The sequence below is a fragment of the Arachis stenosperma genome, chromosome 3, assembly GCF_014773155.1.
Source record: "Arachis stenosperma cultivar V10309 chromosome 3, arast.V10309.gnm1.PFL2, whole genome shotgun sequence".
NCBI lineage: Eukaryota > Viridiplantae > Streptophyta > Magnoliopsida > Fabales > Fabaceae > Arachis > Arachis stenosperma.
Window position 1 is genome coordinate 104,501,801 of NC_080379.1, and position 72,089 is coordinate 104,573,889.

General features: G+C 33.7%; 5 protein-coding genes and 1 non-coding gene across 7 annotated transcripts; 2 read left to right on the forward strand and 4 right to left on the reverse strand.

Annotated features, from left to right (window-relative positions):
* Window positions 1-1,315: 1,315 nt before the first annotated feature.
* Window positions 1,316-1,423, reverse strand: LOC130972164 (small nucleolar RNA R71). Its single transcript, XR_009083358.1, has one exon. It is a non-coding gene; the product is annotated as a small nucleolar RNA R71 (small nucleolar RNA).
* Window positions 1,424-28,335: 26,912 nt separating this feature from the next.
* LOC130970260 (uncharacterized) lies at window positions 28,336-32,078 on the forward strand. 2 transcript variants are annotated; one of them, XM_057896280.1, is made up of 7 exons: window positions 28,336-28,698; window positions 30,185-30,299; window positions 30,505-30,579; window positions 30,825-30,939; window positions 31,057-31,139; window positions 31,409-31,470; window positions 31,555-32,078. In XM_057896280.1, exons 1-7 carry the CDS (start codon window positions 28,484-28,486, stop codon window positions 31,691-31,693), a joined length of 804 nt encoding a protein of 267 aa, XP_057752263.1. In that variant the 5' UTR covers window positions 28,336-28,483; the 3' UTR covers window positions 31,694-32,078. The 2 variants fall into 2 exon arrangements, with proteins under 2 accessions (XP_057752263.1, XP_057752264.1); XM_057896281.1 differs by having other exon boundaries at window positions 30,185-30,290.
* Window positions 32,079-33,271: 1,193 nt separating this feature from the next.
* Window positions 33,272-34,465, forward strand: LOC130969424 (uncharacterized). The gene has a single exon (XM_057895134.1). The coding sequence runs from the start codon at window positions 33,480-33,482 to the stop codon at window positions 34,131-34,133; it is 654 nt and encodes a 217-aa protein (XP_057751117.1). The 5' UTR covers window positions 33,272-33,479; the 3' UTR covers window positions 34,134-34,465.
* Window positions 34,466-34,496: 31 nt separating this feature from the next.
* Window positions 34,497-41,655, reverse strand: LOC130967999 (exocyst complex component EXO84B-like). The gene is made up of 7 exons (XM_057893073.1): window positions 41,445-41,655; window positions 41,133-41,230; window positions 38,555-39,596; window positions 37,146-37,646; window positions 36,684-36,839; window positions 35,420-35,544; window positions 34,497-35,041 (listed from the first exon to the last, which is right to left on the reverse strand). Exons 1-7 carry the CDS (start codon window positions 41,601-41,603, stop codon window positions 34,678-34,680), a joined length of 2,445 nt encoding a protein of 814 aa, XP_057749056.1. The 5' UTR covers window positions 41,604-41,655; the 3' UTR covers window positions 34,497-34,677.
* Window positions 41,656-43,726: 2,071 nt separating this feature from the next.
* On the reverse strand, window positions 43,727-46,334 carry LOC130969693 (rho GDP-dissociation inhibitor 1-like). Its single transcript, XM_057895539.1, has 5 exons — window positions 46,043-46,334; window positions 45,500-45,563; window positions 45,184-45,405; window positions 44,640-44,764; window positions 43,727-44,104 (listed from the first exon to the last, which is right to left on the reverse strand). The coding sequence occupies exons 1-5, from the start codon at window positions 46,253-46,255 to the stop codon at window positions 44,036-44,038; spliced, it is 693 nt and encodes a 230-aa protein (XP_057751522.1). The 5' UTR covers window positions 46,256-46,334; the 3' UTR covers window positions 43,727-44,035.
* Window positions 46,335-53,197: 6,863 nt separating this feature from the next.
* On the reverse strand, window positions 53,198-57,541 carry LOC130969301 (protein SUPPRESSOR OF GENE SILENCING 3). Its single transcript, XM_057894962.1, has 6 exons — window positions 57,399-57,541; window positions 55,363-56,398; window positions 54,911-55,205; window positions 54,526-54,770; window positions 53,981-54,138; window positions 53,198-53,700 (listed from the first exon to the last, which is right to left on the reverse strand). Exons 2-6 carry the CDS (start codon window positions 56,386-56,388, stop codon window positions 53,475-53,477), a joined length of 1,950 nt encoding a protein of 649 aa, XP_057750945.1. The 5' UTR covers window positions 56,389-56,398; window positions 57,399-57,541; the 3' UTR covers window positions 53,198-53,474.
* Window positions 57,542-72,089: the final 14,548 nt, after the last annotated feature.

Here is a 72,089-nt window from a genome sequence, read left to right on the forward strand (position 1 = left end):
TGGGCGTTAAACGCCAGAATGTGCACCATTCTGGGCGTTTAACGCCAGGATGGCAAAGAGGGAAGATTTTGTTTTCAAAATCAATTTTTTTTTCAAGTTTTCAAAGTTTTTCAAAATCAAATCTTTTTCAAATCATATCTTTTCAATCAAATGTTTTCAAAATCAATTTCTTTCCTTTTTCAAAGATACTTACTAACAATTAATGATTTGATTGAACATTTTTTGCCTTTTCTGTTGAGGAAGGTTTTATGTTTGAATCATATCTTTTCTTGTTAGGCAAGTCATTAATTTTTAAAATCAAATCTTTTTAAAATTGTTTTCAATTCATATCTTTTAAAATTGTTTTCAAATCATATCTTTTTAAAATTGTTTTCAAATCATATCTTTTCAATCATATCTTTTTAAAACCATAATTTTTCAATCACATCTTTTTCAAAATAAATTTTCAATCATATCTTTTTGATTTCTAATTTAAAATCTTTTTCAAAAATTACTTGATTTCTTTTCCACTCTTATTTTCGAAAATCAATTAAGTGTTTTTCAAAATGTTTTCAAAATCTTTTACTTAAATTTTCGAAAATTACTTCCCTTCTTCTCACATCCTTCTATTTATGGACTAACACTATTCCTTAATGCAAAATTCGAACTCCATCTTCTTTGATAAGTTCGAATTTTCTACCTCTGTCTTCCATTTTTCTTCCTCTGACACCTCAAGGAATCTCTATACTGTGACATAGAGGATTCCATATTTTCTTGTTTTCTTCTCTTTCATATGAGCAGGAACAAAGACAAAGGCATTCTTGTTGAAGCTGACCCTGAACCCGAAAGGACCTTGAAGCGAAAGCTAAGAGAAGCTAAGGCACAACTCTGTATTGAGGACCTGACCGAATTCTTCAAAGAAGAAGAACCCATGGCAGCCGAAAACAACAACAATGCCAACAATGCAAGGAAGGTGCTGGGTGACTTTACTGCACCTACTCCCGACTTCTATGGGAGAAGCATCTCTATCCCTGCCATTGGAGCAAACAACTTTGAGCTTAAGCCTCAATTAGTTTCTCTAATGCAACAGAATTGCAAGTTCCATGGACTTCCAATGGAAGATCCTCATCAGTTTTTAGCTGAATTCTTGCAAATCTGTGACACAGTCAAGACTAATGGGGTTGACCCTGAGGTCTATAGACTGATGCTATTCCCTTTTGCTGTAAGAGACAGAGCTAGAATATGGTTGGACTCTCAACCTAAAGAAAGCCTGGACTCTTGGGAAAAGCTAGTCAATGCCTTCTTGGCAAAGTTCTTTCCACCTCAAAGATGGAGTAAGCTTAGAGTGGAAGTCCAAACCTTCAAACAGAAGGATGGAGAATCCCTCTATGAAGCTTGGGAAAGATACAAACAATTAATCAGAAAATGTCCTTCTGACATGCTTTCTGAATGGAGCATCATAGGTATTTTCTATGATGGTCTCTCTGAACTATCCAAGATGTCCTTGGATAGCTCTGCTGGAGGATCTCTTCATCTGAAGAAGACGCCTACAGAAGCTCAAGAGCTCATTGAAATGGTTGCAAATAACCAATTCATGTACACTTCTGAGAGAAATCCTGTGAACAATGGGACAAGTCAGAAGAAAGGAGTTCTTGAGATTGATACTCTGAATGCCATTTTGGCTCAGAATAAAATATTGACTCAACAAGTCAATTTGATTTCTCAAAGTCTGTCTGGAATGCAAAATGCACCAAGCAGTACTAAGGATGCTTCATCTGAAGAAGAAGCTTATGATCCTGAGAACCCTTCCATGGAAGAGGTGAATTACCTAGGAGAACCCTATGGAAACACCTATAATTCTTCATGGAGAAATCACCCAAATTTCTCATGGAAGAATCAAGAGAGACCTCAACAAGGTTTCAACAACAATAATGGTGGAAGAAATAGGCCTGGCAATAACAAGCCTTTTTCATCATCTTCTCAGCAACAGACAGAGAGTTCTAAGCAGAGTACTTCTGACTTAGCAACAATGGTCTCTGATCTAATCAAAACCACCCAAAGTTTCATGAATGAAACAAGGTCCTCCATCAGAAATTTGGAAGGACAAGTGGGACAGCTGAGCAAGAAAATTTCTGAACTCCCTCCTAGCACTCTCCCAAGTAATACAGAAGAAAATCCAAAAGGAGAGTGCAAAGCCATAACCATGGCCGAATATGGAGAGGAAAGAGAGGAGGTGGACGCCATTGAGGAAGACCCCAATGGGCGTGCACCAATCTCCTCTGAGTTCCTCAATGAGGAACAATGGGAATCTGAGGCTCAAAATGAGACCATAGAGATTCCATTGGACTTACTTCTGCCATTCATGAGCTCTGATGAGTATTCTTCCTCTGAATAGGATGAGTATGTCACTGAAGAGCAAGTTGCTAAATACCTTGAAGCAATCATGAAGCTAAATGACAGGTTATTTGGAAATGAGACTTGGGAGGATGAACCACCTTTGCTCACCAAAGAACTGGATGACTTGTCTAGGCAGAAACTGCCTCAAAAGAGGCAGGATCCTGGGAAGTTTTCTATACCTTGTACCATAGGCACCATGACCTTCAAGAAGGCCTTGTGTGACTTAGGGTCAAGTGTAAACCTCATGCCCCTCTCTGTAATGGAGAAATTAGGGATCTTTGAGGTACAAGCTGCAAGAATCTCATTAGATATGGCAGACAATTCAAGAAAACAAGCTCATGGACTTGTAGAGAATGTTTTGGTGAAGATTGAAGACCATTACATCCCTACTGACTTCATAGTCCTAGAGACTGGGAAGTGCATGGATGAATCCATCATCCTTGGCAGACCCTTCCTAGCCACAGCAAAGGCTGTGATTGATGTTGATGGAGGTGAACTGATCATTCAAGTGAATGAAGAATCCTATGTGTTTAAGGCTCAAGGATATCCCTCTGTCACCATGGAGAGGAAGCTTGAAGAGCTTCCCTCAAATCAGAGACAAACAGAGCCCCCAGAGTCAAACTCTAAGTTTGGTGTTGGGAGGCCACAACCAAACTCTAAGTTTGGTGTTGAACCCCCACATTCAAACTCTAAGTTTGGTGTTGGGAGGTTTCAACATTGCTCTGATCATTTGTGAGGCTCCATGAGAGTCCTCTGTCAAGCTAATGACATTAAAGAAGCGCTTGTTGGGAGGCAACCCAATGTTTTATAATTAACTATTTCCTTTTGTTATTTTATCTTTTTTGTAGGTTGATGATCATAAGAAGTCACAAAATCCATTGAAAAAGCAAAAACAGAATGAAAAACAGGAAGAAAAACAGCACACCCTGGAGGAAGAACTCACTGGCGTTTAAACGCCAGTGAGGCTAGCAGTTGGGCGTTTAACGCCCAGTCTGGCACCATTCTGGGCGTTTAACGCCAGAAAGGGGCACCAGACTGGCGTTAAACGCCAGAAAAGGGCTAGAACCTGGCGTTAAACGCCAGAAATGGGCACCAGCCCGGCGTTTAACGCCAGAAATGGCTCAAAACGTGGATTTTGATGCCATTTGGTGCAGGGATGACTTTTCCTTGACACCTCAGGATCTGTGGACCCCACAGGATCCCCACCAACCCCGCCACTCTCTCTCTTCTTCTTCACCCATTCACCAATCACCTCAACATCTCTTTCTCTTCACCACTCACATCCATCCTTCATAAACCACCACTTCTCCCCCTTTTTGGCCGAACCACAAAGCCATCTCCCTCTCCCCCATTTCTTCTTCTTCTACTCTCTTCTTTCTTCTTTTGCTCGAGGACGAGCAAACCTTTTAAGTTTGGTGTGGTAAAAGCATTGCTTTTTGTTTTTCCATAACCATTTATGGCATCCAAAGCCGGTTCAACTGAGAAGGCATGACCTCAAGCCCATCACTAAGAAGAAGATGGAGCAAACAAGAGACCCCTCTCATCAAGAAATCTCTGAGATACCTCAAGGGATGCACTTTCCTCCACAAGACTACTGGGAGCAAATTAACACCTCCCTAGGAAAATTAAGTTCTAACATGGGACAACTAAGGGTGGAGCACCAAGAACATGCCATCCTCCTCCATGAAATTGGAGAAGATCAAAGGATCATGAGAGAGGAGCAACAAAGACAAGGAAGAGACATTGAGGAGCTCAAGCACTCCATAGGATCTTCAAGAGAAAGAAAGAGCCGCCATCACTAAGGTGGACCCGTTCTTTAATCTCCTTGTTCTTTATTTTTCTATTTTTCGAATTTTAGTGCTTTATGTTTATCCATGTTTATGTCTTATGATCATTAGTGTCTTAGTGTCTATGCCTTAAAGCTATGAATATGAATCCATCACCTTTCTTAAATGAAAACTGTTTTTATCACAAAAGAACAAGAAGTACAGGATTTTAAATTCATCTTTAAAACTAGCTTAATTAGTTTGATGTGGTGGCAATGCTTTTGTTTTCTGAATGTATGCTTGAACAGTGCATATGTCTTTTGAATTTGTGGTTCATGAATGTTAAAATTGTTGGCTCTTGAAAGAATGATGAAAAAGGAGACATGTTACTGAGGATCTGAAAAATCATAAAAATGATTCTTGAAGCAAGAAAAAGCAGTGAATACAAAAAAAAAGGAGAAAAAGAGGGAGAAAAACGAAAAAAGGGAGAAAGAGAAAAAGAAAGAAAAAGAAAGAAATAAAGTTGTGATCCAAGGCAAAAAGAGTGTGCTTAAGAACCCTGGACACCTCTAATTGGGGACTTTAGCAAAGCTGAGTCACAATCTGAAAAGGTTCACCCAATTATGTGTCTGTGGCATGTATGTATCCGGTGGTAATACTGGAAGACAGAGTGCTTTGGGCCACGGCCAAGACTCATAAAGTAGCTGTGTTCAAGAATCATCATACTTAACTAGGAGAATCAATAACACTATCTGGATTCTAAGTTCCTAAAGAAGCCAATCGTTCTGAACCTCAGAGGATAAAGTGAGATGCCAAAACTGTTTGGAGGCAAAAAGCTACTAGTCCCGCTCATCTAATTTGGAGCTATGTTTCATTGATAATTTGGAGTCTATAGTATATTCTCTTCTTTTTATCTTATTTGATTTTCAGTTGCTTGGGGACAAGCAACAATTTAAGTTTGGTGTTGTGATGAGCGGATAAATTGTACGCTTTTTGGCATTGTTTTTAGTATGTTTTTAGTATCTTTTAGTTAGTTTTTATTATATTTTTATTAGTTTTTAGTTAAAATTCACTTTTTTGGACTTTACTATGAGTTTGTGTGTTTTTCTGTGATTTCAGGTATTTTCTGGCTGAAATTGAAGGTTCTGAGCAAAAATCTGATTCAGAGACTGAAAAGGACTGCAGATGCTGTTGGATTCTGACCTCCCTGCACTCGAAGTGGATTTTCTGGAGCTACAGAAGCCCAATTGGCGCGCTCTCAACGGCATTGGAAAGTAGACATCCTGGGCTTTCCAGCAATATATAATAGTCCATACTTTGCCCAAGATTTGATGGCCCAAACCGGCGTTCAAAGTCACCTCAAGAAATTCCAGCGTTAAACGCCGGAACTGGCACCTAAATGGGAGTTAAACGCCCAAACTGGCATAAAAGCTGGCGTTTAACTCCAGAAAACGTCTCTACACGAAAATGCTTCATTGCTCAGCCCAAGCACACACCAAGTGGGCCCGGAAGTGGATTTTTATGTCATTTACTCATCTCTGTACACCCTAGGCTACTAGTTTTCTATAAGTAGGACCTTTTACTATTGTATTTTCATCTTCGGACATCTAGTTCTTAGATCATTTGAGGGCTGGCCTCACGGCCATGCCTAGACCTTGTTCTTATGTATTTTCAACGGTGGAGTTTCTACACACCATAGATTAAGGTGTGGAGCTCTGCTGTACCTCGAGTATTAATGCAATTACTATTGTTCTTCTATTCAATTCCGCTTGTTCTTTTACCAAGATATCACTTGTTCTTCAACTTGATGAAGGTGATGATTGACATTCATCATCATTCTCACCTATGAACAAGGTGACTGACAACCATTCTTGTTCTACAAGCATTCAAGGCTTAGTGAATATCTCTTGGATTCTTTAATCGGAGTCTTCGTGGTATAGGCAAGAACTGATGGCGGCATTCAAGAGAATCCGGAAGGTCTAACCTTGTCTGTGGTATTCTGAGTAGGATTCAATGATTGAATGACTGTGACGTGCTTCAAACCTGTAACCTACTGGGCGTTAGTGACAGACGCAAAAGAGTGATTCTATTCCGGTAGGGGAGGGAACCAAACCGGTGATTGGCAGCACTGTGACAGAGTGCGTGCATTAGCTTTCACTGCGCGGATGGGAGGTAGCTGCTGACAACGGTGAAACCCTACACGAGCTTGCCATGGAAAGGAGTAAGAAGGGCTGGATGAAGGCAGTAGGAAAGCAGAGAGACGGAAGGGAAGGCATCTTCATGCGCTTATCTGAAGTTCCTACCAATGAATTACATAAGTATCTCTATCTTTATCTTTTATGTTATTTTCGTTCATCACCATTATACATTTGAGTCTGCCTGACTGAGATTTACAAGATGACCATAGCTTGCTTCATACCACCAATCTCCGTGGGATCGACCCTTACTCGCGTAAGGTTTATTACTTGGACGACCCAGTGCACTTGCTGGTTAGTTGTGCGAAGTTGTGTTTATGCCATGGTATTGAGCACCAAGTCTTTGGAGCCATTACTAGGGATTATTTGAGCTTTGAAAAGTATTGATCACAATTTCGTGCACCACTCTCCTCAGGGTGCATTCCTGGCGTTTGAACGCCGGGATGTTGCTTGTTTCTGGTGTTCAGCACCAGATCCATGCTCTGTTCTGGCATTGAACGCCAGCCAGATGCTCCTTACTGGCGTTTAAACGCCAGTAAGTCCTTCCTCCAGGGTGTATTTTTCTTCTGCTGTTTTTTATTCTATTTTTAATTTTAATATTTTTTTCGTGACTTCACATGATCATGAACCTAATAAAACATAAAAGAACAATAAAATAAAAAATAAAATTAGATAAATAAAAATTAGGTTGCCTCCCAATAAGCGCTTCTTTAATGTCAATAGCTTGACAGTGGGCTCTCATGGAGCCTCACAGGTGATCAGGTCAATGTTGTATAGTCCCAACACCAAACTTAGAGTTTGGTTGTGGGGATTCAACACCAAACTTAGAGTTTGGTTGTGGCCTCCCAACACCAAACTTAGAGTTTGATTGTGGGGGCTCTGTTTGACTCTGTACTGAGAGAAGCTCTGCATGCTTACTCTCCCTTGTTACAGAAGGATAGCCGTGTGTCTTAAACACAAGGTAGTCCCCATTCAATTGAAGGACTAATTCTCCTCTGTTAACAACTATCACAGCTTCTGTTGTGGCTAGGAAAGGTCTTCCAAGGATGATGTATTCATCCTTCTCCTTCCTAGTGTCTAAGATTATGAAATCAGCAGGAATGTAAAGGCCTTTAACCTTTACCAACACGTCCTCTACTAATCCATAAGCTTGTCTTACTGACTTGTCTGCGAATTGTAATGAGAATAAGGTAGGTTGTACCTCAATGATCCCCAGCTTCTCCATTACAGAGAGTGGCATAAGATTTATGCCTGACCCTAGGTCACACAGAGCTTTTTCAAAGGTCATGGTGCCTATGATACAGGGTATTAAGAATTTCCCAGGATCTTGTTTCTTTTGAGGTAAAGTTTGCTGAACCCATGTATCAAGTTCACTAATGAGCAAGGGAGGTTCACCTTCCCAAGTCTCATTACCAAATAACTTGGCATTCAGCTTCATGATGGCTCCTAGATATTGAGCAACTTGCTCTCCAGTTACCTCTTCATCCCCTTCAGAGGAAGAATAATCTTCAGAGCTCATGAATGGCAGAAGGAGATTTAATGGAATCTCTATGGTCTCTATATGAGCCTCAGATTCCTTTGGATTCTCAATAGGGAACTCCTTCCTGCTTGAGAGACGTCCCATGAGATCTTCCTCATTGGGATTCGCATCCTCTCCCTCCTCCTTGCATTCGGCCATATTGATTATATCAATGGCCTTGCACTCTCTTTTTGGATTCTCTTCTGTATTGCTTGGGAGAGTACTAGGAGGAGTTTCAGTGATTTTCTTACTCAGCTGGCCTACTTGTGCCTCCAGATTTCGGATGGAGGATCTTGTTTCATTCATGAAACTTAAAGTGGCCTTAGACAGATCAGAGAATAAATTTGCTAAGTTAGAGGTATTCTGTTCATAATTCTCTGTCTGTTGCTGAGAAGATGATGGATAAGGCTTGATATTGCTGAGCCTATTTCTTCCACCATTATTAAAGCCTTGTTGAGGCTTTTATTGATCCTTTCATGAGAAATTCAGATGATTTCTCGATGATGAATTATAGGTGTTTGCATAAGGTTCACCCATGTAATTTACCTCTGCCATTGCAGGGTTTTCAGGATCATAAGCTTCTTCTTCAGAAGATGTCTCTTTAGTACTGTTGGATGCATTTTGCCATCCATTCAGAGTTTCAGAAATTATGTTGACTTGCTGAGTCAACACTTTGTTCTGAGCCAATATGGCATTCAGAGCATCAATTTCAAGAACTCCCTTCCTCTGAGTCGTCCCATTATTCACGGAATTTCTCTCAGAAGTGTACATGAATTGGTTATTTGCAACCATGTCAATAAGTTCTTGAGCTTTTGCAGGCGTTTTCTTTAGGTGAATGGATCCACCTGCAGAGTGGTCCAATGACATCTTGAAAAACTCAGATAGACCATAATAGAATATATCTAATATGGTCCACTCTGAAAACATGTAAGAAGGACACTTTTTGGTCATCTGCTTGTATCTTTCCCAAGCTTCATAGAGGGATTCACCATCTTTTTGCTTGAAGGTCTGAACATCCACTCTAAGCTTGCTCAGCTTTTGAGGAGGAAAGAATTTATCCAAGAAGGTCGTGACCAGCTTATCCGAGGAGTCCAAGCTATCTTTAGATTGTGAGTCCAACCATGTTCTAGCTCTGTCTCTTATAGCAAAAGGAAAAAGCATGAGCCTGTAGACTTCATGATCTACTCCATTCGTCTTAGCAGTCTCACAAATCTGCAAGAACTCAGTTAAAAACTGGTAAAGATCTTCAGATGGAAGTCCATGAAACTTGTAGTTCTGTTGCATTAGAGCAACGAATTGAGGTTTCAGCTCAAAATTATTTGCTCCAATGGCAGGAATTGAGATGCTTCTTCCATCAAACTTGGACGTGGGTTTAGTAAAATCAGCAAGCATCCTCCTTGCATTATTGTTGTTGGGTTCAGCTACCATCTCCTTCTCTTGTTCAAAAATTTCAGAAAGGTTGCCTCTGGATTGTTGTAATTTAGCTTATCTTAGTTTCCTCTTCAGAGTCCTTTCAGGTTCAGGATCAGCTTCAACAAGAGTGCTTTTTTCCTTGTTCCTACTCATATGAAAGAGAAGAGAACAAGAAAAGAAGAGGAATCCTCTATGTCACAGTAAAGAGGATCCTTATTATTAGTAGAAGAAGAAAAGAATAAAGAAAGGAGAATCCAAACACAAGGGTAAGGATAGAGGTAGTGATTGGAGATGAAGAGAGGTGAAGAGAAGTGTTAGTAAATGAATAAATAAATAGAGGAAGATGAGAGAGAGAATTCGAAAATTAATTTTGAAAAGGAGTTAATGATTTTCGAAAATTAAAGATGAGATAGAATTAAAATTAAAATTTAAAACAATTAGTTAATTAAAAAGAATTTTTTTGAAAAAGAGGGAGGTATTTTCGAAAATTAGAGAGAGAAAAATTGTTAGGTGGTTTTGAAAAATATAAGAAACAAACAAAAAAGTCAAATAGTTAGTTGAAAAAGATTTGAAAATCAAATTTGAAAAGATAAGAAGATAAGAAGTTAGAAAAGATATTTTAAAATCAAATTTTTGAAAAAGATAAAATTTTGAAAAAGATATGATATAAAAGATAAGATAAGATAGATTTAATTTTTTAAAATTAAAATTAATTACTTGACTAAAAAGAAACTAAAAGATAAGATTCTAGAATTTAAAGATTGAACATTTCTTAACAAGAAATTAACAACTTCAAATTTTTAAATCAATCACATTAATTGTTAGCATAATTTTTGAAAATAAAGATAAAACTAAGAAAAAGATTTTTTGAAAAACATTTTTTTAAAAAGAAAATTTCAAAAATTAATAAGAAAAATGAAAAATATTTGATTTTTGAAAAAGTTTTGAAAAGATAAGATTTTTAAGATTGAAAATTTGACTTGACTTGTAAGAAACAACTAATTTTAAAAAATTTTGACTAAGTCAACTCAAATTTTCGAAAATTATGAGAAAATTAAGGAAAAGAAATTTTTTTTTAATGATGAGAGAGAAAAAACACAAATATGACCCAAAACATAAAAATTTTGGATCAAAACACAAGATGCATGCAAGAACACTATGAATGTCAAGATGAACACCAAAAACACTTTGAAGATCATGATGAACATCAAGAACATATTTTTGAAAAATTTTTGATGCAAAGAAAACATGCAAGACACCAAACTTAGAATTCTTTAATGCTTGGACTCTAACAAACAAAAAATGCATATGAAAAACAACAAAAGATACAAAACAAGAAAACATCAAGATCAAACAAGAAGACTTACCAAGAACAACTTGAAGATCATGAAGAACACTATGAATGCATGAATTTTCGAAAAATACAAGAGATTTTTAAAGCATGCAATTGACACCAAATTTAAAAATTGACTCAAAACTCAAACAAGAAACACAAAATATTTTTTATTTTTTTTTATGATTTTAAGATTTTTTTGTATTTTATTTTATTATTTTTTTTTTGAAAATAATTTTTGGGAAAAAAATGAAAACAAAGAAAAATTTTGAAAAATTTTTGAAAACTTTTTTTTTTTGAAAATAAAATTACCTAATCTGAGCAACAAGATGAACTGTTAGTTGTCCAAACTCGAACAATCCCCGGCAACGGCGCCAAAAACTTGGTGGACGAAATTGTGATCATCAACAATGGCTCCAAAGACTTGGTGCTCTCAAACATAAATCACACTTTGTCACAACTCCGCACAACTAACCAGCAAGTGTACTGGGTCGTCCAACTAATACCTTACGTGAGTAAGGGTCGATCCCACAGAGATTGTTGGTATGAAGCAAGCTATGGTCATCTTGTAAATCCCAGTCAGGCGGATTCAACTATATTAAGAGATTATTGGATTTTCGAATAATAATAATAAATTTAAACAGAAAATAAAGATAGAGTTACTCATGTAATTCAATGATGGGAATTTCAGATAAGTGTATGGAGGTGTTGTGTTTCTTCCGAATCTCTGCTTTCCTACTGCTTTTATCCAATCTTTGTCACTCCTTTCTATGGCAAGCTGTATGTAGGGCATCACTGTTGTCAATGGCTACATCTCATCCTCTCAGTGAAAATGGTCCAAATGTTCTGTCACAGCACGTCTAATCATCTGTCGGTTCTCGATCATGTTGGAATAGAATCCCTTGATTCTTTTGCGTTTGTCATCACGCCCAGCAATCGCGAGTTTGAAGCTCGTCACAATCATTCAATTTCGGAATCCTACTCGGAATACCACAGACAAGGTTAGACTTTCCGGATTCCCATGAATGCCGCCATCAATTCTAGCTTATACCACAAAGATTCTGATTAAGGAATCCAAGAGATATGCGCCCGGTCTAAGGTAGAACGGAAGTGGTTGTCAGTCACGCGTTCATAGGTGAGAATGATGATGAGTGTCACGGATCATCACATTCATCATGTTGAAGTGCAACGAATATCTTAGAATAAGAATAAGTCGAATTGAATAGAAAATAATAGTACTTGCATTGAAACTTGAGGTACAGCAGAGCTCCACACCCTTAATCTATGGTGTGTAGAAACTCCACCGTTAAAAATACATAAGTGATGAAGGTCCAGGCATGGCCGAATGGCCAGCCCCCATGAAAGACCGAATGGTCAAAGGAACTAGATAGTCCAAGACTTCTAATAAACTAGTAAAAAGTTCTATTTATACTAAACTAGCTACTAGGATTTACAGAAGTAAGTAATTGATGCATAAATTCACTTCCGGGGCCCACTTGGTGTGTGCTTGGGTTGAGCTTGATCTATCCACGAGCTGAGGCTTCTCTTGGAGTTGAACCCCAAGTTGTAACGTGTTTTGGGCGTTCAACTCTGGTTCGTGACGTGTTTCTGGCATTTGACTCCAGAATGCAGCATGGAACTAGCGTTGAGCGCCAGTTTACGTCATCTAATTACGAATAAAGTATGGACTATTATATATTACTGGAAAGCTATGGATGTCTACTTTCCAATGCCGTTGAGAGCGCACCATTTGAAGTTCTGTAACTCCAGAAAATCCATTTTGAGTGCAGGGAGGTCAGATTCCAATAGCATCACCAGTCCTTTGTCAGCCTCCTATCAGAGTTTTGCTCAGGTCCCTCAATTTCAGCCAGAAAATACCTGAAATCACATAAAAACACATAAACTCATAGTAAAGTCCAGAAATGTGAATTTAGCATAAAACTAACGAAAACATCCCTAAAAGTAACTAGATCATACTAAAAACTACCTAAAAACAATGCCAAAAAGCGTATAAATTATCCGCTCATCAAGCGCACCGAAGGGTGAGCCGTGGGGTCTAGTACGGCGCTGCTGGAGTGTAAGCGCCGGAGGTCTGGTACGACACTGATGAACGGTTGGCTGCGGTGTTCCAGACTGGCGCAGATGGAGGTAGAGCCGCGTTGTTCTTCTCGACGCTGTCGGAAGGTGCGTGGATGGGTTCCAAAACGGCGCTATCGGAAGGTGCGTGGCTGGTTCCTGGTACGGCACTAAGGGAGGGTGCGCTGTGGGTTCCCGGAATAGGGGCTGAGGGAGGGTGCGTTGCCGGTGGCTGGTCGGCGCTATCAAAGAACCCATCGCAGAGTTTTAGTCGGGCCTTATAGAGATGTGGCAGTGGAATGGTCAGAGACCAGGAGGGTTGGATGCAAAAGGACTGTCGTCGGGAAACAACACAAGGGTAAAGGGAAAATTAAATTAGGAATTAGGTGGAATTTCAAAATTAGGTTAAAAATGTGGGTTGGTTTTCATGTTTAATTTATGTTGGACTAAATAAATAGCTGATTGTATATATTATAGAAATATCTCATTGTCTCTCTAGTAAATTACAAAAAAAATAAACTTGTATTACACTGCTACATTAGTCTTATCATGAATGATGACTAATTAAGCAAGTAGTTAGAGATGTATGGGTACAAAGATCCAGAAATAACTAGAACACATGAGACAAGAACAACTTGGTTAATAGTTTAATTTTGATTGGTTAATATATGTGTCGAAAAGTTTGAAAAGTCAAATAAGGTAAAAAAATTCATGCAAAAGGTACATCCACAAGTTTCTTACGGCCAATACTTAGGAATAGTTTATTATCTACAAGGTTTTAGAAAGTGTTTTCACTGTAAGTTGTAGTGCAAATCACCGCCTACGACATTTATAAATAAGCCAGGTGGCAGTTTTATGCTTGTAATGTGTGTTCCATATAATGAGAAAGGTCACGAATTAAAAACTCTATTGTTCTTTTTCATGAGTGTTAGTAAGTTGAGAGATGAAAGATACAGTAGTATTATTTACGTGAGTTAGAGATTTTGGAATTAATAAATTGTGAGTATTATATTTATATTTAATATTAGAGTTGGTTAATTTAATGTCTGGTATTTGAGAGTTTGTGAGGTATAAGAGAATTTTTATATAATTATTTGATCATAAAATTAATATGATAAATATTTTTAATGTTGTATGGTCTAATTCTAAATTAGATGAAAACTCTATTATAGTTATTGAGAAACTTTAATATCTATCCATTTGAAAGCTTAAGACCTGTGAAATTTTATTAAATCAGTTTGTAAGAAGAAACAGATGCTGTCAATAAAAGAGAGATCAATTGGTGTCAGTGACGAACCCAGAAAATTTTAGTTTGCAATAAGTTTTGTTGAACATTATTAATTATATAGAGATATAAAAATTAAAAAGAGTAAGTAAACACTTTTATTTTTAAAATACTATTCATTATATAAAATTTATAAACAAATATTTTTTATTTCTAAAACTTGAACTTAAAACATTTTAGTTAAATTATAGATAATTTGTTATTCTAACTAATTTTTTTATACATATTTAATAATAAAAGACGGAATCAATTGGCACATTTGCGCCTAATGATACACTAGTGTTTATAATTTGAAACTAGAATTATATATAAATACAAAAAAAAATTAAATCTGTATATAAAAAGTACGTTTATATAAAATAATAGAAACTTAATTTACAATTTTTTTTAAAATAATTAAATTTGTTATATACTTTTTTATTTAATTTTGATATAATATTAGAAGAAAAATTTTATACATCTGTTTAATTATGTATTATAATTAAAGGTGAATTCTATCCAACCCCCTCTAAAATAACATGTAAGTTACCCTTCATGATGTGTCACACTTTAATTGGTTATTATCTTAACTATAGTTAGATTATTTTGTAATTTATTATTTGAAATGGGTAATTATATAATTTCTTAAAATATTAAAATTCTACCTCGTTAATTGAAGCACGTTCTCACGCAATTTCTTTCTACAGTGCATCATTCTTTAACAGGTCGTTGAATTTCCATGGCTCGTACCTTCCCCGTATAGCCAGCGCCGACTTAATTTCTATCTCTTGTCCTCTCACTCAATCCCTTTTTTTTAGCCATGAATCACTCCTTAACCAACATCAACATCATTAATGGTTAGTTCGATTATTAAATTTTTTTTATTAAAAAAATATACCTTTATTTAATTACATGATAGAATATATATTCATATGTAAAATAAATCTATTCAAAATACTTAAAAGTATAATTAAAATTATGAACATATAAATATAATAATAAAATTTATACTCTAACCAAGTAAACATATTTTTTATTATACATAAATTATTTAAAAATAAATATATTATTAAAATTAATAATACAAATTTAAAATAATAAAATCCAACTTTCTTATTGTATTTTTTATAATATTTTTATTTTTTTAATTTACAATTTATTAATATTTTATTATTTAATTAATGATTAAACAAATTATTTTTATAAAAAATTATTTTTTGTATTATCTTAGAGAAGAGACTAATATAATAGTTTAAAAAATAACTTAAAAATAAAATTTTAAATAAATATTAAAATTTTTAAATACAAAAATAATTTGTATAAATATTTAAAAGATAAATATAAATATATGCATAAAATAAATAAAACAGATAAAATGAGAGTACTCATGAGAAATAAATAATTATTTTTGTCTTCTTTATTTATTTTAAACATGTATTTCATATTTATATCTTGAATATCTATACAATTTGCTTTTGTATTTAAAAATTTTAATATTAACTATTTTTATTTAAAATATCATTTTTACATTAATTTTTAAACTGTTATATTGGTTTCTTCTTTAAGATTATACAAAAAGTAATTTCTCATAAAAATAATTTGTTTAATCATTAATTAAATAATAAAATATTAATAAATTAAAAATTAAAAAAATAAAAATACTATAAAAAATACTTGTAAGAAAGTTAAATTTTATCATTTTAAATTTGTGTTATTAATTTTAACTATTTATATTTTTTTAAATAATTTATATATGATAAAAGATATGTTTACTTGTTTAGAGTACAAATTTTATTATTATATTTGTATATTCCTAATTTTAATTATACTTTTAAGTACTCTGAATAGATTTATTTTATTATATTATATTCTACATATGAATATATATTCCATATATTATTTTTAATGAAAAATTTTTAATAATCGAACTAACCATTAATTATGTTGGTAAGGAGTGATCTATGGCAAAAAAAAAATTTGAGTGAGAGGATAGGAGATAGCAATGAAGTCGGCGCTGGCTATACTGGAAGAACGGGAAAGTTACAAACCATGGGAATTCAACGACTCGTTAAGGAATGATGCACTGTAGAAAGAGATTGCGTGAGAGGCAGTAGATCGCAGTTAAGGGGTAGACTTTTAATATTTATTATATAATTACCCATCTCAAATAATAAATTATAAAATAACCCAACTATAGTTAAGATAATAACCAATTAAAGTGTGACACATCATGAAGGGTAACTTACATGTTATTTTAGAGAGGGTTGGATAGAATTCACCTTAAAGGTGAATATTTATTCATTACTATTTCTAAAAATAAAAATATATTCTAAATTAGTAAATTAATCAATTTATTTTAAAATTTTATATACAACATAGGTACATATAATAGAACATAAGATAAAATAAACAAGTAATAAGGATGAATAAATCGAGAATAAAATAAAATAGAGTATATACCCATTTTGGTCCTCAAAGAATTTCAGACCAGACATTTTAGTCCCCAACTAAAATTAATTATTTGATTGGTCCTTAATTAACTCCGTCAATCACTTAGGTCCTTTACTCCGTCAACTCTAACGGAGGACAAAATAGTCCCTGACAACGCTAACATGGGACAAAATAGTTCCTGATCTCCTCTGTTCGAAAACGATAGGGTTAAGTATGATTTTGGTCCCTAACGTTAAGGCCAAAAATCGATTTCGTCCCTCGGCTTTTTTTCGCTTCAAAAAGGTCCCTGATGTTCCGGTTTGTTTTAAAATCGTCCTTTGCCACCAAAAATAAATTTTTAATACGAAAATGCCCTTGATGGTTGGTATTACTTCCCGCGAAAGAAAATTTTCCTTTCCCAAGCCACGCATTGCCTGAGAGTAGCCAGAGTGTAACGTTTGTGTGAAACGATTGTGTGAAACCCTTGGAAGGCCTTCCTGCGACGTCCGGCGTTGGTAGCTTCAGAGAGGTTGCCGGAAAACTTCCCGGGTAAGCATTATGTGAATATAATGTCTCGATTCTTAATAGGGTTTGAATTGATTATAGTTGTTGTTGTTCATATTTGGTTGACTAAGTCCATGTGTTGATTAATAGGGTTTTTCGGGAAGGAGATGGCACTCTTCAACATGCGGGTGCACCATGGAGGGTTATTTGGATATGAAAATGGTGTGCTCAAGTACCTGAAGGGTCAATGTACAGTTGTGGAGGACATTGACGGGGATCGGTGGAGTGTGTTTGAGGCATACGAGGAACTGAGACAGCTTGGATATATGAAATCCAACATTTCTGCGTTATGGTACAAAGACCCGACTGAGGAGGATTTTGAGCGTCACTCGAAGCTGTTGGTAGGTGACACAGAGGCAATTGAAATGTCTACCATAGCAGGGAGGAGAGGCTTTGTTGATCTGTTTGTGGTGCATGAGGTTGAGGATGCGGAGGGATTTCCGGAGGTGGGTTTTCTGGACGTGGGGGGAGAGAAGGTAGGGGGCCAGAGTGAGAAACCCTTGGGTGGTTGTATGGATATAGTGGTGTTCGAAGGCAATGTAGATGACAGTGATGGAGCTAGGGTTGCTAGTGAACAAGAATGCGAGAATAAGGATGCTGGAGTGGAATTAGGCCAAGAGGGACGTGAGGCGGTTAGTGATGATGTTAGCAGTGGTGAAGACAGTGATGACCCAACATACTTGCCATCTAATGAAGAGGAAAACAGTGTGGAAGACATCCACTTCACTGACAGTGATGAAGTGTACCACTATGAAAGTGGATTCAGTGAAGATAATGCTGTGCCAAGGGACTGTAATGTGGAGAAGGGCAAAAAGGTTGTCACAAGTGACTTGGATGATGAGGATGCAGTTGACAGTGATGAACTGGAGCAGGACCATGTCATTGGAGGAGCAGAGATGGGTGCTGATGATGGGGAGTATGATGCTGAGGAGGGGGGGCAGAGGTTTCCAGTGCACAAGACACAAAAGGACATGGGAAAGTACCAATGGAAGGTGGGGACATTGTATGAATCTCGGCAAGAGTTCAAGGATACAGTGGCGGCCTATGCAGTAAACACAGCTAGGAACATTAAATTCAAGAAGTGCGACTTGGTGAGGGTCCGAGCTGTTTGTCAGGAAGGTTGCCCCTTTTGGTTATATGCACACAGGGTCGGTGAGGAGTCTACTTGGCAACTAAGAAGCATGAATCTTCAACATTCTTGCATGCAGACACACCGGGTTGGGATTATGCACAGCAAATGATTGGGTCGCCAGTTTAAGAAGAAAGTTGAATCCAATCCTAAGATCAAGGTGAAGGAGCTGGTTGCAAAGGCTCACAAAAAATGGAACCTGACCCTTACAAAGACAATGGCAGCTAATTCAAAACAGGAGGCTTTGAATGAGATACAGGGCGCCTTTAGGGAGCAGTACAAGCGAATAAACGACTACTGCCATGAACTCCTAAGAACAAACCCAGGTTCCACAGTGATTCTGAAGGTAATTCGATCACCAGATTTTGCTCAAGAGCGACAGAACGCAGAACTTATGAACTATTGTGTTTTCCAAAGAATGTATGTATGCTTTGATGCTTGCAAGAAGAGTTTTCAACACTGCAGAAGGTTCATTGGGCTGGACGGTTGCTTCTTGAAAACCCCTCAAGGTGGTCAACTGTTAACTGCAGTCGGAAGAGACCCAAATGACCAGATTCTTCCAATTGCATATGCGGTTGTTGAGGCGGAGACTAAGGACTCCTGGGTATGGTTTCTGCGTCATCTGTCCGATGACTTAGGCCCACACAATCTTGCAAAGTGCACATTTATGTCTGATCAGCAAAAGGTAACTCACCATATATAAGCCTATGCTTGTTGCCCTTGAATACATTTATAAATGAACTAACAAATTGAAATCTTACCTTCTTGAAAACAGGGCTTATTGCCGGCGTTTGAAGAGGTCATTCCAGGGGTGGATAACAGGTTCTGTGTTAGGCATCTCTATAGCAACTTCAGGAAGAAGTTTCCTGGTTTAGAGCTAAAGAACAAGATGTGGAGGTGTGCTAAAGCAAGTCATTGGCAGAGCTGGGAGAAGGAGATGAAAAATTTGCGAGTTCTGAATGAGGGAGCATTTAGACATCTGAATAGCATTCCGCCAAGGTTCTGGTCAAGATCCAGGTTTACCTTCCTATCTAAATGTGATAGTCTTGTTAATAATATGAGTGAGAGTTTCAATGCTGTGTTAGTAGAAGCAAGAGAGAAACCAATTGTGAGCATGTTAGAGGACATTAGGGTTTATATGATGACTAGATGGGCTGCAAATAGGGAAAGGGTTCTTAATTATCCAGGAAACATTATGCCAATTATTAGAAAGAAATTAGAAAAACGGGCAAGCTTAGCTAGGGACTGGAGGCCTTATTGGTCATCTGCTAGCAACTACGAGGTAATGTGTGGTCTAGATAAGTATGTTGTGGATCTTGCTGCTGGTGAATGTTCTTGCAGGAAATGGCAAATGAGTGGGATTCCTTGTCCTCATGCCATCAGCTGCATCACCTTCAAAGGCCTTAATTTGGAGTCATACGTGGATGACTGCTACAAGAAAGAAGCCTACATCAGGTGCTACCAGGAGGTGATACACCCTGTAAACGGCCCGGAGCTATGGGAGAGGACTCAATATGATGACGTCATCCCACCTCCATACAGGAGGCCAAGCCACAGACCGGTGAAGAAGAGGAAAAGAGGGGCTGCAGATGAAGACAACAGAAGCCAGACTCATGTGTCACGGAGGGGAGAAGTCCAAAGATGCTCAAATTGTGGTGGAGTTGGTCACAAGAAGAGCGGCTGCAAGCAGCCTAAGAAGAGGGTAAGAGGGGTTGTGACATGCTATTCTAGGGTTCAACTACCATTATTTAAGCCATCTATATACTTTAACTGCTATATGATATGTGTGTAACTTTCTCTATGCTTTACATTTTCATTGTAGGCCCAAACTTCAACCAAAAGAGCCAACAAAAATGCACCTAAGCTGGCACCTGGTCAGACAGTTTTGGGAGGGAGAAACAGGAATACTACACTATCACCACCCAATTTTTCTGCATCTCATACCAGGAAAACCCCCCACAAGGCCCAAGAAACGTGAAGCCCGGCCCACCACAGAAGCACCTAAGCCCAAGAAAGCTTCCACCAAGCCCAAGAAAGCATCCACTAAGCCCAACACCGTGGCCCAGCCCAACAACAACCCTTTAACTGCTGCAACCTCCACCAGCAACAAACAGCCTCCTAGCCAGCCACCTGTCAGGAAGAGGCCCTTTTCTGTCATTCAATGCAGTGCACCTCATCTACCCCTGCAGAAGTTGAGGTTGATGGCCAAGTTACCCCCATCTCAGTGGGGAAATATTTAGGAATTGAGTGTGGAATATTTTGTGACTTTTGTATTGATGACTTGCAAGCAGTGTTTTTAGTCTTGCTACTTTATTTTGGTATTAAGTGCCTTAGGACACTTGAAATGTTGCTTCTCTGTTTTTTGGTTTGAGAACTGTGTTTTGGAATTAAGTTCTTGAGGAAACTTGAACTGTTGCTTCTCTGTTTTTTGGTTTGAGAACTGTAATTCTGTTATTAAGTTCCTGAGGAACCTTGAAGTTTATTGCTTCTCTGTTTTTTGGTTTGAGAACTGTAATTCTGTTATTAAGTTCCTGAGGAACCTTGAAGTTTATTGCTTCTCTGTTTTTTGGTTTGAGAACTGTAATTCTGTTATTAGGTTCCTGAGGAGACTTGAAGTATTGCTCCTCTGTTTTTTGGTTTGAGAACTGTATTTTGGCATTAAGTTCCTGAGATAACTTGAAGTGTTGCTTCACTGTTTTTTGTATGTTTTAACTACTCATCAAATGAAATATTCCATTACTAGTTATCCAAATTTCAGATCTTGTATTGAATGCTTTTCTTCTTTGCTCATAAACTATTTTTACATTACAAAATAACACAACTCCACCCTTCAAGAAGGTGACAATTTGGGCAACAGTGAACAACACTTTCCTTCATTAATTCAAACAGTTTCATTAAATCAAACCATTGTAACATCACAGAATACTCTCAAACTCTACCCACACAACACAGGAAACCTCATAACATTCCCTACCAAATCATCTATAACCTAAGTGCATTCCATTTGGGTGCTTTAACTTGAAATAATTCTGCAGGAATAAGAACAAAAATCCCACCCACCCAGCAATACATAGAGCAGCCACAACCCAAAGCTTCGTCTCCATCTCCTTCAATCTTGCCTTCAACTTCGTTATCTTCCTCCTATTTCTTGCAACTTCAACCTCTTCGTGAACACCACCAGGTTCCGGATCTGCCCATCTGAAGAAATCACACCCATCCTGAACCTAATAGGAGCCATAGAAACATATGAAGAAATCCCAAATTCTCAGACCCACAATACCAAAATTGGAAGAACACTTTACCTTATAGTATACACAACCCCAGAATCTTCGTCCAGGGTTATCCTTCGTCGATGAAGTTCGCAAAATCGGCCTCTCACCATGGCCACAAAGAAACTCCTTTGCATCTGAACGAAAACGTGAGGCTCTTGAGCTCTGGGAAGCCATCCACGCCACTGTGTCTTGAACCCTAGCCGTCCACCTTCAGCAGCTTCTCCCGTCGTTACTCCTCCCTCCCCTGCACTTCAGATTCGTTCACCTTCTTGATTTAATCCTTCTATTATTATTTATTTATATTAATTAACGTTTCCCATTTCCGTTAAAACGGTCATATCTAAACCTAACGACCACAGGGGCAAAATCGTCCGAGGGACGATTTTAAAACAAACCGGAACATCAGGGACCTTTTTGAAGCGAAAAAAAGCCGAGGGACGAAATCGATTTTTGGCCCCTACGTTAGGGACCAAAATCATACTTAACCCAAAACGATACTATTCTCTTCCAATTTTCATCATATCTCGCATAACACTAATAGTTCAACACTGTAATTTCAAGCTACACAATGCACACTCTACAACTTCAATGTTCACAAGAAAAAAAAATTCTCAACTTGTTCTCAACCAATTCATACTCAAAAAACTAATGACTATGTCTCTCAACTACTTGTCGTCTTCGATGGATCCCATGAATCTAGACAACAAGTCTTATTTGTCAAGACCCGTTATCGTCGTTGCCATCTCCCTCCTCTTCTGTCCTATCATCTCCATGACCACATTGTCCACCACTTTGATCGTTTCTTCTCCAAATCAATATTCAGTAATCGCTTCAATTTTCATATGAGCGGCAACGACGACATTGCTGATTGTACTGATAGCTTGGATGTGAGGTCGAAACTCTCTGCCAACTTAGACTCCAAAAAAGAAGGAATGAAGTACTCAATGTCAATATTTCAAATGAGAATTTGCATATGATGTCGAAGGATAATCTTCTCATGATGTCCTAATGTCCAACAATCTATATTGCTTGCCAGAGAGTGGAGAAAGGCGTGCCCTTGGGATAGTTGTGGAACTTGGTCTTGAGGATGTTGTGGACGTTGTCGGGGTTGGAGGTGATGTTATCGAGGACGTGGAAGAGTATGCTTCTGGTGGGTGAAGTGCAGAGAAGGTGGATGTACCAGTCATAGAGATTTAGGAACTGTGTGGTCCAGGACATGTTGAGGTAGGTGCGACATGTGTGGCAATTACACAATGGCTTAATCTTGGAGTTAAAGATGAGGAAGGAAAAGATGAAAAAGAAGACTGTGAATGTAAAGAAGGAGAGTATGAATGTTAGGGTTACGCGAGATATGATAAAAATTGGGGAAGAACAACGTCGTTTTCGAATTAAGGAGTAAGGGATCATTTTATCCCTGTTAGAGTTGTCAGGGACCATTTTGTCTTCTGTTAAAGTTGACGGAACCAAGGACCTAAGTGACTGACAGAATTAATTGTTATGGACCAATCGAGTAATTAATTTTAGTTGGGGACTAAAGTGTCTGGTCCGAAATTTTTTTGAGAACCAAAATGGGAAGAGAATAAAGTCATGAAGAGAATAAAATATCATATTAATACCTAAATTATAATTATTTGAATTAAAATTTGCAATTGATAATATCAAAAAGAGAAACAATAAAATTGGAAGATACATAGAGTTATGGAGAGCTATATAAAAAAACAAAGAGATTTTGAAATTTACCTTTTGATGAAGAGAAGATGACCACTAGACAAAGAATAGGAAAAGAAGGTTAAAAATATAAAAAAAATAATAAAAAGGTTTAAGAGAATAAAGGAGTGACGGCACAAAAACTAAATTTAAATAGGTTAAATAATAGTCAAAATGATATAAAAATAAAAAAATAAATTTGAATTTTGGCCAATTGAATTTAATTTATTTGTAATGGGGTCATTTAAAATTTGAAATGGGGGCACATTATATATAACAAATTTTTAAAAAAATTAAAAACACTATTTGCCCCCTCATTGTTGTTATTGGGTCCGTCCGTCTCAAATTCACCAAGGTGTAGATTATACTATGTTTGACAAAATAGCAAATGCCAAAAGTACAAAAAAAAGCATAGAACATGTTAGATCTGTCATACAAAGATGTAGATAAAGCCCAGAAAGCAAAGCTAGTCTTTACGAAGAGAATATGAAAGGTATGAGATGTCTAATTCAAAAACTGTGGAGCAATATTTTACTCGTGTTACAGATCTTGTCAATAAGATGGGAGTCTATGGAAAAGACATGTCCGATAGTAAAGTGGTGGAAAAAACTTTTCGCACCATACCGATGAAATATGATCATGTGGTGACTACAATACTAGAGTCCCACGATATGGATACCATGACGATTGTAGAGTTGCAAAGAACCATGGAACGCCATATCAGCAGAATATTGGAGAAGTCAGAAAAATTAATCGAAGAAGTCCTGAAAAGTCGGGTGAATTTAAACAATGTTGCATAATCAAGTCGTATATAAGAAGGACGAGGTTAATGTTTTAATTTTCAAAGCAGAAGCAGAGAAAGTTTTAGAGGAAGAGGTCGCGAAAATTATAACCATGGAAGTTATAATAATTTTACGCTGCCTAATTAAGGAAAAGGTGGAACAAATTTCAGACATGCCAATTAAGAAAGAGGTCGAGATAATTTTTATCAAGAACGAACTAATTTCAACTGCTTTTATTGTGAAAACATGGACACAAAACAGCAGATTGTATATTCAAAATGATGAATAATAATCAAGCACACATTGCAGAAAATCAGCATCAAAATACTGATGATAATCCGGTACTCAAACTTTATTTTTTACAAGTAATTCATGTGCTATAAATAAAAATATATGGTACTTGGATAATGCTTGCAATAATCAAATGTTTAGTATAAAAGAATTATTTTCTTCACTAGATGATTTAGTTAAACTATTATTGAAGTTTGGTAATAGTACAAAGATTACTATTGAAGGAAAAGAGCAAATGCCAATTAGATTGAAGGAAGGTTCTCTAAGTTATATTTCGGATATTTTTTATGTTCTTGAACTTGATTACCATTTACTAAGATGATAACATATCGTGGATATTGTATTGTGTTTGATAATAACGGAAGGTTCATAGATAAAGCAAATATGACTTCAAACAGAATGTTTTTATTAAAAATTTAACATGTTAATCCCTCTTGCATGAGTTCTGTGATACTTGATGATAACTGGCTGTATCATATGAGGTTTGAATATTTTTATTTTTCTGGCTTGAACTACCTGTTAAAAAAAGGACTTGTTTCTGGTCTACCATGAATTCATATTCCTAATGGTGTTTGTGAGCTTTGTTAATTAGGAAAGAAGCACAGAGATTCATTCCCTACAGGAAAATCATGAAGAGTTAGAAGATAACTTAAAATTGTGCATTCAGATCTTTGTTCGGTTAAAGTTCCAAACAATGGTGGTAGCAGGTACTTTATCACTTTTATTGATGATTTTAGTAGATATACATAGGTATACTTTTTCAAGTAGAAATAAAAAGCATGTAATATCTTCAAGACATTCAAGGCACTTGTCGAAAAATAAAGTGGCTGTAAAATTAAAATTTTTAGAATAGACAGAGAGACAAAATATCTTGGATGTTCAAATTACTTTAAGTAATATGGAATTCAACCAACTAATAATCATATATACTCCTTAATGGAGTTGCTAAAAGAAAGTACAGAACCATCATGGATATGATCAAATGCATGCTCAAGTCAATAAATGCCTAAAGAGTGTTGGGCAGAAGCAGCCACAACAACAGTTTATATTTTGAACAAGTGTCCAACAAAGAGTGTTCATGATAAGACTCCAGAAGAAGTTTGGAGTGAAAAGCAACCTTCCATTCATTATTTTAGAGTATTTGGGTGTATTGCTCATGTTCTAGATCAATTAAGGAAAAAGTTAGATGACAAAGGTGAGAAGTATATCTTTATCAATTATAGCACAGACTCAAAAGCATACAAGTTGTATAATCCAGAAACAAAAAAGGTGATCATCAACAGAGACGTGACATTTGATGAGAAAGACATGTGGGACTGGAGAACAAAGACAGAAAAACAACTGATTATAATTCCAAATACGTGTGATGAAGTAGAAAAACTCAACCTAACACAACTAAACAGCTAAAATTATCTAGAAGACCTCAAAGAGAGTAGAGATTACCTACTAGATTAGCGTATTATAAAGTTAGCAATGACAATGATCCGTCCGATGAAAAAACCATAAATTTTGCTCTATTTTCATATTGTGAGCCATTGAATTTGAAGAAGCCTTAGAGACAACAATTAGAAGAAAGCAATGGATGAGGATATTCTTGCCATTAAAAAGAATGACACATGGGGAGATGGCAGATTTACCAGCAAATAAGAAGTCGATTGGAGTAAAGTGGGTTTACAAAACTAAGTACAAATTTAATAGTGAAGTTGATCGTTTCAAGACAAGATTAGTTACTAAGAAATACAAACAAAAGCCAGGTATCGATTACTTTAAAGTATTTGCTCCTGTTGTTAGATTAGACACTATTCGTATAATTATTTCACTCTCGGTCCAAAATAAGTAGAAGATACATCAAATGGATGTAAAGTCTACATTTATAAATGAAACTTTATAAGAAGAAGTGTATATTAAGCAACCTGCAAGTGCAGGATATGAAGTTCCAAGAGAAGAAGATAAAGTTTACATGTTGAAAAAAACTTTGTACGGATTAAATTAAGCGCCAAAAGCGTGATACAAGAAGATTGATTCTTATTTCGCTGAGAATGATTTCAGAAGATTTCCATTTGAACATACTCTTTACATCAAGTTTACCGAATATGAAGATATCTTGATCGTGTGCCTTTATGTTGATGATTTAATTTTTACTGGCAACAATTTAATAATTGTAGAATTCAGGTAGCCTATACTAAAATACTTTGAAATGACAGATATGAGTTTGATTTCTTACTTTCAGATGAAGCAATCAAAACCAGTTCCTACTCCAGTCGAAGAAAAGTTTAAGTTATTAAGAGAAGATAAATAAAGAACAGTAAATCCTACTTATTACAAAAGTTTGATTGAATGTCTAAGGTACTTGACTGCGGCTAGACCAAATATTGTGTTTGGAGTTGGTTTTCTTAGTAAATTTATGGAGGAGCCTTGTACCCACCATTTGTAAGCGACAAAAAGAATTCTTCGATATATCAAATGTACTTTAAATGATGGTATTTTTTATGAAAATACTAATGAAGTAAATTTTGTCGACTACACTGATAGTGATTGGGTTGGAGAAATTAAAACAAGAAAAGGTACGTTCTAATTTGCATTTCATCTTGATTCTGGTATAATTTCATGGTCACAAAAAAAAAACAACCAGTAGTAACACTCTCTATAGCAGAAACAAAATACATAGTAGCAAGTTGTGCAACGCAAATAGTTTGGCTAAGAAGAATTCTTGAGGAATTAAATGAGAAATAAAGTACTCCAACAACGATATTTTGTGATAACAAGTTAGTTATTATATTTTGCGAAAATTCACTGTTCCATGGAAGATCGAAGCATATTGACATTCGGTTTTATATTGACATTCGGTTTTATAAAATTAGAGAGTTGGTAAATGAGAAAAAAGTTGTGATTAAGTACTGTCCTATCAAAGAATAAATTACAGATTTATTTACAAAATCGTTAAAGATCAAATTATTTACAAATTAAAAAAGATGTTTAGAATAATTAATTATATAAGTATGATTTAAGGGAGATAATATTAATTTAAAAAAAATAAATCAACTTGTATTACATAGCCACATTAGAATTATCATGAATTGATTACTAAGTAAGCAAGTAGTCACAGGTGTATAGATACAAAGATAAAAAAATAACTAGAACACGAGACAAGAGTAACTTGGTTAGTAGTTCAATTTTAATTGGTTGATATATGTGCTGAAAAGTTTGAAAAGTCAAAGAAGGTAAAAGAAATCATGGAAGAGGAACATCCACAAACTTCTTATTGCCAATACTTAGGAATAGTTTATTATTTACAAGGTTTTAAAAAGTGTTTTAGCTCCAAGTTGTATTGTAAATAACCGCCTATGATATCTATAAATAGGTGGTAGTTATATGCTTGTAAATTGTAATGTGTATTTCATATAATAAAAATGGTCATGAAGTAAAAAAAATTTGTTTTTTTATGTGTTAGTAAATTTGAGAGACCATTTATATGAGTTAATAATTTTTGAGTTAATAAATTATGGGTATTATATTTTTAAGAGAAAAAGTTTTGAGGGTTAGTAATTTTTAATATTTTTAATTATTATTTGATCAATATAAATATCAAATTTTTTTAATAAATAAATTTTATTAATTTATATGTGTAAAATTTAAAAAATTTAAGTGCAAATATATGTATAAAATTTTTGGTAAATATAAGTGTAAATTATATGCTTTTGTATATAAAATATCTATAAATATAGATACAAATTATTACTGACTAATTATTAATAAAAAATAATAATATTTATTAATTATATAGCTCTTTTTAATATAATAAATCAATAAATTTTAAATTTTTTATTAGATTAAATAATTTTACTATTTAAATCTTATTATAATTTTATAATTTATGCATTTAATTTATTCTATCTAGATTTCCTCTACCTTTTGCACGTAGATAAAACACTAATAATAGGATAAAGATTAAAGATAGAGCATAACAATAGAATAATAGAATAAAATTATTAATTTCAAAAGGAATATATTAACTTTTTGAAAAGGAAAAAAATTTAGAATATTTGACTAAATTTCAAATTGTGTGTTATAACAAGTCTTAGCTTTCTGCTTCTCCCACCATTACCAAGCTCTCAGATTCTGATTCTGATTCACTTTGTCTCCAATCCCAATCCCAATCCCTCTCTTCTCTCAACCACTTCTCCGCCTTCGATATTCGCTTCAATTTCCTTTCTTTCTTTTCTTTCATGTTTCTCTGTTTCACTGCTTTTGGCGACAATTGGCGGGAACCAACTGTGGATTCCTATACCCTTTGATTCCATTCACAAGGTTGGCCTCTAAAGATTCATTCTTGGAATCTTCTAAGAAAAGGGTGCGTTTCGTTTCAATGGCTACCTATCCTCCTCCTTCCTCCTCCTTCTCGCACTTCAGTGCTTGGAACCATGTTGTTCCATCACCATCTTCCTCATGCAGCTATGGCGGGAATTCCATGGCTCCGACCGCTTCTGCTTCGGCCATAGAGCAGACTCCGAGGCACATTCCTGGTGTAGCAGTTGAATGGAACCTTGAAGAACAAGCTATTCTTGAAGATGGACTTGCTAGGTGAGTGATTATGTTACCCTTTATGATCATATCTATGGTTTTTTGTTTTGGTATGATAATTAATATACGTATCTATGTTTAGAGTGATTTTCCTAATTTATATGCAATTTGGGATTCAAGTGCTGGGTATGAAGTTGTGTTTAAACTTGGAGAGAACCAAAAATATATGCAACTTTGTAACTTGAAAACGTACGAAAAACCAATGACTTTTGTGAACTATTTAATAATTATTTAAATTCAAATTTTAAAATTTTAAAAATTAGGATTAGTAGTTAAATTCATTCCCACTACAAATGATAACTCTAATCTCATATTAACCACCGAATATCTCCTCCCTATCGTGTCTTGCCCTTGCCATTCCACCCCTCCACGCCGACCGTGCCGCCGCCGCCGGAGGAGAATGCTGACAACACCGAAGCCAGCCTCGTGCACGTGTTCATCCGTAGCGGGGACGGATCCATCCGCAGCCACACCGGTACCTCCCCCTTGCCGCTGCAACACCCGCTAAAATCCCACTTGATGTGATATGGACGGACGATGATCACATGGATGGGAAGAAGGACTTCACGCTGAACCCAGTGAACTACCCTCGTCCGAAGCTTCTAGAGTTCTTGGACAAGATACACATCATTGGAATGAAGTACGTTGTGATCGTTGATTCCGGAATTGCCATTAATGCAAGCTATGGCGTATACCAAAGAGGAATGGCCAATGATGTTTTCATCAAGCACGATGGGGATCCCTTCTTGGGTCAATTGTGGCCAAGTGCAGTGTACTTCCCAGATGTCTTGAATCTAAAAACAGTTTCATGGTGGAGTGAGGCAAAGATATGTGGCGGGAAGGCTGGTGTATCGGATTCAAGATATCAAGAAGGTGAGTGCTTTGTTTCATGGTGTTGTGGAGATTTTCGGCCAACTTTATTTTCGTGGATTTCACTCCACTTACGTCTTCAAAGTATATACATCAACGGACGAACTTAGATACTTATTTTATTTCTTAATTTTTTGTTAGATTGGGAGAAGAGGATATTTGGATAAATTTCATTGGTAAATTAAGGTTGGGATTGTTAATTTTTTGTATTGGGCCAAATTTAAAACCCATTATACACATTGTCAAGATTACTCGTTGGCTTTTTTCTATACTCTAGGAAAAAGCTTCTCTTTGATTTTTTAGGAAGCCCGGACACCTACCGAACATCCCTGAAGGATGGAACAAAATAAACAGCCAGCAGACACCTGTGAGTCCTATATCCGTGCTTTCCAGCGGAATTCTTGTAACTTATTTTGGTTGCTTAAGATGAATATTATTGTTTCATGTGACCATGATAGTTAATATTTGTTAAGTGGTTCGATACGTTTGACTAAATTGCTTAATATAATTAAATTGCTTAATATAATGCCTGTTAACATCTTAATTATCATCTTTTGTAGCCTCCAAGTTTGAATTGCATTTTGAGCTTATGTCAAATTCATTTATTTTGTTGTAGGTATGCTGGTGTTGGTTCTAACGTAACAGTCTATGCGACCATAGCACAACAGCTGCAAGATAAGACAGTTAGGGATGTAGCGCTTCGAGTTCGGTGGATGAAGGAAGTAAGCTATGTAATATTTTTTTCTGTCAATGGTTTATGTAATTGACAATTTTGATGATGATGATCCTTTTTTTTATCAAAGATTGTTATAGAAGGCATGAGAATTTCATGAGATTGCTTTAGAATTACTTTTTGCTGGTTTTGATTTAATTGAAGATAAATGCTTTTTTTTAAGAGCCAGTTCTATAGTGACATGCTTAGTTTATATTTTACAGAAAGAAGAAAACATTCAAAATAGCAAGAAGAGGAAGGATGATCTTAAGTTAACCAAGAAAAGTAGAAATAGAAAGGTATTGCATCACTGGATCCTCTTTTTCATTTTACCTTCTTTTTGTTTGGTTATTATATAGCTCTAGCTCTTTTTAGTTTTTGTTTTTAGTGGAGACGCTGTTAATATTTATATAATTATCTTACTTTTTGAAATAGATCAAGCATCATGCATTGTTGTTTATCTTACTTAATTATCTTACTTTCATAATTTTATTTTGTAGCAGTGGAAACTCAAGTTTCCCTCTTTTTTTTGTTTCTTTTGCAGGAGAAAGTTTCAGGCCGTGCAGTGCCTTCTTCTCGCCTTGTTGCTCAATCCGATGTTGCCTCATCAGTGCCACGAATGGCTACGATGAAAAGTACTGATTGTACTTCTTACAAAGGTCAGTTTCCATATCATTTTTCATTTTAGTTGCCTCTAGAAATGTTCTGTATTTGCATTTCCTTGCTTTAATGTTCAAGCATAAAGAACCTCTTCTGAACTTTGCTGTTTTTTGCAGCAATTGGAGGTCTAATAGGTACACTCATGGAGCAAAATGCACAGGCCTTCAACCAAATCTCAAAAAATCTTGCTTCTCGTATGGTGAGTCAAGGGTGTTTGTAACTTGTTGAACAACCTAAGGTGTCTGAATCCTATGGATTAAAAGGGTTATTAAAGCATTTTTTCTATTTAATGTTTATATCAATGTTTATGTATACTCTAATATATTCCCCTGTGAAAACTGCTGAGAGTTGTAATATAGTTTTATTTATGAGACTTAATTTTCTAGTTGATTAGTTCATCATTTCCATTCTTGTTGGCTGCAAAATTAACATATAATTTTTTTCTATTCTTTTCAAATTTGTTTACAGCATGGGAAGAATATTGAGATTTTCCACCAAGTGAGAGAGAACTTCAATAAAATTATGAAAGAGTAAGTTATAAACAGCATTTTGACTATGCTTAAGACCAATGTTACTCATAAACTTTTCTGTTCTGCTTTTATTTTTCATTGCAGTTTGAATGAAACACCAGACCCAATGAGCCTAATGCCACCCCTTCCTAAGTTGCTTGCGTTAGATGAGATGGAAAAGTTATCCAACCCCAAACCGCCATATACCCCTATGTTTCAAGAAACGGATTTCATTTTGTTATAGTGTTACTGTAATTTCGAGAATAAGGTGTATGGGGATAGTTATCTTATGATGAGTTGCCATGCACTTTAGTAGAGTTAAATCATTAAAAGATTAAAATACAACTGTCTCCATGGAGTATTGAACTTTGCTCATTTATCAAACTAGTTCTGCTAATTTAGGGATGACAGAAATTTGGTCTAATTCTTGGTTAGACATTGTCAGTAAGACAGAAAGTGAATTAAACCGATTCGTGAGTCAACTCGAACTTAGATTCCTTAATAGCTCAATAAATTGAGCTCATGAGTTTGTGACCTTAACTTTAGTCGGAATTTGAGCTAGCATATTAAATGAGTGGAGTTTTAACTTAGGTAAATTCAGCTTATTGTCGGGGAGCTGATTCACTTATATATTGCTTATTATAATTATTTATATTAATAATATAATATGAATGTATACTTTTAATTTATAGTAATAATATATCATTTTAATTACATACGCATATAATTTTTATATATAATTATAATGGATGTTTTAAATTATAATTGATAGATAGACAATATATATAATTGATAATTTTTCTTTGAGTTCCACTAGGAAGACAATGGCTTATTTGTACGATGTGTACAATAGGTAATGGGCTATATGAATTACAAAATAAACATCACCTATAATATTCAGAATAACCATCCGCGTACTAGGGGGAACTCTAATACCATGTCATGATACTACTCATCCTAGAAGCTTACGTTAATAGGAAAAAGTAACACTAATGGTTATATCTCTAATACTCCCTAAACCTCCATTGTACGTATTGTACAAATATTCCTTTGGCTCCCCATACTTTTCTTTTTTTTCTTATATATGTTATAATTTATTTTTTTTATTTAGATTATATATATATATATATATATATATATCCGACAAATCCAAAGATATTAAATTTATTGTGTACAGAGTCTAGCAACACTAATCACAAAAGAAAATGAAGGGGGTGGTAGGTTGGGTAAATTTGCTAATTAATTATAGAATTTATCTATTATGTATTCACACATTAAAATTATAAAATAAAATTTTTTTTATTAAAAATATAAAAAATTTAAATTTTTATGTATTTATTTTATATTTATTAAATAAAAATATTTAAAATTTTTTATTAATAATAAGTTTATCATGTGTTAACTAAATCCTTAATTATAAAAGAGTATAATAAATTTAAAAAAATTCTTGAGATCAACAATTTTTAATAATTTTAGTTATTATTTATCTAGAACAAATATTAAAATTGTTTTTAACAAATTAATTTTATTAATTTATAAGTGTAAATTCTAAAAAAATATGAATACAAATTATATTAATTGATGTATATAAAATTTTAATAAATATAAATATAAATTATATATTTTTTATATTTAAAATATTTATAAATATAAATGTAAATTATTATTAATTAAATATTAATAAAAAATAATAATATTTACTAGTTGTGTACCATTGTTCATGAATCTATTGCTTTACCTTTTACAATAAACAATAGAAAGCTGGATCTTCACATATTAGATTCCAACTTAGCCGTTATTAACATCTTTTCTCCGACGCTCCTGCTTTGTTTTAGTCTTCTAGATCAGAAATTCACAATCAATGGAGAGAAAGGGTATTTCGGGAAACTCACCACGAAATTCGACCGTTACTTCTAAATTATATTCAAAAAACCCCTAGAACCCTCTTCCTCCTATAACTTCACAAAACTTTCTTTTCCCTCACACTGTTACACTGTCAAATTCAGAATCCCTCTCTTCCTCTCTCTTCAATGGCTGATACAGAACAGAACTACACAGTAAGAAGAAACGCGTCGATAATGGAGTGGAAGCAAATGCACCCACTACACCAAATCGCAGAGACACCAACGCACAAACTCCTACTAAAGCAATGGCTGAAAGAAGAAGAACTCATCCATGGCCGAATCGCACTGAAAGAAACCCAAATCGACTCGGTTCGCAAAGAAATCACAATGCTCCACATCTTCTTCTTCCTCTTCCACTCCCTGACCCTCATGCTCCTCTTCACATCCTCTTCCTCTGTGTCTTTCTCAGAATCCGAATCTTCTTCGTCCGCGTGCCAGCGCTGGTGGATCCCTTCGCTGTGCTCCTTCGTGTTCTCGTTGGGCCTGATTTGGGCCGTGAGGTACAAGAGCGACGTGGAGAGTCACATGGAGAAGGCGCTTCAGAGAGAGAAAGAAGACAAGATTCTTTTGGGGAAGTGCGTGGAAGAGCTGAAGAAGAAGGGTCTGGAATTCGATCTGTTGAAAGAAGTTGATGCTCTCAGAAGAGCAAAGAGTTTGAGGGTTGTTGAAGGGAAACATCAAGAGATTCGGAAATGGTCTTCCAGAGATTTCGTCTCCTTTTTCTTGTTTTCTATGGCTTGTTTGGTTCTTGCAGTTACCAAAGTTATCTTGTGCGGTTAATTAAGCTCGGAAGAACAACCGTGGTTTGTTTTGAACTGAGATTGCTAACAGTGTTTTCGATTGGGGAATGTGTGCAGAATTTACTGGTTCTGCATTTTATTTTTTGGTGTATTTTGAAAAGTATCAAGTTAAGTTGATGGAATAAATTTACCTTTTGATCTGTTGTTCTATGTTCTGATTTATATTTGGACTTTGATCTTATATGATCAAAGAAGAAAATTAGCTTTTGTAAGATAAAACAAAGCAATATGGTGTTGTTCAAGTTTCTTATTTAGGAGAGGCAGAGAGGAAATTGTAAACAAATATATGAATATAATAAATTGTAAAGAATATATGAGCAATTCACCTATTACTTGGCGACAAATTAAAGCTTATCTATAAATTGGAGAAAATTTCAGAGAGTATAATTTTCCTCACATAGATTCTGAATGATAAAAAATGTGGTACATTTACTCATTTAGCCACAACATAATTTTCCAAAAATCAATAAATCATGTAATTGTAAACATATGAAATTTATAACAAGGTGGGTGGGTCACTCGTTTCATTTTGATTTAATTTCCTCAGAATTTTGTCCTTTCTCATCAATGGCAATTGTTGGAGCTGATTGCATGGTACTAACACTATGTTCCGTCAATGTGTTTGTATCAATAGCAACTTCTAACTCATCTTCCTCATCAAAATCCAAAGCATCAATATTGTTGTTATTATTATTCTCTGAGGAACTCAAATCACCTTCTTCAGAGAGATATGCTGATTGGTTGGATTGGCTCTCATGTAATTCTCCTTCTTCTTCATTGTTAACTACACTCTCTTTTGGTTGCATAGTTGTTGTTTTCTCAATCTCTAGAAGCTTTTGAATTGTTTTAGTGGCTGCATCAATGGCCCATCCATCATTATCTGCATCTCTGGAAAATAACATAATGAAACAAATTTGTTGCTCAAGGTCAAGGTGGTGTGAAGTCTAGTTTGCCTTAAAGATCATGATATAACCTCTTTTGATTATTGCATGCTTATCTTTTACACAAGAAATTAAATGAAGGAGTAGTACAAATGTAATCACAATTGCATGAAATAGAATTGAGAAGGACTTGAAAACTAATAAAGGATGAAATCAAATTAGTGCATTTGAAAATTGTTGGTCCCTTTTTACATGAAGCTATATTTCCATTATTTTTTCAGTTTAAGAAACATATGTGGCCTGAGATTTTTAAGTTTAAATTTGCAAAACTATGAACAATAAATGATTCCGAATTTTTCAGTCTCTGTAACTAAGAAAGCATTACTTGAAAGGGTCAAGTCCTGCAGAATTAAAGGTTGACTTCATGAGAGTGAGAAGAAGCAAAGGATCATTGGAGAAGTATCCTCCATGCATTCCAATCTCCACCAGGAACTGAACATCCATAACAAACTGTACATGGAACAATGAAATGGATGAGAACCACTTAAAATTAGAGGAAACAAATATTGATATTAGTTGTCTTCCCAATTGCCATGCCTTTAGTTCATAGCCTCTTACTAAATATTCTCTTGTTAAAGACAACTCTATTCGAAAGTTTAAGATTTTATAGGAACATGACTTTCTTAGCACCAATTTTTCCATACTCTAAGACTCGAACTCGAAACCACTGACAAAAAGGAGTATTTGCTGCCTTAACCAACCATGTGTTTGTATAAAAATCTATGCTTATTATGTCTAAATAGATAGTTTTTCCATTCAAAATAAATGTTACATTTTTCAAATTCAATTTGATCCAAAATAGTTGTTCATTGAAAATCCTATACAATGTTAATTAATTTTTTTCTACTAGCAACTTTATTAAAAGATGGGGGAGAGAGAGAGAGAATAAATGGAAAGAAAAAAGTAAATATAAAAATAAAATAATAGGTGTATTTTAAAATCAGTCACTAAAATTAACCAATAGTATAAAATATATATTGAAATATAAATACAAATAGAAAAAATGAAATGAACAACACATATATTTATACGAAAATACATTGGTGACTAATTTTAGTATACAAATAATATTTTTGTATTTTTTTTGAATTTAGGTATGTACCTAATTATAACTAGATAGTTATTTCAAATGGATCGGAGAAAATACACTCTTTTAAGGAGAAATAGGATAAATTATATCATAGAAATTTCTTCAATGAAGACTAAAGTTGGATAAAAAATGAAGATTGTAACTATATATTTTAGAGAAGTGTGTATATTACTTATGATGTCTTTATTTTTTTATTATAAAATTAATAATCTTCACTCTTTTATTAAAATTTACTGTTTTCCATATAATTACCCTTATATAATATGCTATTTTGGAAATGAAAAGCATGCAAATTACACTTATGCGTTTTCTTCTTTAACCTGTCAGCAAATACACAAAGATTAGACTAATAAGTTATAGCTCAAATGGTATAGTCTTCTCAAACTCACTTAAGAGGTTGCGGGTTTGAGTCTCCCTATCTTCAGTATAAAATAAAATAAAATAAAAAAAATACACAAAGATTGGACAGAAAATAGGAAAATGAAAAAAAAAAAAAAACCTGGTTGGTTTCTTGAGTTGCATAGATGTCTTTGTTGTTGGAAATCCAAATAAACATAGATTCCATCAGCTCTCTCAGTAAGCCTATCAACCAATTCACTTCAAACATATTCTCTTCATCAAGTCTTTCTATTTTCCTCAGTTCGAGAAATAGAACCTGCCAAGGACCAAAATATAAGGGATCTTGCATAAGCATACTAGCAAGCTGAATAAAAATTAAATATATATATACATTTGTACTATTTTTCAGTTTCAAACTTGTTTTAAGTAGGAGAACAAGAAATTCTATACACTAAGCAAAAGAACCTATGATTAGCTTCTTCGAAAATTTCCAAATAAACCACTTCAATGAAATCATTCATTATCTCACTATGTTCAACTCTATGCATTTCAATATTTTTATTATAGAATCACTCTTTTCACACTTTGAGAAGTCTTAGGATGTTATGTGTAAAGATAATACCTGAAAGATACCAGAGGGCGTGGTATATTGGATTCTGTTATCATCAAATTGATCAACATTTTGAATAGCCGAGAAAATCTCATGGCTATGGTAAGTAGCCGATACTCGCGCAATTAATTGCTGGCAAAACACAGTTCTCAGCTTATGTGAGCTCTCTTCAAGAAACAGCATGAACTCTTCAAGTTCTTGATGCTGATCAACATCTAAATTTTCTTCCATTTCATTAGAATCTTTGCCACCATCATTGCTGCTATATATTCCCTTAACCATGACGAAGAGAAGCTTTGTTAGCGTCAACATATTAGCCAAAATCGAAACTGGCTGCGCAACCGACACGGCTAACTTGATTCTTGGACTAACTTGATGATCTCCTCCTCTTGTTTCATAGGTAAGAGCTCTTTCAAGAATGGTGACATACTCTGTGATGAGGTTGCTGAGTGCACCAATGATTGAACTTCCCATTTGAAGAGCAACTAAAGGAGAAATATCTTCCACAATGGCCTAACTAGCATAGTCACTGAGATATGTCATGTCTCATGTGCATAAATAACAAGCTTTATGGTTTTATTTTGGATGATGTTATGAGAAACTATAACAAAATAAAGTTGCACTCTTACTAACAATTATAGCTTTTAGTAATGCTAGAGAGACAATAACCCAAAGTTACTTTATTTAAATTATCATTCATAATTTCATGCATGTAACATCTATAATTACACACTTATTACATCTAAAATTATTCAATTATTCCAGTGGTAACTAAGGAAAGTAAAATAAGGTAAGCAGTAATTGAGGAATGCAAAATAAGGTCATTTTGAGATGTTTTGTGCTAAATTTCTATTGTCTCGCAAACATTGTTGTATAGCTTTTGCCTTTTGGCCTAGCCGTAATAAGCAACTGATCCAACAAAACTACTTTTCTTTGGTACAAAGAAAAATTTGAGTTGAATCAATGTAATAAGGGCAGGGGAATATTGCAGTTTTAGATTTCTTACCCTGAGAAGACATGAATATGATAAACATAGGTCTTAAGAACTGTTGGCATTTATGTAGACCAAAGATATAACTTTATGGCTACGGAATTCCATGGCAGTTCCTCTTTTGGTTATACATATCTGATCAAACATGTCTTGCCAATGTGGCATTAACATGGTTCAAAATTTCTCATGGCAGTTACTCTTTTTGGTTAGAAAGTAGGTATTTCTCAACTTTTACATATTTTATCAAGGACAAAATTTCTAAATTTACTGGTTCATAAAGTTAGTTGACCAATAATGCACTATGCATTAGTTTCTTTTTCTCTATTTTTATCACATGAGTTTGATTCAGATACATTGATTCAAGAATATACCAAAAGTGACCGAAACAATGAAGGTGACAGATAAAGGGAATGGGAGAAGCAGAACATACCTGTAAAAGTGTGAGAAATTTCCGGCCGCTGGTAGTTAGCACGCAATATTCCGGTTGCTCCTCGACATCAAGATTTAAGGATCCTCCCCCCAACACTCCAGAAACAAGGTATTTCTCCAAACCCCAAGAATCACTTACTGAGAAGATACCAACAACTTTCTTAAAATGGTTTACATGTGTATTCAGAACTTCTTCAATGCAGGGACATAGAAGCATCACCAAGTAAGGCTGCAAAACCAAACTTTGATCCTCCAACAAGGAACAATACAACACCGCGAACTTCACAGCTTTTATGGCATATGACAAGCTACCATTAGTCGCCGAGATCTTCTTAACATACTCATCGAACCAAGCAACAAATGACTTTGTTTCCTCACATGACCACATCATAAGTTCTGAGGCATAAGGAGAACTCTCTCCGCATAACATCACAAAGCTCTTAGCTGCTTGTGAAATCATAGAAAACACAAACCTTGCAAGTTCTCTTATATATGCTTCGTTTGAAGAAGATTTAGACCACTGCAAATCTTTTGTTCCATCCATAATCCTCGAATGGTAATATTTTAGCAACAATTCTATAGCGAGTTGAGTCTCTCCAAGCCTGCATAGCCCTGTTAGCGCCTTTTGCAGCTCCGGTCCAACTATTCTATCATTCTCAGCTATCTGTATCAATCTTTGTTTCAGCATTGACATCTTCTCAGAAATCACAGAGTTGTATAAGTTTATGTCAGAATCCGAGTAGTCTTCGAACTGGATTCCATGGTAATGTGCATCAGCAGATTCTAGAAGCTCCAAGGCTTCATCTACCTTGTTTTCTGACATGAGAAGATCAAGCTTATCCGAAACATCGTTAATATGAGCTTCAAATTCACTACGGATTAATGAAGGTTCATTATCTATGTGATCTTCAATGTTTGAGCTTAAGGACAGTATATTTGGATATATACGGTCTATAAGATCCCTCACTAGTCTTTTATGTGATACAAAATGGTTTTCTAGTTGCACAAGTTCATTTTCCACTCCTGTCACTTCCTCTAGAATTCTACACATATGAGAGCATCTATAAATTACAGAACCTCAATAATAATAATAATAATAAGCAATTCAATTTTGCAATATCAGTATCTAAAAGGTACATCAACAATTATGCTCAGTAAGTCAGAGACACAAAACAAAAGCAAGACGAAAAGTTATGTCTCTATCCCCAGGTATAGTGTTTGGGTAGATAAAAGCTTATAAAAAATGCATGTGCACATCAGAAAGAAGCCATTAAATCAGGCACCATATATTTATTTATAAATACATGTATTGTTTATTTTATTTTTAATGTATATTTTGTATTTCAATATGTATTCTATACGAGTGACTAATTTGATGACTGATTTTTAGTGTATATCTAGCATGATTGAAAACCTATTAGATAATTGTGATTAGTTAGTTATTCATCTTGTTAATTTAGTTGGTGATAATGTATCAAGTTAATTAATTAGTTTTCCAGTTAGTTAGCTTTCTGTTTTCTTATTATGCCAACTCAGCCATTGTACATGTATATATATTGAGCTCAGCATCAGAATGGACGACTCGTTTTTCACCAAATTCTGTTTCCCAATAAAACTTGCTATATATTGTCCTTGAATAGGGATATTTTACTGTTTCTATTCTATTACTGTCTCCTCCAAATAGGTTAAGATTTTTCAATACTTCTTCATTTCTTTCTTTGAGAAAATCAATCAATGTATTACACATAATGAGTTAGTAACCACTAAAAGTAGCAACTAATTTTTATTTTGGATTTTTCCACTTAAATGTATATACTTTCAACAAAAGTTGCTTATTTGGAAGGAATTCTCCACAATACATTTGGTTTCCTAGGGAATCCCCAACCCGGGTTAAAGACTAATCCGTCGCAGATCGGAACTCCATTTAAGGATTTGTGGTTGACCAATGGATTATTGCATGCACAAGACGGGATTTGAACCCTCCATATTTGCTTAAGCAGGTTAAGTGCTTGTTTGGGCGCTATTAAATCGATAAAAAAAAATCATTTTTCATCTTTTTTTATTTTTTAGTATGTTTAGCAAATTTCTAATAGTATAAGTAAAAGCACTAGAAAAATTAAAAAAAAAAAACATCTTTTTTGAGAAGTTATAATTTACATCTTTTTTTAAAAGTTCTTTTTTTCTTAAAAAAAATATTTTTCATATAATAAATAAACAAAAAAATACTTTTATTTTATTTTATTCACACATAATTGATAAATAAAAAAATCTTTTTATATAAAACATCCAAACATAAAATCACTTTTATTTTTATAAAAAATCTTTTAAAAAATATTATTTAAAAAAATATTTTTTCGAAAATAGCGTCCAAACAAACCCTAATAAGTTAACGACTAGACCAACCAAGTTAGTTCTCTCCACAATATATTTGACGTAACCTAACACTAACAATTATTGTTATTTGTTAGAAGAATCACTCCTTTGCACAAGATTCAACAAGTATGCCACATTATTTTTGTGATTTTGTAGAATTGTTTAAGATGGAGCAAATATTGTGGAAAATAAAAACAAAACATTACCTAAGGAAGGAAGAATAATTAGCAAAGATGTTTTTCTGCAAATCCTCACTTGCTGCTTCCTTAAGCTCTAAAAGTTCATCACACAGATGCTTGATTCCCTAATCATCAATAAATCAAATTTTCTTATTTAAAAAAGAAAAAAAAAAAGTGAATCAAGAATAACAACAGCAATTAAGTTTTGTTCTATCAACTAAGTTCAACTACATGGATCAGACCGCGTTACTACATCTTTTATCGACATCATAAAGATTTCGACAAAATCTAAAATTGGCACATTTAGGTTACAAAAAGCGTTTGGAAAATTAAAACTACCCTTCCAGTCATGGACTCAATTTCGGGTTCATCAGAATCATGCAGTGAGAGTGCAGAAACATCAGAGCTAGGCTCTGATGATGGCACAGAGTTCTGAGATTCAGGTTGGGAGTGGTCTCTGAATCTGAACCTTCTTTGTGTTTTTGATGAAGATTCCATTGAAAGCTCAAAATGAGATATTTCGGAAAATGGAGAAAATGAAAGGGAATCAAGTAACTAAGAAATCTATGAGATATATACAGTGTTTTTTATTGGTGCTTTGGTATTTCCGATTCACACTATGAGGTTTTCATTCTTTATTTTGTCGTTGATGGTGTCGTTATTAGAATCAAAACTTGTACTTCAGTTATGAGTAGTATCATTGGTATCTCCACCAAATAGCAATTATCTCAGATATTATATAGAGGACACCAAAAAAAAAAGAGAAAAAGATAAATTATATACTCCATCCATCTCAAAATAATTGTTGCTTTCACTTATAAGTTCATACTTCATACACATTCTTTCAAAACCTTAGCTTAATTATTTCTGGTTTCTCCTATAATGGCGGCAAACAGTGGCAATCGAGATGCCGACTACTTTACAAGTGCTGCCGACATCATCAACCTCGCTACAGTTTGTACCGCCGCTAGATGCTTTTCTGGCTAGGATCGTCTTTGATATCTCGACGAGGCTCCCCGTGAAGTCACTTGGGATATTCAGGTTCATATGGTGGTGAAGGTTGAGAATGAAAATATTGATGTGTAGTGGTGCGTTTGGTGATGGTAGTTTGATTTTGTAAGCCGTGGTGACAGAGGAATTGAATGAGATAATGAAAGTGAAGGAGAAAGATGACAACAAAACTAGAATATAAAAATAAAAACAATGCTAAATAACTAACAAAATTTATCATTTTTTGAGACAACACCTAACTAACAAACGTATTCTCGTACATAATATCTAACAAATATAGTGACCTTAAATTCTAAATTCTAATCTCTAGACCCTAAACCCTAATAGTATAAAAATACTATGTTGGCCTAAAGTGTTGGCTAATAATCTAATATTGATAAGAGAAAAGCTCTGCATACAAGTCATTAGAGCTTGTATGCTTTACAAGTTAATTAACGAATAAACCCCAAAAACGCGATGCAAGGTCTACGTTCTTCTTCTTCTTCCTCTTCCTCTTCTTCTTCTTCTTTTCTTTCATTTCTTGCCTTCTTTTTCTCCTTCTTCTTCTTCTTGCTACACGTTCTTCTTCTTCTTTTCTTTCGTTTCTTGCTTTCTCTTGCTCGTTCTTCTTCTTGCACGTTCTTCTTCCTCTTCCTCTTCTTCTTTTCTTTCGTTTCTTGCCTTCTTTTTCTCCTTCTTCTTCTTCTTGCTGCACGTTCCTCTTCCTCTTTCTGTTCTTCTTCATTTACGTGCTTTTCTCTCTGTTTTCTTTTTTTGTTATTCTCGATTTCCATTTTTTTACATCAAGCTCTGAAATTGTTTTTGAAGAAGAAGAAGCAGCAGAAGATGAGGAGGAGACGGAGAAAGAGTTCTGAAATATGCATAAGGTGTACTTCAACGAATTTTGGGTGTATTTCTTAAATCCTTTGGGTGTATTTCTGTAATCCTTTGGGTGTATTTCTATAATCGTTTGGGTGAATTCCTGTAACCGTTTGGGTGTATTTCTGTAATCCTTTGGGTGTATTTCTGTAATCGTTTGGGTATATTTCTGAAGTTCCATTATCTTCAAATTTGGCAAGAAAATTATTTTCATAGAGGAAGAAGAAGAAGAGTCGTTCATAATGCATGGTGAGTAGCGCGCTTTGGAAACAGGAAGTTGTTGAATAACGTGCGTTTTATTTACTCTTGAATATGAAAGTGTGTAATGCGTTAATTAAGTGTAATGCGTGTGTTTTATTGGACTTGTAAGACTTGTAAGTCAAAAAGACTTGTATGTGTAGCAGGCCTCTATTGATAAAAAGAGCTAGTTCCGTAACTACTAAAACGTACATTTTGAGAATAAAATTAACTCAAACTAAACTAAATATTAAAGTTGTCTCAAACTCTTGCAAAACTTCAGAAACAAAAGCATATTTTACCCCTAAAATTAATGAATACCTGTCATCCTCCCAATGCATATGTTGTGTTCTTTAATTGTAATCAAACTTGTTATGGTGGCACTTCTTTTTCATGCCAACTTTGAAACATTGGGTTTATCTTGCAGTCACATAGTGGGACCTCAATCATGCTACATTGATAGAGATGCAAGCACTTTTCTTTATATATATATAATAAACATACAAATCATAGACATTGAATTTTGTACATAAACAATTTTCAGATTAAGAAAAGCATCTGTTTCAGCTTGCGAAATTGTGTTTGTGCAGATATTTCTTGTTCCTAACATGATTTATCAACCACAGAATAAGCCATCACCAGTTCACCACAGTGCTCATCTTCTATGATTAATAAGCAAGCATACAAGTAATAAAACAATAATGTCACTAAGCAACATCACTAACATGCACTGATGGAATTTCAATATCCAAACTATAAGAATTTTGAGAGGGAGCATTTTTTTCCTTTTCCAAAATGGGGCATGAATGTGGCAAGAACCAAGGCTAGATGCACTTTTTGATCTCGAATGAATATTTGAGTTCCATGTGACACCTTCTATCATCATCTTCAAACTGTAACATAGCAAACAAAATTTTACTAAGTTCATCTATCTAGTAGTGCAAATTACACAAAAAACTTGGACAATACAATTCTATGTATTCGGATATAAATCGTAAGCAGACAGATTGAGTTAAAAATGTACCAAATTTCCAAACAGACAGAAAAAATGTACAAGCCATTGGCAAATTGAGATATAGTGATTGTGAAAATATACAAGTCAAATTATATAACTAATCCCTACATAGTTGATGCCAGACTAGTTCGATGGTTGTGATGAGGGTGAAAATCTTAGGGATATGTGTTTAAGAAAACAAATTCTACTTTCATTTCACGTTTCAAAGTTTTTTAACTACAAAAAATGTCGTCTTATTTACATTCCGTGCTTCCGCATCATTTCATGATTTTGTGATGGAAAAACTGAAACCATAATAAAACTTTGCTTTAAATGTTTATACGGAAAATATATTACCTACAAAAAACAGGCACTGCTAATTCACTTTATAAAGCATAGCATACATGATACATGAGTGTTTTTACTTCTCATACCTTAAGTTTGGCTGAGTATACACCCCTTGCAAGTACACCAGACGGAGTGACCTCCTCTTTCAATGCATGTTCATAAGGTTCTTTTTGAGGCGCGAACGTACCCAGCATTCCTTTGCTCTGATCAACTGAAATGCCGAAGAATAATTGAATTGTCGATGCAATGCGCGAAAAATTGAATTGTACTTTATTGACTAATGTCATCTTTCGCGTAAAATATTTCTTATGAAGATAGAGGGAGCCAATAATGCAAATTGACATGAATGTCAATAAATAAAGTTACATAATGCATTAGCTCCAGAAGCCAAATATCGCGTAATTCAGGATCCAAAAACAAATGAACTTATGTTAGCAAATATCATATGATTATTCTTTGCATTATTCTAAAAGTTAAGAGTCAGAGTTATGCAGAGTCATGAGATATGACTTTTATAGTTATTAGAACTTCGGTTCTTAGACAACAATTAATTACGACAACAATAATATTCTGTTTCGAACTCAAGATTATCAAGCAAGGTTTTGACAGAGAAAAAGTTCAAACTAATACCTTGAATCCCTCCTTTCCAAACAGTGTTGGAGTATTTCAAGCCAGACACAATGTTGTGAAGAACACTAAATTTTAGCTTAAGCTGATAATGAGACCCTTCCCGGAGAGTGAATAGAACACGAGCATTTTGATTTTCATTCAATGGTAAAGGAGTCACAACTTCGCCAAAATCCTCAGAGACTATGCCAATAGAGTGGAATTTCACTTCAGGATCCACTTGACCTGTTGATAAAGTAAACAAGTTAAACAAATCCAACTGAAACTTCTGTGATTTATCAACAGTGACAATGATAATAAGCAAGATCAATAAACAAACCGTCAAAATCACTTTCTAAGCACCCCAACAGCTTCTCCTTCCACCTCCTTAGGCTTTCATCCTCCTGCACAGCACAACCACCATTCATATCAGCAAATCACAAGCATTAACTCACTGTCTTATAAACCATGAAAATGTTCGATCTTACACAATGCTTATTAAAAGAACTCTATAAAAGGGTTTGTTAAGATACATTTTTACAAACACTCCTTCCACTTAGCTGAACCATCTTATATACAGCTTCTGAAATGCTTCTCTCCCTTTCATCTATTCTAATTTCTACATAGTTAAGGTGGTGAACCTTCCTTTCCCCTTCAGAATTTATCTTCAAGAATGATGTGACATGTTCCATATATAAAAGTAGCTCAGACAACTTTTACTTCATCACAAAAATTCTTCTAATTGAGCATTCCGCAATCCCAAAGGGTTTTTTTTTTTTTTTTCCTTCAACCAAACACATTTTTCTTCAACCCAGTATTTGATTTTCGAAAAGAATACAGCAAAATTTTTTTGAAAAATGAAAAAGAAAAGAAAAAGGAAAACCTTGTCCCGTTCGATTTGGTCCTTGAGAGGAAGAAGAGGGCCAGGTTGAAAGGTGGTATTTTGATGGTGATCAGTTTCAAAGTCATGTTCATCCTCTTCTTTCTCGTCCTCAGTTTCTTCATCTTCTTCTTCATTTGGGTGATGAGGCATTTCTTGGTTGGTTCCTGCACATGATGGTCCTGCTGCTTCCTCTGCCCTCTTACCACCTTCCATCTTTCTCTCAGTTATTGTAACTGTAAGCACAAGTGAAGCGTGACGAGCTTTCTTTTTTTTTTTTTTTTTGTTCCCCTTTTCCTTTTGTATTGACTACTGTGCGTCTGTGCGTGAGATTTTCTTTTTTTTTGTAATTTGTTTTTGTTTTCCCACAATATTCAAAAAAGGGTGCTGTCTTGGTTGTCAACCATTTCTCAATTACACTCTACACTCTACACTCGATCAAGACTCCAAATCATACACACACTTTCTAGGAAATGGATTCTTTCCATTTTTTTTGTGCCTGGAGAGAATAAAGTGTAATCTCCCACTTTTAATTCTATAAGTGGGACCAGAAATAAATAAGAGAGAGAATACAATGAAGGGTGAGATCTTCCACTGGATATCATCCAGTTTTTTTTCCACTGAAGAGGATCCATTCCCCACTTTCTATGCCTTTAAAACGCCCCCTCCCTATGTCCAAAAATTAAAAATAAAAAATACGCCACCTCACCCTTCTTTTGTTTTCTTTTTTCAATAGACAAAAAAAAATGGTGTTTGATTCGGTACCATGATAAATTCATATGATACGTAAAAAATATAGATAAATAACAATAAGTCATATGAAATTTTTTTTCTATGTCAACATCATATCTTTTTAAAAATATACATATATCATATCACTATTTTTACTAAAATATTCTTATAATTTAATAAAAATAAAAAATATTTTTTATTTAATTTTATAAAAAAAACTTAAACATCTTTACTCTATTTGATTAGACAGAAATATCATTTTAAATTAATCAAATTTTAAAATTCAACTAATTCTAATGTTATATTTTCAAATAATTTAAACAAAAAAATCAAAAGATTGTTTTCATCTTAGTTTCAGAAATTCTCTCTTTCCATTACTGTCTTTGAAGATTTTCTAGTGTTCATCATCTCAAGATTTTTTAGTGTTCTTCTCTCCTCTTTCTATTCTCTTTCTCTCTTCCGTTGGAGCTCGATCTCTCTCATCTATCTCACTGTGGCGTCGCACTCAAACTCTCTCCCTCTCTCCTCTCCGGTCTCGCAATCAAGGTCATCGTTGCAATCAAGGTCGTCGTCATCTTGTGCGTTCCAGAGGGCGTCGCCGTCTTCCTTGCTGTCTTTCTCATTTTTCATCACCGTCGTCAGCCTCTCCCTTCTGGTAATTTCTTCCCTCTAATTTTTGTGATTTTAATTATTATAGCATCCATGTGATTTTTGTAATTAATGTAATTTGGTTTGATTTTTATGATTTTCTATTAGTTGTTGTTAATTTTGACAAAATGAAAAACTTAAGAAAATTGTGCGTGGCAATCGACAAAGTTGAACATGAGATTCATGTGAGATATCTTAGTGACCGGTCTTTAGTTTTATTTTGAGGAAATGATATGGTTTAAGTTTTTCATCCTAATTGAATTCTTATTTTATCAATAAAAAAGAAAGAATTCGCTATTTAGGAACAATTAAACCAATAGCTACTCTTTTAAAAAATTTTGGTAAAAGCGGTTCATATTGGAGAATAATTAAATAAAAAAAATAGCTCTCAATGTCAAGAAAGAATTATTCAAACGGAGAATTTACCAAGAATTTTTAGAAGAGTAGCTATTGGTTTAATTGTTCCCAAATAGAGAATTTGTTTTTTATTGATAAAATAAGAATTCAATTAGGATGAGAAACCTAAACCATATCATTCCTCCAAAATAAAACTAAAGGTTGGCCACCAAAATATCTCACATGAAACTCATGTCCAACTTTGTTGATTATCGCGTACAATTTTCTTAAGTTTTTCATTTTGTCAAAATTAACAATAACTAATATAAAGTCACAGAAATTAAACCAAATTACACTAATTACAAAAATCATACCAATGATATAATAATTAAAATCACAGAAATCACAGGAAGAAAATTATCGGAAGGGAGAGACTAATGACGGTGATGAAGAACGAGGAAGACGGCGACGCTCTCTGCGACGCTCTCTAGAACGCACAAGATGGTGACGCTCTCTGACGCGATGACTACCTTGATTGCAAGACCGTAGAGGAGAGAGAGAGAGCTTGAGTGTGACGCCAGAGAGAGAGAGAGAGAGAGAGAGAGTAGAAAACCTTAAGAAGATGGAAAAACATTAGAAAATCTTTAGAGACGGTGATGGAAGAGAGGGTTTTTGAAATCTAAATGAAAGAACAATTCTTTTTTGTTTCTCCTATGTTTTTGTTCTGTGGTTTCAATTATTTGAAAATATAAAATTAGAATATGTTTAAATCTTTTTATAAAATTAAATAAAAAATATTTTTTATTTTTATTAAATTATAAGGGTATTTTAGCAAATTAATGATATGAAATATATTTAAAAAAAACTGATACTAACGTGAAAAATAAATTTCACATGACTTGTTATAATTTGTCTATATTTTAAATGTATCGGTACGTATAAATTTATCATCGTACGAAAACAAACACCAAAAAAAATTATTAGAAGTAATTATCTTTTTAACATTTAAATAAATTTTTAAGTTATTATTTTTAATTTTTTTGAAAAATATATATTAATATTTTTTCATTTAAAATTAAAAGATAATTAAAAAAATAAATTAAAACCCATAGTCATTGTGTAAAACAAAATAAATACTTGCAGATAAATATACAATCGGTCTAAAATATTTAAAAAATTACAAAATAAATCACAAAATAACAATTAAACAAACATTAGCTGACTTTTTAAAATTATTTTATATATTTTAAATTTTATATTTTAAATCATAAATTTTTAATCCAAAATTTTAAAATTGATTAATGTTGGCTTATTAAAAGTTGATTTTTTATTTTTTATATTTTTTAAATGAATTATTTATTGTCTATTTTAAAACCTTGAGTTATACATACAATTATCTATCGGGAGTGGATCCTCTCCAATAAAAAAAATTGGATGGTGTTAATTATGATCTTTCACTCTTTATTGATCTCTCATATTTAATTTTAGTCTCACTTATAAAGTTAATAATAAAAAATCACACTTCATTTTCTTAAGTGTTAAAAAAATTGAAGAAAATCCATTTCCCAATATGTAGAGAATTGCACATAATCCAACAAACAGAACATGATATGGCACTACTGAAAGGGAAGAAAAAGTGAATAAGGAAAATAGTACAGTTATACATTTAAGTATTTTTTTTTTTTTTGGCAATCAAGTATAATGAAATTGGCTTAAAATCAACAAAAACTATTTTTATCATACCAGTAAATATACATGCGCGTAGGGGGTGACAAGCGAGGAAGTCCACCCCGTTCTGCTAGAAACTCGCCCTTTGGCCCTCCGGTCCCATCTAATGAGATGGTCCTAGAATCCTACCCTACTCTACCTAATTGTGAGCTGGAAGGCTAAATCTGCCAAAGCTTCTCTATTTTTTTTATTATTAACTACTAAATAATATATATAATTTCACAACTATGTTAATAAATTTAGAATTTCTAAAAGCATAAAAAAATATATTTTTTATATTCACAACATTAAAGTCTTTGTAATTATAAATATCTAATAAACATAATTATAAACTAAGTTTTCATCCAAAACATAATTATAAATATTGTCTCCAAAGCAACATAAGCATAATCCAAAGCACTCAATTTTCATCATACTCTTATAAGTTGGATTGGGGAAAGTTGAGTTTTGGTTAAAAAATTACAAAAAACCCTCTTGCAAAAAAAAAGAGTTCGCGGTTTAAGTGGTGCGATTTAGGCGGGCTTTTATTCTTTGACGGTCCCAATTTTCCAGCTCGACCCGCCTTTTTGGTGGGTTTAGACCCGTTTGCCACCCCTACACACGCGTTTCAATAATGTAAAACATATCCTTCTTTGTCTTTGTCTCATCCTCCTCTTCCTCCTTCGCGCACGCAGGTCATCACTAATAACACCAACATTTTGCTAATATCTTTAATGGTTTTGATTTTCTCTAGTGTCATCATTAAATAATTTCGATTCATTTTTTAGTTTATTTCGATTCATTTGTGAATTAATTGTGAAGTTCACTTGATGCTGCTAAGTATTGACCAAATTTTTTATTCCTTAAGTAATTTCAGTTTATTTCTTAATTTAATTGAGGTTTATTTGAATCCAAAAACAAATTGTATGTATTTTTGTTGATGATTGAGTCTTTTTGACTACTTGTTCAAAACGGAACTAATTTCGGTTCATTTGTGTGTTAATTGAAGTTCACGTGATACTGGTGATAAGTATTAATCAAATTTTTTATTCATTAAGTAATTTCGGTTCATTTCTTAGTTTATTTGAGATTTACTTGGATCCAAAAATAAATTTGATGTGTTTGTGTTAATTGAGGTTCACTTGATACTGGTGATAAGTATTGACCAAAGTTTTTAGCAAAGAAAAATGAAATTATTCTTTATCACTTTATTCAATTGCATTAGATTTCATTCTATTCCATTCAATTAGTTTATATTTGAACAAGCAGTAAAAAAAACTCAATCATCAACAAAAACACATCAAATTCATTTCTGAATCCAAATGAACTTTAATTAAACTAAGAGATGAATCGAAATTACATAAGGAATAAAAAATTTGGTCAATACTTATCAGTAGCATCAAGTGAACTTCAATTAGCGCACAAATGAACTGAAATTAGTTCAAATTTGAACAAAACAATTAAAAAACTCAATTGTTAACAAAAATACATCAAATTTATTTCTATATCCAAATGAACCGAAATTACTCAAAGAATAAAAAATTTGGTCAATACTTATCAGTAGCATCAAATGAACTTTAATTAACATACAAATGAACCGAAATAAATTAATAAATGAACCGAAATTATTTAATGATGACATCAGACAAAATCAAAACTAATAAAGATGTTTGCAAAATGTTGGTATTATTGGTGATGACGATAACAAAAAAAAAAAGAAAAGAAAAAGAAGGAGTCGCAACATTAGAAGAGAAGAAGAAGAATCTGCATGCGCAAATTTGAAAGAAGAAAACAGAGGAGGAGGAGGAAGAGAAGGAAATAGAGAAGGAGAAAGAGAAAGAGAAGGAAAAGGAGAAGAAGGTGCATGATTTAAAAAGTTGTTATAATAATTTAGTTAGACTTATTAAGTATTTTACTTTGATGTAGAGTTTTATTGATCCACATTTTAGTTATGATCTTCATATAAAAGACATGTTGTGGTGAGTAACCACACGTTTCTGAAAATGTATTTTAATTTTTATGTAAAGTTTTCACATCTCGTGATGCATTTACTTAGAAAAGAGTCACTTACAAGTAAATGAGAAATAACATGGGGAAGAAAAAGATAGCGTCTAAAATTTTCAGATCTATCTAAAGACATTTTTTTACTCTCCCACTCACTCACCCGTGTCATGTTGCAATCTGAAAATTTCATACGAGAGTGTATATTCCTTTATGTCTGGATTTTAACTAACGGATTAAACGACACAGGGAGCAGGCATTACCTTCAACCAGCTGAAGACAACAATGGACGACATGAATTTGAGTCAGTATTTGGCGAAGTCATTGGCAATAGTGAATCATGGAAGCAATGACTACATAAACAACTATCTATTGTCAGGACTATAATCATCGAGCTTCCTCTACGACCCAAAAACATGTGCTGATATACTCGTACAGCAATACAAAACGATTAGAAAAGACCCAATCGAACGTTGTTGTTTTTTTTCAAGAAGATGCATAACTAACAGAGTAATTAAAAGAGATGCTAGGATATATAACAGAAACTATAAAACAGTGTCTATAACCTGTTCTACATTTATTGTTTAATCTTAACACATGGAAGTTGCTACTATTCTAGATTGAGATCCTTGGTTGATGAACTGAACACACAATACAGTGGTTCATCAATTTTTGTTTATGGCAACACTTATGCAGCTCTCATGCAGATTATACAAAACCCAATTGCTTATGGTAAGAAATGTCCTTAATTATATGGTTATTAATCTAGGGAGTGTATTTTGCTCCCCCTTAATTAATAATGCCACTCCTTTATTATTATTCCTAAATTGTCCTCAATTTCTATGAGCTTTTCTCATTACCGAAAACATAAAATAATGAAAATGGAGAGTAATTTGGACAAATTGCATAAAAAAGTGACATTATTATTTATTATTAGTGTAAACTATATTGAGTTCTCTTGGAGTAAAATGATATTGCACGTGTGGCTAGGGGAGGTTAGTGTCATGCTTATAAGAAAAGTGATTCTCACATTTTATAAAATCTAATAACACAAAATGCCTTAAAGCTTAAACTTCAAAGGAGGTTAGTGTATATCTTTACAAAATACAAATAAAAGAATATCATAATTAGAGAGGCAAAAATGAGGAAATATCATGTATGGTATCATTTAGTCTTAGAGAATCAACGTTCTTTTCCATTATCAATCATGGCATGATGATGTATTTTTTTCATTACAGGTTTTGTTGTGACTGGTAGAGCATGCTGTGGAATTGGAAGTTGTCAAGGACGGATAAGCATGCAGAAACAGAGACTAGTATGTGTTTTGATCCCTCAGAAGATGTGGATCAAAGAGCATTCTTGCTACCCAATTAATGCGACTCAAATGGCACTATTGTTTTAGCTACCTATATTTTCTATTGGACAAATCATAACTTCAATTGGTATACAAAGGATCACATTCTCGTATTATCAACAATTATTGAACCAAATTCAAAGTAATATTTTCTAAGGGTGAATTTTAGTATTGATGGAAACATAAGATATTGTGGCTGGGGATTGTTCCACCCCACAAAGAAGCATTATTTACAGTACTCTATGTACATTGGATCAACAAATTAAAGAACCAATACATTTTTAGCGTAATCTTGATTATGCATTTATTAAGAAACTGACATCCAATCAATGTTTCATAACTCACATTTGGTAAACGCAACAGAGCAACCATAGGAAATTAGGCTTCTCAATATGCAAATTTGAAGATCAACCAAGTTAAAAAATATTGTTATTAGTACCGCATGCAAGCAAGATAATTTCAAGATTGACATTTCAAACAACAGCTAAATAAAACCAAAATAAAGTACTAAATCTTCAGATTCTCAAATAGTCAAATATCTAGAGCACCAAAATCTGAGTTCCCAACATTGAACAATCATTCTATAAATTGTGATTTTATCTTTATCTATTTTTGGTTGTGGTTATCTCGCTGTATGAGTCTATGCATTCCGAATCATCAGGTACCACTGGCTTTGGTCTCCGAATGAGACGGCGAATACTTTTCCATGAGTTTTGCAAGTTGTTCATCGAAGTTCTTCTCCATCTGCACCTCTTCCTCCCAATGCCTGCGCTTCATTGCAGCAATGCTTTCTTCATGAGCATACAACAACTTCTCCTTTTCAGCGACAAAGTTCTCCATTTCTTTGTCTTGGACCTCAACAAATTTCAGATATTCATCGGCCCTATATCCATAGAAAAATAGAAATTCACCACAAGCCATTGGAAAATATAAACGGCACTAACAAATTAATTAGACCACATTCTTTAGTGTATCACATAAACCCTTCACTCCTCAAAACATTCATTTTTCCAGTGTCATGTGAAGTTAGGTTTTCTTTCAAATCTATCCCCTTCAACCTTCCAATTTGAATAATCTTAGAGGATACTAACTTCATAAAAATTTACTTTAACACATAATAGCTATACATCAGATGTAAATGGAAAACAAAACACTCTGCTTACTTGAGTCTTCGATCCTCTGCATTTAAAGGAGCAGTACTTGACTGCATCACCTTCTGACGTTCTTCCTGCTGCATCCTCTCAAAATCTTCTTCCCTTGCATTCCTCGTCTCATGAATTGACTTGAGCTGATCCTTGAAAAAATTTTCTTGCATATACATCTTCCAGTTGGGACACAGGATACGATAGTCAAAAAACATAACATGAAAAAAATACACTTTGACCTAGAGAAAATTACAGAACACGCCTCGCCAGAAGAAAAAGAAATTAAGCATGAAACCAACCAAGTACAAAAATCCATAACAATCTCTATTCTTTTCTTTTCCTTTTTTTGGGAGTGAGAGAAACATGTCATGCACTCTTGTAATGAACTACAAAGTAGTAATTACATATGAAACTTCTCAATAGAACAGTTCATTGCACAATTATATTTGAACCCTCAAGAAACAATCATATGCTAAACATATAACACAAGTAAAGCAAATATGCCTCAAGGAACAGTTTAAACACAAAAGCCATAAGGTCTGTATGTGTGATGTTTGTATTACCTCTTCCTTGTTTTCTTCATGTTGCTTTTTTGTTCTGAGCCTCACAATGCGATTTTCCTCCATTGTCCTTCGCAGCTTCTCACTCACTATACCAAAAGATTCTTCCAGAGCTTTTTTATGCTTTTTCTCTTTCTCAGCCCGGTTCTTAAAGTAGTTAAGTTGCTGGTTGTCCTCACTCATTTGCTTGATTTGGTTTACAACCATCTCCTGGTATGATCTCAAGTCATATTTGAGCCTAGATTTACCTATAAAATTCATATGGAATGACAAAACATATAAAGAGTCAGCATAAAATTGACTTCCATAACCTCCAATTCATAGACATCTAACAAACTGCAGAATGCGAGTATGTAGAAGAAAAAAGATCCAAAAGGGGAAATGGAACCTTGGGAATGCCTGTTAAAAACGTCCAGGTCTTCCTTAGTAGCTAAATATCCATAGAGCTGACGATTCCCACCAGGTAGATATAAAATACGACGATGAAACCATGCATCCCTATCAGTTCCTTCATCTTTAAAATGCTTGTGCAGACGCTCTGCCTCTAGATAACCACTAGCTGAGGCTTCAAATATCAAAACACTCATCCCACGATGACCTTGTGGACCATAGGAGTGTCGCGCTTTCACAGCTGCATATGTACTAAAATAATCAAGAAGCTCTTGGTTTCCCATACCTATCCACTAAATACAAAGAACAAAAACCTTGAGTTAATTCAAACTGGCAAATGCTTAGGGAATTTTCGAATGGTTTTCTATATTACACTTTTAGAGTACTACTTATGATTATTACAAGTAATAATTATTCAACAGTTGACACAAGTAAAAGGTATGCACGTACCTTCTCATTTTCATCCTGTTCAAGCTTTGTATTCTGTATGATAACCATTGGAGGCCAAATTATTTCATGATCTTTCTCCATATCAACTAAACCTTTCCATTTACCAAAAGCTTCCCCGGCCGGAACTACCGTAGTACCCCTTCTACGCAACTCCTCATCCAAAAGTAAAGCAAACTCTCGGTGCATCTTCATCCTTTTAGACCCTTTTGTTTTGGCATGTGTCATTAGAGGCTGCAGCCCTCTATACCAATCAATGGCACCAGGACCATTTTGACAAGCTGGGCAGTGCCACTGCCTCTCTGGATCATTAATCTGCTCAACAGTCAGGCCATCCAAAATATCAAAGAACTTCGTGAACCATCTACACTTCTTACGTGTCTCATGGCTCTTTTGACTGGTATCTGAATCATAATCATCACTCATTAGATCATCATCAGTATCTTCCATAACATCAGACTCCTCCCCCTCATCGTCATCCTCAACATCATCATTCTTCTCAGGGTCCTCTGGTGGTGGTATTTCATCTACATGGGACTGCACAGCACCAGCTCTAGATTGCCAATTCCAACCCTGCTGCAATGGAGGCCGAATTAAAGGATTTGGAACCACATAGTTGCTTTCATATCCATAGCTAGCTGATTGGAAACTTCCGTTTCCTCTTCCGGCTGGTCTCCTATAGTTAGCATTTTGAGTTTGCTGCCAGGGATTTCCAGAAGCTCGTCCAGTTCCGTAATTTTTATTGCCTTGCTTTTGAGCCATGTCTCTGTTTCCCCGTGCTCTGGGATTAGAATTATGGGATGGAGAATTCCATTGTTTTGTAGCATTGTTTCCACCTTTGCCCTTGGGTTTCCTTGTAAATGTCTCCCACCCACCATCATCTTCTCCTGCATCCAGGGTAGTGTCAGCAACACCTTGAGCCAACTGGTCAAACGTTTGATCATATTCGGATACATTTTTCCCTTTGGACAGCGTATCATCATTGTTAACTGTAGTAGAAGGTCTTCCTCCGCCTCCTCTTGAACTCATTTTATGTGCTCTGTGTGTATGATTAAAAAAACTCAGTCAAGCATGATTACATTATACATAGATTTAGCAAAGTTCAAAAAGAATCAGCAAAAATATCAGTCGACACAGTTCAGTATTCATCATCCAGAACAGAAAAGGGAAGACCGCCCAGATATTTGAAGAAATTGAAATATTAACCTACATGACAAACACAAGTATATCTCAAAAGTCTAAAAACTGCAATAGCATTCATTTACTTGAACATCGCACTCCCCCAACAAAATGCATAACAACACACCATTATGAACTCAGGTCTTTCACATAATAAAGAGATGCACAATTATTAGAAGATAGTTTACAGAAGACACAGTGTAAGGGTAAGGCTATTTTAATACAAAACCAGATACAAAACACATGAAGCTTGCCAAATGCCAATTGCCATGATGTGACAATTCGTAATCATATGCTATTGGAAATTAAAGACAATGAAAGTAACAATTAATTTCATTCTTCTGTCATATAAGGCACCGGACAGCATCCACAAATACATTCAGATAACACTTTTATTGTTTGAGTTAACAAATAAATGCATGAACTTAAAATGAAAGCAACTAGATTCTAGAACAAGGGTTTGATAATATTCATCAAGGAAGTTTCGTTTTCTTTCTTTTGGTCAATAAGAGCTTTCGAGGCGGCCATGAAAATCATTCGTCAATAAGAACACCAAATGGAAACCAAAAGAAGTAGGGGGAAAGAAATAAAATTCTTTAACAAAAAAACACCGGCTATGATCACATGGAACTTGAAACCCTCAATTTCACAAAGCTATAAATAACTCAATATATGGTTATGAGAAACTGAAACCGAAAAAAAAAACCCACAAACACACAGACACAAGAAATAGAAAAGAATCCAAAAAACCAGAAACTGAAAGTGAAAATGAAATGCTTCTACGAAAAAGAAAATGAGCATTCAAAAGAAACACCAACTAACAGCAAAGCGACATCGTTTCCAAGGTAAGAGGGAATCACCAGGGATCGCTGAAATGTAAATGGCGGAAAATCGAGGAAGATTGATGGTCCAAACGCGCTACAGTGAGAGTGAGAGTGAGTGTGAGTGTCAGAAGAACAAGAGGAGACCTTATGTGAGGTCTTTGCGGACCTGAAGTTTTCAATCAAGTTTGATTTAATTTTATTTTATTTTATTTTATTTTTTTATATATATATTTTTTTTGGTTACGAACGAAATAACAAACTTAGCAAAGAAGGCTGTTCAATTTTGTTTCAATTCTTTGGGGGGAAAATATATATTTTCTTTGAATTTAGTTTTTTTTTTCCTTTTTGTCAACTTTGTTCAACCCTTCTCTTTCTTTGGGAAAAAATATATTCTTTGAACTTAATTTGGTGATTGGTGTACATTTTTCTTTTAAAATATCATTTTAGTAGGCTAATAATGTGAAAATATAATATATTTATAGAAAATAATAATACTATTTTTATTTTTAATAATATTATTTTACATATAATTTTTTTCATTGTATATTTATATGAATTTATAAAAAAAAACATTAAGTTATCAAAATAAAAGAGACAATATTTATTTTAAAATTTTAATTTTAGTTTGCAGTTAGTATTATATATTTTTATAAGATGTTTCATTGTTAATATTAAATTGTACTATTAGTCAATTAAATTAATTTTTTACGATAACTATTTGAGCATTTAATATGGAAAAAAAAATATTTATATTATTGTAATAATATTCTTTATCTTTTAGTTGCCATAGTTTTAATCTTTATTTAATAAAGCTTTCTTAATATTTTTGCTTATGAAACTTATGTTATTCACTTTAGAATAATTTATGATTTATCGTGTAGTTTTTTTAGTCGTTTTGTCTCGTTATTAATAATAATTCAATGTAATACAACAAATAAAAATAAAAAATAATAATTAAAATAATTAAATTAGTTGAAATAATAAATAAATAGATTAGTTACTTCTAATACATTTAACAGAGAGCTCTAACATATTTAAGAAAGAAAAAGTGGTGCAAAAACTAGTTGATAGTAGTATAGAAAAAGTTATTAATTTAAAATTGAAAATTTGAATGGTTATAAATATAAACCATTAAAATCAATCTAAATAATAATAAAATATATTGATTTTTATTTTATAGAAATATTTTTTATATACAAATTATTTTTTGACACAAGTTCATACAAATCTCTTTAACCTAATTCACCTTACGTGCCACTATTTAATCAATTTTTCAATCAACGCGCGAATATATAATTGCCTTTTTTAAAAGGGTTACGTTTTCTTTTCAAATTTTATTAGCGTTTTTTATCTACGTTCTCTTCTATCTCTATGTTTTTCTTCTTTCGTTCTCTATGTTCTCTTTCTTTAGTTTTCGTGATTTTTTTTGTTCTGTACATTTTTGAAATCAAGTTCTGAAATCAGTTTTGAACTATTATCTTTGTTGAAGATAGTGAATGATTCAAGTTTAGATTGTCAATTGAACCAAAGCGAAGTGGATTATTGTTTTGAATCTAATGAAGTGACTAAGGTGTGATTCGATTCTAGTTGTTGATGATTCTGTAGGTGAATAATATTTTGTTTGTGAAAATTATTGTTCATCATTGATGGTTTGAATTGAATATAATATAAAAATTTTGATGAATATGTTTCATTTCTCGTTTCGGTGTATATCAGAACTCTTTTTGGTGTATTATAGGTTCAGACTTTTAAGAGCAACTCCAATACTGGAAAATAGAGTCCCCTTTCTGACATACAGGCACCCAATTGGCGTTGGAGCAAAGAGAAAAGGGAGGCTTTTCACGGGGACCAAGGTTGAGAGTCCCTCTAAAGAGGGACTTGTAGCAACCAATAAAATCATGCCATGTGGTATTTCAATTAAAAAAATTAAAAACATATTAGATATATATATATATATATATTTAATTAATTATTTATATTAATTATTTAATAATTAATTATATTAAATCATAATTAATATAAATAATTATATTAACTCAATATCAAATATTATTTATATTGTTATATTGAATCATAATTAAGTAAATTTATTTACATAAAAAATAAATTTAATTTTTATATATTATAAAATAATTTTTGGTTGAATTATTTATTTTTATTTGTAAAATTTAAAATACTAATCAAATTTAAGTTATCTATTTTAATATTTTATAATATTGAATTATTTTAAATCATAAATTTAAATAATATTATTATAAAAAAATAATGATTATATTAATTTTAATTAAAATTAATTAATTAAGTGGGACTACAATAGGGACTAAAGTTAGTTCCTTCTAATGGAGAAGAGAGAGATGCTTTGAGTTCCTATTTACTGTTTATGACGCAAAAGCTGATGTGGAGTTACTCTTTATGACAGGTGGGCCATAAATAGGGACTGGGATGAGTTTCCTACTGGAGATGGTCTAATTGAACAAGGGTGAATTGTATTATTGTTTTGAATCAAATCAACTAGTGAAGTGTGATTTGAATCTAGATAATGTAGTCTGTTAGTAGTTTATGACTCTGTAGTTGAATCATTTAGTTTCTATTTGATGATGAGCTCTGAATCTAATTTTATTATTTTTTATTATGAACTTCAATGATGCTAGCTTTTAATATGGTGTATTGTGGACTATTTTCGATGTATTTTGCAGTTTCTGTGCGACGTTGATGAGCAGCTTGTTCCAAAAGTTGAGATGACTTTTAACACGCTTGAAGATGCTGCAAAATTCTACAAAGATTATTCGAAAATTGTAGGTTTTTCTATAAGAATTCGGAGCACAAATAAGAAGAGAAATGAAATTAAGAACCAATTGATTATATGTAGCAGAGAGAGAAAATGAAAATCGAACATATCTCCAACTAAGAAGATAAATCCCTCAGTTGGATTAAATTGTCCTGCAAGAATTTATAAAAACATATTGAAGGACGTTAGTGTTTGGATAATTTCGAAGGTTATATTTCATCATTCACACCACTGTTGTCTAAATCAAGCAGAGATCTTAAACAACACAGGAAATTAAGCATGTCCGTACAACGTACAATAGAGAATAACGAGGATGTTGGAATTAGACTAAGCAAAATATACCAATCATTTGTCGCAGCAACGGAGTCATCGTGAATTAAGTTTTATTGAAAAAGATGTGAGAAATTACATCACGAGAGAAGTACAAAATATTTCGGAACTAGAGGATGCAAAAGAATTTGGGAAATACTTATTAAGAATGAAAGAGAAGAATCAAAATTTTTTTTCGAGCTTGAATTTGAGGTTGATCAATTGATTAAGATTGCTTTTTGGGCCAACACTAGAAGCATGGCTATCTCTGAGTATTTTGGAGATGTTATTTCATTCGATATCACTTACAATATAAACAAGTAATATGTTGTTCTAGTTTATGTGTATTTGGTACCATTTTTGATGTATAGAGATATTATTTTGGTGTATTAATGATTTTGTTCATGTGTCGTTGTATTCAAGTATAATTTGGTTTTTGGTTCTTTTGTTGGCATAAATCACCATGGTCAGACAACACTACTGATGTGCTTTGATGAAAAATGAGGATACTCAATCATTCAAATGGTTATTTGAATGTTAATTTCATTGCACGGTAGGAAATATTCCGAAAGGCATTCTTACCGATCAATGTGCATCGATCCAAAGGGATGTTGAGGCTTGTATCCCCACAACAATTCAATGGTGGTGTATTTGTCATATCATGAAGAAGATCCTAAGTAAATTAAATAGCTACAAATGACATGAAAAAATTAAACACGAGATGAGTCATGTTGTTCAGAACTCTCTTACAAAAGAATCATTTGATAGGAATTGGAATGATTTTCTGATGAAGTATGGTCTTGGGGACAACAAATGGCTTTCAGGTAATATTTTTTTCAGGATTAACTGATGCTGTTAATTATAGTATGTATTTTTCTTGTGTTGTAGAGGTGTCAAATTGTATGTTTTTTGGTGTATTTTAGTTCTGATTAGGTGTTTATTCAGAGCTTTTCGAAGATCGTCATTTATAGGTTCCAGTTTATCTCGATCACTACTTCTAGACTAGGATGAGAAGCACGCAAAGGAGTAAGAGTATGCATGCTTTTTTAAACAAGTTTATTACGCGCAACAACTTACTTATTCAATTCGTCAAACAGCACGATAATTGCCTAGGAAGTAGAAAGCAGAGAGAAAGAGAATTGGATGCTCCAGATTTTTATACCGTCATACCGTGTGCAACAAAATCCTCAATAGAAGCTCAATTTCAATATGTGTATACTCACGAGAAGTTCAAGAAAGTCCAAACACAATTCAGAGGAAAGGTGCATTGCATCACAATATCAACGTACTCTGCTCTAGGCTATATAGTATATGAAGTTGTAGAACAGGTTTCTAACTCAATATTTAACAAGTTTGCGGTTACATACGATAGGATATCAGCTGAAGTTAAATGTCAGTGCTTATTATTCGAGTCAAGAGGGATATTTTGTTGTCATTCTCTGAGCGCCCTAAGCTTTGAGCGAGTGAATAAAGTGTCACCAAGATATATATATATTAGAACGATGGAGCAAGAATGCAAAGAGGAGGCAAACACATATCAAGAGCGGCCACGACGAGCCTCTGTTGGAGCCAATAAGCAAGAGATTTGACAATTTGGTGTTTCGGTCACAAAATATATATGAATTTGCATCAGAATGTGAGGAGTTGACTGCAATTCTGCACTGTACTTACGATAATGTTATGGTTGAGATGCAAGAATACAAAGCCAAAAGCAAAGAAAAATGTTCGTTATCTCACGAATATGCTTCTTTGGAAGATATTAACGAGCTTCAAAGCCTCCACGCGTGAGAACAAGAGGATGTCTCAAAAATAGACTGGGATCAAAGACCGAAAAACAGATTGCAAATGCTTCAAAGAAAAAGAAAACGAAAGGTCTAAGTGAGGTAAAAGTGATGTTCTTTAAACAGGTGGAATTGAGTTTATTTTTGTTTGTTAATAGTTTTGCTAATATATGATTTATTTTTTGCAGTTAAACCTTTTTTATGGTGGTTCACTGGCGCAGTCAAATTCCAGCCAATATCATGGACATGTTATGAATTATCAGTTCAGAGATTTAGTAGCATAAGATAGTTTTTTCGGTGTAGTGTGACACTATTTCGGTGTATTGCAAAATAATTTCTATGTATTATGCATGCTCTTCTTTTTTATATTTTCTTATTTTGTTCCATTTTGACATATTGTTGTTTGTTTGAAAATTAGTGTCTTCAACTATCTGAAGGAATTTGTTTGTTTTAAATATACAATACATAGACAATTCAATATTTAAGGAGAGTAACAATTCAAATTACAGAATTCTCATATCTTCTAGTTATAATTTACAGAAAAATATGTATGCACATTTTTCGATGTATTTCGAATAGTTTTTGGTGTATTCTTAAAGGAATTTGGTGTATTACTCAATTTAATCTTATTTTTCTGGATTTTTTTTAACCTGGATTCATTCAGATTAACAGCATTTTAATACAACACAGACATCTTCATAGAAGTTTATTTTTGCAAAGAATACTTATAAAAAGCTTGGATTAAATATTCATAAAGATAGAAAATATGTGCTTAAATAGAAAATTTAGTACACAATTTTTAACTGTCTACAACATTCAAACTATTCACTACCGATATCTTCTGAACGCAATTCACAATAAGTCCTCAATAAGGCCACAGATGGCTTGGACAATCTGATGGCTTCACATTCTTGAATGGCTTTATCTCTGAGTCGATTGATTTCATCAAATAGAATCAGTAAAGCATATTCAATTCCAAAATGATCCACTTCTTCCTATAGTTTAAAAAAATTTTCTTTTATTAAACTCCATTAATTTAGTAATATAGAGTTATCTATTTTTAAAGATAGTTACCTGTATCCAATTCTCTAATTCATATTTGCCCTTTTTGATTTTTTTTGTTCAATTATCTCGAGCCATTTCATCACATAAATGGCACAATTAAAGCCAAAAACAAAATTATATTAGCAAAATAAATTAGAACATTAAAAGAAAAAACACAATTTCTCAGCTAGAAAGATTTATACTGGGTATGTTGCCCAGCGATGTTAACATATGGTGCTTCAATTTCATCATCCTTGTCTGTTAGAGGTTGTCCTCCGACAAATTTCCTCATTCTTGAAATCATTTTGCCCTAAAATCCAAAAAAGCAAAATATAAGAAAGACTATATTTAATACCAAATTACACCAAAATGAACCAATAGTCCATCTTATTTCAAATAGAACTACACCAAAATTTTATATTGCTTACAATAGATAGAAACCAAGGAATTTATAGAGAAAACAGAAGCAACTTACAATAAATTTATTAAGTGTTGTTCTTTCTTTCGAAGGAGATTTTTTGTGAAATCGGTCAAGGACATGAATTTCTTCTTTTTAACATCCGCTATCTATATCCACCAATGTTTCGCGTAGCAAACTGGGACAAATATCTTAAGTTTGGCCAGAGAGAACAACTTTTTGGTTTAATTGGCACCTAATGAAAGAATTGTTTAAGAAGCTTTATAAACGAAAACTTACAAATATATGGGATGCCAACTTTTTCTTGTCTAAATATGGGATGAAGTCCTTATAGTCTTGAATATCGAAGGGCTTGTTAGTTCTTGGTTGTTTGAACTTTCCTTGATGATTTCTCAAAACCAAATTATGCAGAATTTGTATAACACCGAAAGAAACAGTTATAACAAACAATACATTTTAAAAATACACCGAAATTTGAATTTACTATACCTTACCACAACATCAGGGAGTGAGACAGTATATTTATTCTTCAAATCTTTCATTTTTTTGTTCAGAAGAAGACACATTGTAGAGACAACCTAGGAAAACAAAAAACCTAAAGTTATTACATATATGACACAATAACTCATAAGAAAATCATTAATATTATTCTAAGATTACCATATTTTCGACATATGTATTGGTTTTTAAATATGCAATGTGCCATCTTGTTATTTCCAGCAGATATTCATGGTTCAGGATGAATATTGTGTCCCGCTCATTACTGCTTGTATCATCATAGGTCTTGACAGTTGTGGCCCAAAGAAAGTATTTTTCCTTAAAGTTGTGGTTATTTCGCTCCGCCTTACAGGAGTTTTGAACTTGTCAACAAAGCTCATGGTAAGTTGTACCTTTTGGCATGGGAAACTTTTATTCTCAGCAAAATTTAACGTCGCTGCAACCCCAGTATTTACAAACTACTCCACTAACTCTTCTAATTCTTCAACGGATATTGGGCTCTCTGGAGATTTTTCCTTTTCAACTACTGGTTGACCCTCCTGAGTAAGTGTATCTTCCTAACTCAATTCAGAAAAGCTAAGGCTGGATGATGATGCAGGAATGTCATGCTTTAGAAATGATGTTGCCTTGGTAACCATCATTAATCCAGCATTGGCTTGAGATGGTGGTTGACTATCTAGTGACATATAAAATAGTATAAGAATAGACAGAAAATATTGAAAGAGAATTATATTGTATAGAACTTACATAAGGAGCTACTGGCTCTGTTGGTGTGTTTTTAGCAGGGTCATGGGGTTGTGGAGTACTGAAAGATTATAGAAAAAGAATTAAATTAAAAAAAAAAGCAATTGCACCTCAATTCACACGAAATTCACCGAAATAAGAACCAAATACACTACTATTTAAAAAGACATGTAACTTATTATTCCTTATGCATTAATAGTTTCTTCTGTATATTCCTCGCTGGGAGACTTTACAACAGTTGGTTGATGGGGCTTGAGGCTGTTGTTTCTGATGGATGTGCACATATTTGAAGTAGAAATCTAATGAAGATAAAAATAAAAAGTTAATATTGAGTAAACATTCAGGTGGAAACGATTAAACTCAAAGCATAGAAGATTGAAAGTAAGTTGGAAAACTCATATGTCGAGTGGTTATGATTCAGAATGAGTCTCTTTCTAAAGAACAATCATTTTTTCTTGAGAATCACTAGCTATTGTTGCTTCTAGAACAGGTGCTGCTTCATTTAATGATTCATCTTGTTCCTTCAACATGAATACACTGAAACCAATACACCTCAAAAAGATTCGATATAAACACAACTTCTGTTTTATGAGAACTTACATAGTTGCAGATTTTTCTTTTTTCTTTTTTGCCATTTTTTTTCTTGAGTAAAATCTTAAAAGGCTTTTTTCTAAAAAATATATATATGAAATCAAAAATAGAATATGGTAGCAGAAGAATTAAACAAATGATAAGAGAAACAGAGAATACATGTTATTACTCAGTTGATTTACACTGCTCTGAAGGCTTGTCTATGTTTGGAACACAACATCATGTTCACTTGCCAAATTTGCAGATGGTATTCTATAGACAAAATAAACATTATTCAGTAAAACTAGAGTAATTAATTACATCAAATTTTAGAAAATTTTAGCAAAGAAAGGATTTTACATATTAAATCTTACGTGTCTGAAGGATCATAGTGAGTTTCGGTGGAGTGAACCCAGTTTTTGGAAGATTAGTGAATTTTTCTTGCATCCTGGAAAAGCAAACAATCATCAGGCAACAAAAACACAGTAGAATTTCCTAAATATACCGAAAATTGACAAGCATAGCATTACAATAATGGGTTTCCAATCGTACTCATGATTAGAATCAATTTCTTTGTGGGAGGATGAGTCTTCAACGACCTGTTTCCTTTTTCTAGATTTAGTTCTGGAAAAGCAAGCAATCATCAGGCAACAAAATATACAATAAAATTGCCAAAATACACCGAAAATTGACAAGCATAGCATTAGAATGATAGGTTCTCAATCATACTCATTATCAGAATCAGTTTCTTTGTGGAAGGATGAGCCCTCAACCACCTATTTCTTTTTTCTGGATTCAGTTCTGGAAAAGCAAACAATCCTCAGGCAAATGAATACAATAAAATTCAATAAATAAAGGAACACCTACTTTTTTGTAGGATTTTTATTTTTTTCTTCAATTTTCTTTCTCTTATTTCCTCGCTTTCTTCACTTCTGACAATACATGCGAAAAATTCTGGTAATAAAAAAAATATTGATAAAAAAATAAAGATAGCAATATGATGAGCGGATAATTTGTACGCTTTTTGGCATTGTTTTTAGTATGTTTTTGGTATCTTTTAGTTAGTTTTTAGTATATTTTTATTAGTTTTTAGTTAAAATTCACTTTTCTGGACTTTACTATGAGTTTGTGTGTTTTTCTGTGATTTCAGGGATTTTCTGGCTGAAATTGAGGGATCTGAGCAAAAATCTGATCCAGAGACTCAAAAGGACTGCAGATGCTGTTGGATTCTGACCTCCCTGCACTCGAAGTGGATTTTCTGGAGCTACAGAAGCCCAATTGGCGCGCTCTCAACGGCGTTGGAAAGTAGACATCCTGGGCTTTCCAGCAATATATGATAGTCCATACTTTGCCCAAGATTTGATGGCCCAAACCGGCGTTCAAAGTCACCCTCAGGAATTCCAGCGTTAAACGCCGGAACTGGCACCTAAATGGGAGTTAAACGCCCAAACTGGCATAAAAGCTGGCGTTTAACTCCAAGGAGAGTCTCTACACGAAAATGCTTCATTGCTCAGCCCAAGCACACACCAAGTGGGCCCGGAAGTGGATTTTTATGTCATTTACTCATCTTTGTACACCTTAGGCTACTAGTTTTCTATAAGTAGGTCCTTTTACTATTGTATTAGACATCTGGAGATCTTTGAATCTTTTGATCACTGGGAGGCTGGCCTCACGGCCATGCCTAGACCTTGTTCTTATGTATTTTCAACGGTGGAGTTTCTACACACCATAGATTAAGGTGTGGAGCTCTGCTGTACCTCGAGTATTAATGCAATTACTATTGTTCTTCTATTCAATTCCGCTTGTTCTTGTTCCAAGATATCACCTGTTCTTCAACTTGATGAATGTGATGATCCGTGACACTCATCATCATTCTCACTTATGAACAAAGTGACTGACAACCACTCTTGTTCTACAAGCATATGAGGCTTAGTGAATATCTCTTGGATTCCTGATACACGATGCATGGTTGATCGCCTGACAACCGAGTGCTCGCCTGACAAACGAGCCAGCCATTCCGTGAGATCAGAGTCTTCGTGGTATAGGCGAGAACTGATGGCGGCATTCAAGAGAATCCGGAAGGTCTAACCTTGTCTGTGGTATTCTGAGTAGGATTTAATGATTGAATGACTGTGACGTGCTTCAAACTCCTAGCAGGCGGGGCGTTAGTGACAGACGCAAAAGAATCAATGGATTCTATTCCGGCCTGACCGAGAACCGACAGATGATTATCCATGCTGTGACAGAGCATAGGCAACGTTTTCACTGAGAGGATGGGAGGTAGCCACTGACAACGGTGAAACCCTACATGAGCTTGCCATGGAAAGGAGTAAGAAGGATTGGATGAAGACAGTAGGAAAGCAGAGAGACGGAAGGGAAGGCGTCTTCATACGCTTATCTGAAGTTCTCACCAATGATATACATAAGTATCCCTATCTTTATCTTTATGCTTTATTCGTTTATCACTATACCCATTTGAGTCTGCCTGACTGAGATCTACAAGGTGACCATAGCTTGCTTCATACCAACAATCTCCGTGGGATCGACCCTTACTCGCGTAAGGTTTATTACTTGGACGACCCAGTGCACTTGCTGGTTAGTTGTGCGAAGTTGTGTTTATGCCATGGTATTGAACACCAAGTTTTTGGATTCATTACCGGGGATTATTTGAGTTGTGAAAAGTATTGATCACAATTTCGTGCACCACAATACAATAAAAATTTTGGAATCTTACTCATTCTCAGATTTAGTTTCTTTTTTGGAAGATTCAGTTTCTTTTTCCTAAGATGAATTCTCAATAAGCTGTTTTCTTTTTTTGGATTGCATCCTGGAAAAGCAAAAAATTATCAGGCAAATAAACATAATAAAATTGGTGAAACTAATACTTACTTTTTTGCAGACTTGTGAATTTTTTCTTCAATCTTTGTTTTCTTATTTTCTCACTTTCTTCGCTCTGACAATACATTAAAAAAATTCTGTTAATAAATAAAATTTTGACGAAAAACCAAGACACAATTTCTGAATCTTACACATTATTAGATTCACTTTCTTTTTCGGAAGATGAATCCTCGTAAATGTGCTTTTTTTTCTCGGACTCCATCCTGGAAAATGAGTCAATCATCAAGCAAAAATACAAAATAAAATGGTAAAAAATACACTAAAAAGACTACTTTTTCTTTGCTGCTCTTCTAGGTTGTTTTCTTGTTTTTTGTGCATCCTCCAAGTCATTTTCAAAATCATACTCAGATTCAGCAACAATCATACTCTTCTTTTTCTTCTTTTCTACCTTTTGTCTCTGTTTTAGTTGTTTTTTGACATGTACTCTTTTCACAATTTTCTAAAATAGAAAAAACGTGTATTTACACAATATATCTATAAGAAATACACTGAAATTGAAGAAGGAATTCTCTTCAGTTACCATATCTTGCTTGATCTCAGCTTGTATTCTTTTAACAAGTAGTTTCCTGGTCCAATGTTGGACCCATGGTGGTCCAAAAATTGCATCTGCCAATTTATTTTTATATGTTGATTCGTGAAAATATACAATCATTAGAGCAAACAGGCAGCCATTAACAACATATTTCTTTTTGACTATGTGCTGTCTGATGCCCTTTATGAGGAAGTTCAGCACATGACCACCCCAATTATATTCAAGTATTGCACCCAAGTCAATAATCGGCGGCAAGTGAACTAGAGAAACTTTGTTTACCGTTGTCGGCAACAAGAAGGACATCTGAATGTAGAGGATGAATAACCTCTTAAATCTTAGCCGATTTCCTTCCCATCAACACTCATCTCCATCATAGGTATTGATAATTGGGACAAAGTCTTGCCTTGGAAGCTTCTAAAAACTTCCTTGAAAGTTAATTTTTTCTAGATAGAGTGGACTTGCAAAAGCAGCAAAAAATATCTTAGAAACATAGAAATAAGTTGAAAATACACCGAAAGTTGATTTTCACAATTTATTACAAAATTGTTTTTTACCTGATACAGTCAAGCCTAGTGCAGATGTTATATTTTCTAGGGTGATGTTGATTATATTTTCACAATATACTGCGTGTCTACTTTGTTACGAGACAGATCAAAAGAATATGCTAACTCTTTCAAAAGCTTGTGTTGAACATTCATCGTAAGGATATGCATTAAACCACCAAATTCCAGTTCTCGAACAATGGCTTTCTTCTCATCGCTCATGTTCTGGAAGGTTTTGTGAATTAATCTGGTCGAGCATCTCAAATCATGATTTTTCTGTAAATAAATCAGAATCATGTAAATAAACTACATTTATTAAAAAAATCGAGTTGTTCAAACATATATATGCTTACATTATATTTTAGTGCTTCATTTTTTCCATTTCTTTTGTAAGGAATAAAAAAATAGTTAATAGGTGACAAGAGCTGCAGGTGCACCTCAATTCACACGAAATACACCAAAAAAAATTTCAAATACACCAGAATTACATCATACAATATGAGTTCAAGATAACATGCAATTCAATGAAACAGTGCATAAAATGGACAAAAACCATTGCTAATCACTCAAATATATACAAAAATAACATTAGAAACAAAATAACAATATTTTTTTCTCTAGTTACAGCATAAAACGGACAACAGATATAGTAAACCTTAATTCACACGAAATACAACAAAAAAACTTTCAAATACACCGAAACAGCAACAAAATACACCAAAATAATTTTCAACAAGTTCTGAGACCAACGTAGTTCGAAATATGCAAACACTTAAACATGCACAAAAATAAATTCAAATGCTTCAAACACATACAGATATTGGTTAAACTATACGACAAAAACTATGTAACATTTTTACGCTGATCTAACATAACAGTTACGCCGACCTAACAATTTTACATCGAAATTAAGCGTATAATCAAAACAGTAATCATTGAAAGGCAAGAACACGATATGATTGTACTAAATAAAGAGACTTGTGAGTATGTAGGGTTTTGCAATCAGAATGAGAGAGAGAAAGTGAGAAAAATGCAAGATTAGTGAACATTACCTTCAATAATTTTTCATGTTTTCTTTCTCTCTTTGTCGCTAAAGATTTCGAATACAACTTTAAAACTTCCTTGACATTTTCGCGAGAATTTTTGAGAGATTTTGATCTTTGTTTAAATTTTGAGCGTTGCAATTTTACTTGAGGGAGAAGAAGCGTTTGTCATAATAGTTTTTGCGTTATTCAAGAGATAGAGAAGCGCGTGTTTACACGCCATCGAAATTGATGATTGTTTTTGTTAAGATTGAGACAACTTATATACCAAAAAAGTTTATATGTATAACTGGTCTGTATTTTATAAATCAGTCCAAATTATATTATAAATATATTTTTATTATTAAAAAAAATATATCTTTATACCTACAAATAAATATATATATATATATATATATATATATATATATATTTGATTGACTCTGATCACTTCAACCTTTTGGTCAAATCGGTTAACTTTTGCTGGGTTAAAAATAATCTTAGCATAATTACCCAAATTAATATCCAACAATTTTAAAAGTGGATATTTTAGTCTAAAAAAAAAATCAATACATAGATTAATTCTCAAAATTTTATTCCGGCAGATAAAATAGTTTTTAGTTTATTTTTTGACAGAATAATTACCCAAATTAGTCCCAGCAGATTTAAAAAGTAGACATTTTAGTCCCAAAAAAAATTAATACACAAATTAATCCCCCAACATTTTTCTCTATCAGACATAATAGTCTCCGGTCCATTTTACTTTTACTATATATCAACCTTAATTATTATTAACTTAGCTTTGTGCATGTAGACGATGACACTAGCATATTAATACACTATTTTCGTTAGAAATAAGTAAAGTGAATAATGATGAATAATGATGCTTTGAAATCCAAATTAAAATATTTTCTTTTAATACAAACATGTCTTTTAAAATAGGACATCATTTGATTATATTAAATACAAAAATATCAAATGCTTTTAACCTTGAATTTCTTATAGAATAATCTCTAATAATTTTATTTTTATTATTATTATTATTGAGTATATATATATATATATATATATATATATATATATATATAATATATATATGATTTTTTATTTAAATAAATTAAAAAATATTTTATTTACTGAAATAAATAATTTTAAAAATTATTACAAAAATACGTAGGATTACTTATCTCGTTTGCAATGCAAACGAGATAAGACAGTGCGCATGACACGTGTATATCTCGTTTATAGTATAAACGAGATACGTGCAAGTTTATCTCGTTTATATTTTAAAGAGATACATGTTAAATTATAACGTTTATAGTGTAAAAGAGATACGCTAAGACAAATTTTCAACAGCTATAAAAGGATGTGCAATCGTTGGCATTCTCCACATACATTTCATATATTCTTCTCCTCGATTTTTCTTCCAAAAAATAGGCAAAAATATCCAGTAGTAGCAGATATGTGGTTGTTTGTGTGTATCCCAATTGTCGTATGAAGAACAGTGACAATAGGGTGATATTTGAGTGTGATAATCTGTTACTGTTGTGCATTCGGCGAATAAGTTCGTTGTTCGAGTTG

Coding starts and splice junctions, on each gene's coding strand:
- LOC130969424 (XM_057895134.1), top strand. CDS start 33,480: ATGGCTGATACAGAACAGAACTACACAGTAAGAAGAAACGCGTCGATA.
- LOC130969693 (XM_057895539.1), bottom strand. CDS start 46,255: ATGGAAGGTGGTAAGAGGGCAGAGGAAGCAGCAGGACCATCATGTGCA. Junction 44,765..45,183: donor TTGGAAAGGAGGGATTCAAG/GTATTAGTTTGA, acceptor TCGGCATTTCAG/TTGATCAGAGCAAAGGAATG. Junction 44,105..44,639: donor TATACTCAGCCAAACTTAAG/GTATGAGAAGTA, acceptor GCTATGTTACAG/TTTGAAGATGATGATAGAAG.
- LOC130969301 (XM_057894962.1), bottom strand. CDS start 56,388: ATGAGTTCAAGAGGAGGCGGAGGAAGACCTTCTACTACAGTTAACAAT. Junction 55,206..55,362: donor AACAGGATGAAAATGAGAAG/GTACGTGCATAC, acceptor CTTTGTATTTAG/TGGATAGGTATGGGAAACCA. Junction 54,139..54,525: donor ATGAAGAAAACAAGGAAGAG/GTAATACAAACA, acceptor CCCAACTGGAAG/ATGTATATGCAAGAAAATTT.
- LOC130970260 (XM_057896280.1), top strand. CDS start 28,484: ATGGCTACCTATCCTCCTCCTTCCTCCTCCTTCTCGCACTTCAGTGCT. Junction 30,580..30,824: donor AGAAAAGTAGAAATAGAAAG/GTATTGCATCAC, acceptor TTTCTTTTGCAG/GAGAAAGTTTCAGGCCGTGC. Junction 30,940..31,056: donor TGATTGTACTTCTTACAAAG/GTCAGTTTCCAT, acceptor TGTTTTTTGCAG/CAATTGGAGGTCTAATAGGT.
- LOC130967999 (XM_057893073.1), bottom strand. CDS start 41,603: ATGGAATCTTCATCAAAAACACAAAGAAGGTTCAGATTCAGAGACCAC. Junction 41,231..41,444: donor TTGAGTCCATGACTGGAAGG/GTAGTTTTAATT, acceptor ATTGATGATTAG/GGAATCAAGCATCTGTGTGA. Junction 35,545..36,683: donor CAACTCAAGAAACCAACCAG/GTTTTTTTTTTT, acceptor TTCCATGTACAG/TTTGTTATGGATGTTCAGTT.